Genomic DNA, 60,948 nt, shown 5'->3' with positions numbered 1-60,948 from the left:
TTTATCTTAGCAAGGAGTCATTCAGCTTCTAAGTATGAGAATGAGGCCCTATTTGACAACAAGACTCAGACATCTGTGAGGACAGTCCTGTAAACCTAGCCAACAAAGATCAGCCGATGTCTGCTCAAACTGGCAAAAACCACAGTTGATCCAGAAACTCAAGTTTTAAACCACTGATTTAAGGATGACTTGTCATTGCATAATAACTAACAGAAGGATGTGACAGGTGCACATACAAGGGCCTCCACACAGAGGACTAGGGAGGGACACAGGAAAGGAAATCTTTGTATAAGGTGATGCCTTGAACATGGCCTAGAAATGAAAGTCAAAAGCATTCCAGTCTGGACCATTGAGCTTTATGGTGAGAAATGGAAAGGAATAAATAACCATATGTAGACATTTTTACACTTGATCCTAGCCAAAAAGCGGAGAAGCGATGTAGAAATTTTTATTTGAGAAATATTAGTGAAGGCTGTACCCCCTGGTTTTTTTTTTTTTGTAATTAATTTATTTTTTATTGGAGGCAAATTATTTTACAATATTATATTGGTTGGTTTTGCCATACATTGACATGAATTTGCCCCGGGTTTACATTAGTTCCCCCTCCTGAACCCCCCTCCCACCTCCCTCCTCCCTTTATCCTCCCCCTGGTTTTTTAAAGTTTAAGATAATCTTTGTGGAGACAATCATGTCTTCATATTGGATTCCTTGTTTATAACCCAGGGATTCCTTGTATTTTGTTGGTTTAATTTTCTCAATGTATAGAACTTTAATTCGCTGAGATTTGATGGCTCCTTTTGACTTAATTTAGCTATCTTTAGGATGTGAATTGTATTAAGTATTTCAGCACTAGTTTTACTTCATCATCATAAAGATGGTTTTAGTGTCTCAGCAGACTTTATCAGATCACTACCACCTGGATGATGAATTAATATAGAGAAGAAGCTCTTTACTTTAGAGGGAATCTAATGTATCTAAATACTAAAACTTTGAGCTTTGAAGTTTGTTTTACAAGGTGGATATGGATCTCCACATGTCTAAGCTCATATATGTCTTATTCAGCATTAAAATCCTTTCATTTTTGCTCAAACTAACCCACAATTTTTCTTGAATAACTAAATCCTGCTTGAGAAGAGCTGCTGCTGCTAAGTCGCTTCAGTCGTGTCCCACTCTGTGAGACCCCATAGAGGGCAGCCCACCAGGCTCCCCCATCCCTGGGATTCTCCAGGCAAGAACACTGGAGTGGGTTGCCATTTCCTTCTCCAATACATGAAAGTGAAAAGTGAAAGTGAAGTCATTCAATCGTGTCCGACTCGTAGTGACCCCATGGACTGCAACCTACCAGGCTCCTCTGCCCATGGGATTTTCCAGGCAAGAGTACTGGAGTGGGGTGCCATCGCCTTCTCCGTGAGAAGAGAAATATATATATATAATATCATAAATATAAATATATATATAATATCATAAACATATATATATATACTTTTTGGATATTTGCACTTAGAAGAGAATTGATATTATTACTCCATTATTTTCCTATGAGTTCAAGGATTCAATTTTTTCCACATAAGATATAATAGTACTTTTATTGATCAGAGGCAGGTTAGGATTCAGGAAAGACTTCTTTCATGGAAATATAATATTATGTTATTTTGATTTGAGATATTATCTTGGGTAAAGTTTATTTTCAACAGGAGTTGACATAACTTGTTTATATCAAATATTTAAAATATGATTTCAAATCCAGAATTTAATAATAACAGTGATATAAGCATGCTAAACACCGAAGAATTGATGCTTTTGAACTGTGGTGTTGGAGAAGACTCTCCAGAGTCCCTTGGACCGCAAGGAGATTCAACTAGTCCATCCTAAAGGAAATCTGTCCTGAATATTCATTGGAAGGACTGATGCTGAAGCTGAAACCCCAGTACTTTGGCCACCTGATGTGAAGAGCTGACTCATTTGAAAAGACACTGATGCTGGGAAAGATTGAAGGTGGGAGGAGAAGGGGACAACAGAGGATTAGATGGTTGGATGGTACCAGCGACTCAATTGACATGAGTTTGGATAAACTCTGGGAGTTGGTGATGGACAGGGAGGCCTGGCATGCTGCAGTCTGTGGGGTCGCAAAGAGTTGGACACAACTGAGCGACTGAACTGAACTGATCTGAAGCATGCTAATACAAACATAAAATAGACCAGAATACAACAGTTAAGATGAAGATTTGTGACTTCCAGCCTCAATGATCTTTTTAAATTTATATTATTATTTTATGTTTCATTTCAACATTCCTTTACTTTCTTGAAATCAATGAAATTCTTTTGATTAAGTCAGTGAAAGCTTCTTTCACTTGCTTGTTCCTCAGGCTATAAACGAATGGGTTTAACGTGGGGGCAACTGAAGTTGTAAGCACTAACACACCCTTATTAATTGCCACTTCATCCTTTGCTGAAGGTTTGACGTAGATGAAGATACAGCTTCCATAGGTGATAGAAACCACAATCAGGTGAGAAGAGCAGGTAGAAAAGGCCTTCATTTTTTGCTGGGCAGAAGGGAACTTTATGATGGTCTTGATGATGTATGTATAGGACAGAATCACACACAGAAATGTCCCAATGACAGTCAACACAGCAACGGTAAAAACCATCTGTTCTAGGAACCATGTGTCTGAACAAGAGATTTTTAGCACAGGAAAAGCATCACAGAGAAAATGATCGATGATATTAGAGTCACAGAATTCCAGCTCTAAGCCCAGGGAAGCTGGTGGAAATATGACCAGGCAACCTGCTATCCAACAGCAAATAACAAGTCTTCCACAGACTCTACTGTTCATGATGGTTGCATAACGTAAAGGTTTGCAGATGGCTACATAGCGGTCATAGGACATGATGGCCAGGAGAAAAAATTCTGTTGCTGCAAAAGTGAAGATAAGAAATATTTGACTAAAACAAGCATTATAAGAAATAGTCTTGTCCCCAGTTGATAAGCTGTATAAGAATCTGGGAATGCAGACCGTGGTGAATAAGGTTTCTAAAAAGGAGAAGTTTTTGAGGAAAAAGTACATGGCAGTTTTAAGGCGAGAGTCTACTAAAGTGAGTATAATGATGGTCAAGTTCCCAGTGACACTCAATGTGTAGGAAGCAAATAGAAGCGTAAAAATCAGAACCTGCATCAGAGGATCATCTGTTAGTCCCAGGAGAATGAATGTAGGTAATGATGTATGGTTTCTCATCACTGATTTGTACTTTTTCTCAAGTTCCTCACAAAGTCAAGTGACATTGAACTGAGAAAACCTGTATGAAATTATGAGGCCATGGCTACTGGGTAAAAACATCCAATCAATGCAATAATAGTCATTTTCTTCTTTGACTTGACAATGATGAATCAAAACTTGAATTGTCAGCTCTTCTGGTGTTTCTTATAGGTATCCTCAACTTCACGTTTTTCTGAAACAAGTTTGTACTAGAATCCATATGTTTATAATCTTCATGTTCTCATCTCTCTATTTTTTGAATTAATTTAAATTTTGTCCCTTACACTCCGAAATGTATTTACCTATAGAATTAGAAAGGATCATCTGGGCCATAAAGTTTTGCGGATTTGATAGTATTCTGATCTCCTGAGTAGTAATTCTTCACTACTCACAGGTTTGAATGAGCTCACAAGTTGCTTGAAGTGTGGGTTCCTGTTAAATGCAAATTAATGACATTTCTATAAAATGTCAAACTGGAGGCCTTTGTGCAGTATGAATGCTTTTACAACGGTGACCAAAAATTTACTTCCTTTTATGTATTTTACTCTTGATATCAGAATTGCCATCTAAAGAACATAGCTTTCCAATGATGCTATTACCTTGAAATTTCTACATCAATATCTGACCTTCCCTCCATTTGTCCTCTGATAGAACGCAGTGTTGGATAGGTACAACATAAACAAGTTACCTGATGCAATACTGGGCAAAGAAATAATGACAAGGAAAATAAAATCCTGAAAGAATTTAACCTTGGTTGTTTGTATTTCCAAGGTCATGAAGGAGAAGGGAAGACAGGATGAGACACAGGTTAGAGACCAAGGATACATGACAATTCCATTTCAAGTAGTGATTTGAATTGGATCCTGCAACAGAAAAGTGACATCAATGGAAACTGTGAAACTCCAAATAAAATCCATATTTAAATTAATTTATTTTAATCTTATTTAATTTTTTTTCAATGAATCCTTCTGCCCTCTGAGACCCTCCAAGCTGGAGGTGCTAGCATTTCCTGTCTGAGAGGTCCTCCAGTGCGGTGTGTAAGCTCAGTTCTTGGGCACCTGGAAAGTGAGTCAGGAGCCACTATTCTCCCTGCTGCTGACTGCTGGCAGGGGGCCACCCAGAGAGCATACGGGACTCAAAAGGCAGAGGTGGAGACACTCTCACTGCCTACTTAGTCTGGCCATATCTCAGACCTGCCCTTATATCTGTTCAGTTCAGTTCAGTTCAGTCGCTCAGTCGTGTCCGACTCTCCACGACCCCATGAATCACAGCACGCCAGGCCTCCCTGTCCATCACCAACTCCCGGAGTTCACCCTAACTCATGTCCACAGAGTCGGTGATGCCATCCAGCCACCTCATTCTCTGTCGTCCCCTTCTCCTCCCACCCCCAACCTTTCCCAGCATCAGAGTCTTTTCCAGTGAGTCAACTCGTCGCATGAGGTGGCCAAAGTATTGCAGTTTCAGCTTTAGCATCAGTCCTTCCAATGAACACCCAAGATTGATCTCCTTTAGAATGGACTGGTTGGATCTCCTTGCAGTACCTTATATCTGTATTGCAACACTATTTACAATACTCAAGACATGGAAGCAACCTGAATGTACATCAGAAGATGAATTGATGAAGATGTGCTACATATATACAATACAATGTTGTGTGTGTTAGTTACTCAGTCGGGTCCGACTCTTTGTGATCCCATGTACTGTAGGCTGCCAGACTCCTCTGTCTGTGGTCTCTTGCATTACAGGCAGATTCTTTACCATCTGCACTGTCAGGGAAGTCCACGGTGATGTATAATTCAGCCATCAGAGAAGCCCACTACTATGTGTAATTCAGGTAGGTGGTGGGAAGCTGGTTTAGAACACAGGGAGTCCCACCTGGTGCTCTGTGATGGGTGGGATGGGAGAGGGGAGTGAGGCTGTAAAGGTGGGGATAGATACATAATTATGACTGATTCATGCTATTTTATGACAGAAGCCAACACAATATTGTAAAACCATAATCCTCCAAGTAAAAAATAAAGATCCCACATGAAAAAAATCTCTATTATTTGCATACAGTGTTAATTCCTTAGTTTTAATAATTCCTGTATGATTACACAGGTTGCTACCATTAGGAAGAACTAAGTGAAGAATATCCTGGCACTGGCTGCACTATTTTTAAGTACAGAATTACTTCATAATTAAAAATTCATCAAATAAATATAAAAAAGAAAGAAAACCAAAAAACTGAATAGTAATTGCTGAGCGCTTTCTATCTGCCTGGCAGGATGATGGGGCAATCTTCACATGGACGGTTTCTCTGGTATATATGTTCTTTTCTCCAATTTTGTGCTTCTTCATCTATATTTTTGGGGGTGATGTCCATTTTATATTATCTATAAGTATGGAAAATATCCTTTGAAATTAACATTTACAGTTAAAGCAAATGGTTTAATATTAATCAGCAATACCTGAATTGTGAGGATTCTGTCTATACCTAAAATCCAAAATTATAATGTCAACTTCAGACTTCCCTGGTGAATCAGCTGGTAAAGAATCTGCCTACAATGAGGGAGACCTAGGTTTGACCCCTGGGTTGGGAAGATCCCCTGGAGGAGGGCATGGCAACCCACTCCAGTATTCTTGCCCGGGGAATCCCCATGGACAGAGGAGCCTGACAGGCTGCTGTCATGGGGTCACAAAGAGTCAGACACGACTGAGTCGCTAAGCACAGCAATAGGACCCAAAATGCTTGGGATCTTCGACCCCTTGATAGTACACTTGTGTGATGAGGATGTTCATGTTTAGAAAGGAATGTTACTTGTGAAACAGCTCTTCAGAGTGCGTCCACCAAAGGGAGCATTCACTTTCCACAAACTAAAACAACATTCTGTACAAGTTTGCAAGCAGTCTGTTTCCTGATACAACTCTGTTCATTACCAGCTTTCCATCCCTGTTCCCTTTGCTAGAACACCAGTTGGTGGTCTTCAATTTGTTGTCTTCAAAAAGTCACTTAGATTCTTTCATGTTTTATCTTTCTTGGGGTATAAATGACATAAGAATGCACATACTTAATATATATGCTAAACATAACCTCTGTTGTCCATTTTCCTTCATTTTAAAAAATGACGTCTTTAAAATATAAAAACTATTCTTTGCTTCTTGGAAATGCAAAAAAGTCTACCTGTAATATTTAGTTCCAGACTTAAAAAAAAGTTATTTGAAATTTTTTTGTTTTGATTAAAATTATTATATATTTAGTCTTCTCTTTCATTATATACCCAGCAGCTAATTCAAATATTTCCTATCCTTGTCACTGAATACCTTGTTGTTTTTCTCCATTGCTGAATCACAAGGCCTTAGAGGCTTCATGTAAATGATTACTTGAAGTTTTACTTGGTTGCTTAAAAAAGAAATTCCTTTCCTAATCATAGGAAAGGCAGATATTAACACCCACTTGGTGCCTAGCCCCTCTCTTTAGCCTAAAGTATTCATAGAAAAACAGAATAAGGGAAGCACAGGGAATGTTTTGCCTAAAAGTTATCCTCGCTATCTCAACACCAGATTAAAGTTCATAAATGGATAGCATAGTATTTTCAGTGGTGGGACAGGAGTGAATTGTCTCTCCAGCCCATATGCCTTCCCTCAAGTCCTGTTGGAAGGACTCCAGGTATCTGACTCTCCCAGGAACCTCAGGCAGCTGGCATGTCCTGAGGAGACTAAACGTTTCTTCCAAAAATGCCACCATTTTCTTCAGTCATTTGTATTCCACCTTCTTAGTAGCACTTTCAGGAAATTAATTGACATTGATATTGATACAGATGTTGAAAAATGAGCGTTCATTAAAATGGGAGAGACTTTTAGAAGATGGGGTCACAGTCTTATAAAACATAAGCAAATAATTTACTCAATGGAGCTACAGTCACTTATTTTATACATAGTTTTTTCTTTTTTTTAATGAAGGTCAAATTAAGGCAGAGAACACTTAAGAGCATTCCTCTAAAATTCCATTGCATTTAGAACTTTGTCGTTATTAATAGATGAAAACAACTACGCAATGACTAGAAGTCATATTTCATAAGTGGTTGTTGAAACCGTTTGTAAAATATTAAACTGACAGATTATATAAGTTTATTTGGTATAGGTACTTTTCTCAGAGGAAAACACCATTTTAGAGTTCAGAAAAGGCACAGAAAAATATAAAAATACTTCTCTCAGGGTCATAACCTGAGATATTCACTGAACCCCAAAGTGATAAAGGCTGAAAAAAGTTGTCCAGGAAAGTGTTATGGTGGAGAGATGTGGGTGGTCTCTGAACATCCTTAGGAGCACAGACATACTCACAGAGGGCTCTGTAGTTGAAGAGTTTTCACTAAGTCATCCTCCATGCTCACAAAAGGAAGATTTTCTCAGCAGAATGCCTGCCTCTCCCTGAGCCCAGGAAGTCTCTACTCTGGAACTACAGAGCTAATAGTTTCAGTGGCTAAGTAGGGATCTCTTTCTGTTGTTGGAGAAGCGTGATTGTCTATTTCTGGCAGAGGGGCACATTTCTAACCTGATGTAATTTTTCTTTTAAAAAAACTGACCTAATTTTCAATTAAGTGAGCAAACAAACATGTCCTTGGTGGTTCTGTCTTAAATGTTACTAATAAATCTCTTATGTAATAGACTTTGGGAATAGAGCAGAAAACACGGACCTGGAGAAAATGTCTTCACAGAGGCACTTGTAAATAACATTAGCATCAGAAACAGGCCAGGCATGCGAAAATTAGTATCAGATTACAAGACAAAGGCAATTATTTGTTATTTTATTTAAGCAATATTATTAGGCATTTGTAACCTGATAAAGACAAGTTTTCCAATTTATTAATTCTTTAATGTTTGTAATTAATTTTTAGTGTCAGTAAAACTATTCAGTTTGATAATAATAGAAAAACATTTTTTATCAAAACAACAAAGTGATAATTTACTACTGATAATTTTCAGAAATATCTCCCAGATCTTCATAATTCCTTTGGTTTTATATCTCATGGGGCTTTTTAAAAAGTGAGCCATAGTTGATTTACAGTGTTGTGTTAATTTCTTCTTTACAGCAAAGTAGTTCAATTGCACATACACATGTTATTTTTTATATTTCTTTCCATTATGGTTTATCACAGGAGACTGAATATAGTTCCCTGTGCTATACAGTGGGACCTTGTTATTTACTTATTCTATTTATACTAGATTGCTCCAGCTAACTTCAAATCTGCACACATTCACTCCTCCCAGCCCCCAGCAACCATGAAGCTGTTTGTTATGTCTGTGAGTCTTTTTCTGCTTTGTAGATAAGTTTCATTTGTTTCATATTTAAGGTTCCACATATAAGTGATATCATATGTATTTGTCTTTCTCTTTCTGATTTATTTACTATGATAATCACTAGTTGCATCTGTGTCACTGCAGGTGGCATTATTTCATTCTCCCGTTGTTTATATGTACCATATCTTCATCCATTCATTTGCTGATGGATATTAGCTTGTTTCTCATAAGCCTTTTTATTTCTATATATTTATTTATGACCTTATTCTATTTCATTAAAATTTTGATATATATTTTTGCATTGATATTCATTATATTACATGATCATATATTTTTAGTTTGTTGTATATGCACATCATAAAATGCTTTCTGAATGGCTCACTTTTAATATGTCTATGTGTAATTTTCTTTGAATATCACTTCACTGAACTTATTAAGTATATATTTAATTTTTCCCAATATTTGGAAAATTTCCAGCCATAAATTATTCCTATAATTTCTACCCCATTCTCTCTCTTTTACTGGGCTTAAAATTACACACACGATAGACTTTAACATTGTACCATTGGTCCCAGAATCTCTTTAAAAATAATTCTATTTCTCTGTTTTACAAGGATTTCACATTTCAAATCTAATTTCAAAGTCATTTCCTCTTCTGTAATCTCAATCCAGTAATTAAGCCAAAGTGTGACTTTCTGCAGAAACAGTATTTTGTGTTTCTAACATTTTCCTTTTTATACTGTTTTCTCTTTCTTTTCTGAGGGTTCTTAACTTTTCATCTTCTTCCTTTATCTCATAAAGTACAGTTGTGTAGATTGATTTAACATCTTTGTATGGTGTGGTGTGTGTGTGTTCAGTTGCGTCTGACTCTTTATGGTCCCATGGACTGTAGCCTGCCAGGCTCCTCTGTCCATGGAATTTTCCAGGCAAGAATACTGGAGTGGGTTGCCATTCCTTCTCTAGATCTTCCTGACCCAGGGATCATCTCCTTTATTGGCAGGCTTTACCACTATGTCACCTGGGAAGTCCGACACCTTTGTATAATATTACTGAGTCATCTTAGCCTTGGCACCTACAGATTATCATTTCAGTCAATGATTTTCTTTGGAGTCGATCACATTCTGCCTATTCTTTGAATGTGCAATTATTTTGGATTGTATTCTCACACTTTGACTATTACATTGTTTAAACTCTGGATGTTATGTGCTGTGCAACTTTACCATCTGGTCCTATTACATTGTCTAAACTCTGAATTATGTATATTCACCTTGGAAATGTGAATCATTTTCTTTAAGTTGGCAATCAACCCTGTGAGACTCAAACTACAAGCTCAGCCTCATTTTTTTTCAGTGCTGACTGAACTCTCAGTTTAGTAATTTAAACCTTTGATAAAACTGTTTCTTTTTGTTGGTGTTTGAATGATGGTTATCTGTTTTCAGGTTCAACCTGAAATGTGTGCATGCTTATATATATTATTGAGGATATGCTCTTCTCTGACTCTTCGGTGGATTCCTGCATCTATCTCAGACCTGCCCAATACTTTCCCCTGTATATTGTTATTGTATGGAGTTTTCTATAAATGACAGTTCCAGTTGGTTGATGGGTTATAGGGATCTTTCATATTCTTGCTGATTTTCTGTCTAGTATTTCTTTCTGCTACTAAATGAAAGTACAAGTGAAGTCGCTCAGTTGTGCCTGACTCTGCAACCCCATGAACTATAGCCTATCAGTCTCCTCTGTCCATGAACTTTTCCAGGTGAGAATATTGGAGTGGGTTGCCATTTCCTTCTCCAGGGAATCTTCCCAACCCAGGGATTGAACCTGGGTCTCCTGCATTGCAGGCAGATGCTTTACCATCTGAGCCACCAGGATTATTTAAGTTTTAAGCTATAATGGTAGATTTGCCTATTTTCATTTCTCATGTAATTTTTTTCTACATGCTTTTTGAAGTTTCGTTGTTAGGTGCTCTATTATTAATAGTTTGCTAGGACTTCAGTAACAGTGTAACATATGGTGGAATAAGACAACAAAAATACATTGTCTAACAGTTCTGGATGCTAGAATTCCCAAATAAAGATGTTGGTAGACTGGTTCCTTTGAGGAAGAGGAGGGTGAGAAACAATCTCTTCATACCTCGCTCCGAGCTTCTGTTGCAGTCAGTATCCTCGGTGTTCCATCACTGCAATTTCAGATCTCTAATTTCTGCCTGCATTATCACCTGGCCACCTCTGCCTCTATGTCTCTATTTTCTCATTATTTTCTCCTTATTTACATCTCTCTCTGCATCCAAATTTACTCTTTTTATAAGAACAACAGTGATATTGGTACAGAACCTATCCTAATGAGCACATCTTAACTTGGTAGAAGGTAGGGCTGGAGAAAGAGGGGTTATGGCAGGAGTCAGGTGAGGTAGGGCTTCTTTTCTGCTCAGTGGCCATGCTATGTAGGAGGGAATTGGGTCAGATCCAAAGTTGCTGAAGCAGAAGACCTGAGTGTAGGATCTAAGCTGCTCCGTTCCCTTTAAGTAGGGTTTGTTTCCCTTCCCCTCCCCATTCCATGTGGATATTTCTTGCAACCTTGGTTGTACATGAATCCTGCCAATCTTTAATTCTCAGTGAGAATTATTCCACATGTAGATATATAGATGTATCTTTGATGTGTCCGTGGTGGGAGAGCTGAGCTCCATGTCCTCATACTTTGCCATCTTTATCTCTTCTCTGGGTAAAGGACTTGTTTGTTTGTTTTTCCTTTCTCTATTTTGAGTATATCATGCCAGTCCCAGCAGCCTTCAAAGTTTCTGTTTAAACGTCAGTAAGTTCTTATGGGATTCTCTCGTATGTAACCCAGTTGCATTAATTTTGTTTCTTTTCAGATTCTCTTTTTATTTTAATTTTTTCCATTTTGACTATAATGTTTCTTGGTGTGACTCCTTTGAATTGATCTTGTCTGGGATTCTCTGTGCTTCCTGGACTTGTCTGTCTTTCCCGCCCGCCCCCCGCCCCCCACCACCCAGGTTAGGGAATTTTTCAGCTGTTATTTCTTTGAATAAGTTTTTGGACCCCATAATGCAAATGTTAGTACTCTTGATGCTGTGGCAGCAGTCTCTTAAACTATCCTTCTTAAAAAAATTATCATTCTTTCTTTTCTTTTCTGTTCTGCTTGGGTTGTTACTGCTACTCTGTCTTCCAGTTCACTGATTTGTTCCTTTATATCTTGGAATGTGCTATTGATTCAATCCAGTGTATTTTAAAATTACAAGTGTTATATTCTTTATCTCTGTTGAGTTTTTCTGTATATTTTCTACCTCTTTGTTAAATATCTCACTGTGTTGATCCTTTGTTTCCTGATTTTGTTGAGCATCTTTATGATCATTTCTTTTAAGTCTTTACTGGGTAGATTGCTCATTTCCACTATACTTTATTTCTGTCTGGAGTTTTGTCTTGTTCCTTCCTCTGAAATACATTTCTCTGTCTTCTCATTTTTCTTACTTCTCTCTGTTTATTTCTTTGTATTTGGTATTAACAACCTCATATATGCAATTGATACAACTCTAATGGCAGAAAGTGAAGAGCTAAATAGCCTCTCGATGAGGGTGAAAGAGGAGCGTGAAAAAGCTGGCTTAAAACTCACCATTCAGAAAACTAAAATCATGGCAACTGATCCCATCACTTCATGGCAAATAGATGGGGAAAAAGTAGAAGCCCTGGCAGATTTTATTTTCTTGGGCTCCAAAATCACTGCAGATGGTGATTGCAGCCATGAAATTGAAAGTTGCTTACTCCTTGAAATAGAAGCTATAAGAAAACTAGAGAGCATTTTAAAAAGCAGATACATCACTTTGCTGACAAAGGGTCCATATGGTCAAAGCTATGACTTTTCCAGTTATCATGTGTACAAATGCGAGAGTTGGACCATAATAAAGACTGAGCACCAAAGAATTGATGTTTTCAAATACTGATGCAGGAGATTCTCAAGAGTCCCTGGGAGAGCAAGGATCAAACCAGTCAATCTTAAAGGAAATAAACCCTGAATATTCACTGGAAGGACTGATGCTGAAGCTGAAACTCCAAACTTTTGGTCACCTGATGTGAAGAGCCAACTCACTGGAAAAGACTCTGATGTTGGGAAAGATCGAGGGCAGGAGGAGAAAGGGGTGATAGAAGATGAGATGATTGGATGGCATCACCAACTCAATGGACGTGAGTTTGAATAAACTCTGGGAGATAATGAAGGACAGGAAAGCCTGGCATCAGACATGACTCAGCAACTGAAAAACAGCAATTTGATAGGAAGGTTATGTTTCCAGTTCTTGGAGAAATGGTCTTATGTAGGAGATGTACTATGACGTCCAGTAGCACACTCTCCTCTGGCCACCAGACATATGCTCTAGGGTTGCCCACTATGTGGATTGTATGAACCCTGCTGTTGTGGTGTCTCTGACTTCTGTGGGCATGCTTGTAGGCAGGACTGACTCCCGGCCCAGTTTCCTAAAAGGTCCTGCTTCATGCTGCAGTTGCTGCTCCACTGGTTGGTGGGGTTGTTGTTGTTCAGTCAGTCAGTGGTGACCGACTCTTTGTGACCCTATGGACTGTAGCCCACCAGGCACCTCTGCCCATGGGATTCTCCAGGCAAGATTACTGGTGTGGGTTGCCACTCCCTCCTCCAGAGGATCTTCATGATCCAGGGACTGAACACACACTGCTGATGTCTCCTACATTGGCAGCAGGTTCTTACCATTAGAACCACTTGGGAAGCCAAGAGTTCTCTAGGTGTGTCCATTTCAAGATTTTAAACTTGGCACTGTATTTCCTTCTCTGTCAATCATAAGTCACATAAAGCAATTCTTAATTATTACTATTTCTTTATTGCCATTTTCAGCTTATCACAACGTTTTGCCATTTCTGTTCTTCTTAATTTATTTCTCACCACAGTAATTCTACCCTGGGTATCTTTATCTTATAGATGAAAAATTGTGAAAGTGTATTGAGTCAAATTCACCCAGTCATGTCTGACTCTTTGCAACACCATGGATTGTAGCCCACCAGGCTTCTCTGTCCATGGAGTTTTCCAGGCCAGAATACTGGAATGGTTTGACATTCCCTTCTCCAGGGGGTCTTCTTGATCCAGGCATCGAACCCAGGTCTCCTGCAATGCAGGCAGATTCTTTATCATCTGAGCCACCAGAGAAGCCCTTATATATATGAAATATACATATTTTCACATATATAATATAGGAAAGTATATTAACATATACTTAACATATATCATTGCTTCCCCCCAATTAGTATTATAAAACCACAGAAGCAGAATCATTTTTCTAAAGACCACATATGATTAATTCCCCCTTAGGTCTCGTGAAAAAAAATGTTTTGAAATGTTATTAATTGAGAGTTACCTCATACTAGGTACCTTAAAACTCTTGATTCAACTCTCAGTTACATGGAAGTGAATTCATTTAGGTTTTACATAAGGTTTGTGAAGAGGGCGATAAGGAACATCTTCATGAATTTTGAATTTAAAATACACAAGATTTTGATTAATAAGGCATTTTCAGGTAATAGATATTTGAATATACAAATAAAATCATATTTGTCTTAAACATCAGATATATTTTCTTTTTTTTTTTGTAGTTAATTTATTTTTTATTGGAGGCAAATTATTTTACAATATTATATTGGTTGGTTTTGCCATACATTGATATGAATTTGCCCCGGGTTTACATAAGTTCCCCCTCCTGAACCCCCCTCCCACCTCCCTCCTCCCTTTATCCTCCCTCTGGGTCATCCCCGCATAAGTGATCTAGCAGGTCTTTAGAATGATCTTTAAGAAGGGAACATTTCATGCAAAGATGGGCTCAATAAAGGACAGAAATGGTAGGGACCTAACAGAAGCAGAAGATATTAAGAGGTGGCAAGAATACACAGAAGAACTGTACAAAAAAGATCTTCACAACTCAGATAATCATGATGGTGTGATCACTCACCTAGAGCCAGACATCCTGGAATGTAAAGTTAAGTGGGCCTTAAGAAGCATCAATAGGAACAAAGCTAGTGGTGATGGAATTCCAGTTGAACTATTTTAAATCCTAAAAGATGATGCTGTGATAGTGCTGCACTAAATATGTCAGCAAATTTGGAAAACTCAGCAGTGGCCACAGGACTAAAAAAGGTCAGTATTCATTCCAATCCCAAAGAATGGCAATGCCAAATAATGCTCAAACTACCACACAATTGCACTCTTCTCAAACGCTAGCAAAGTAATGCTCAAATTCTCCAAGCCAGGCTTCAATAAAATATGTGAACCATGAACTTCCCCATGTCCAAGCTGGTTTCAGAAAAGGCAGAATAACCAGAGATCAAATTGCCAACATCCGCTGGATCATCGAAAAAGCAAGAGAGTTCAAAAAAAACATCTATTTCTACTTTATTGACTATGCCAAAGCCTTTGACTGTGTAGATCACAAGAAACTGGAAAATTCTGAGAGAGATGGGAATACCAAACCACCTGACCTGCCTTTTGAGAAATCTGTATTCATGGCAGGAAGCAACAGTTAGAACTGGACATGGAGCAACAGATTGGTTCCAAATAGGGAAAGGAGTGCATCAAGGTTGTATATTGTCACCCTGCTTATTTAATTTATATGCAGAGTACATCATGAGAAATGCTGGGCTGGATGAAGCACAAGCTGGAATCAAGATTGCCGGGAGAAATATCAATAACCTCAGATATGCAGATGACAGCACCCTTATGGCAGAAAGTGGAGAAGAGCTAAAGAGCCTCTTGATGAAAGTGAAAGAGGAGAATGAAAAAGTTGGCTTAAACCTCAACATTCAGAAAACTAAATCATTGCATCCGGTCCCATCACTTCATGGGAAATAGATGGGGAAACAGTGGAAACAGTAGCTGAATTTATTTTGGGGGACTCCAAAATCACTGCAGATGGTGACTCAGCCGTGAAATTAAAAGATGCTTACTCTTTCAAAGAAAAGTTATGACCAAAATAGACAGCATATTAAAAAGCAGAGACATTACTTAGCCAACTAAGGTCCGTCTAGTCAAGGCTGTGGTTTTTTCCAGTAGTCATGTATGGATGTGAGAGTTGGACTGCAAAGAAAGCTGAGCACCGAAGAATTTATGCTTTTGAACTGTGGTGTTGGAGAAGACTCTTGAGAGTCCCTTGGACTGCAAGGAGATCCAACCAGTCCATCCTAAAGGAGATCAGTCCTGGGTGTTCATTGGGAGGACTGATGTTGAAGCTGAAACTCCAAACCTTTGGCCACCTGGTGCGAAGAGCTGACTCATTTGAAAAGACCCTGATGCTGGGAAAGATTGAGGGCAGGAGGAGAAGGGGAGGACCGAGGATAAGATGGTTGGATGGCATCACCGAACCAATAGACATGAGTTTAGATAAACTCTGGGAGTTGGTGATGGACAGGGAGACCTGGCGTGCTGCAGTCCATGGGGTTGCAAAGAGTCGGACACTACTGAGTGACTGAACTGAACTGAACTGAATGGTAAAATTGTACTGCCCTTGTTGGCAAAATTTGAGACTGCCCTTGTTGTTAAGCAGGTATGATTGACTCTTTTACTTTCCTATGGACTGATGTATAATGAAAAGTTTATTTCCTGGGATTTCTGCACAATCTCGAGTAAGATGCAATGTTCCTATATGCCCTTTCCTTTTTATCCTCCGTGTCCCCGGTGATATTTAGTTCATGTAATAATTGTGCATATTGATTGAGACGATCCATGTAGAGTGCCCAGTAGATGGTTAGTGAAAGCCACTACCCCTCCTTATTTATCTCCTTCATTTTCTTTCTCATCTTCCTCCTTTTCTTTTTACTCCATGTGTATGTGCATGCTAAGTCACTTCAGTCGTGTCTGACTCTTTGTGACCCAATGGAATGTAGTCCACCAGGCTCATCTGTCCATCGGATTTTCCAGGCAAGATTGCTGAAGTAGGTTGCCTTGCCCTCCTCCAGGGGTTCTTCCCAACCCAGGGATAAACTTATATCTCTTACTTCTCCTGTATTGGCAGGTGGCTTCTTTACCAGTAGCACCACCTGGGAATCCTCACAGCTATTGTGTTCCTTTCTTGTGTTCTGTATAAATCTGGCAGATAACCTGTTCAGTGTTGTGTGGAGAAATATTGAGGGCAGAGTTCAGACCTGCAATTGTGGACATGAGGCAATAGGTATTCTACATTTCTTACTCAGCTGTTATTTAATAATTACTTGGGTAGTAGTTTCTTTTGTAAGTGAAGAATTTATGTCATATATTTTTCATCCATTCCAAGGAGTAAAGAATTTTCTATTGAAAAATTAACTTGTTGTTATATGAGTCATTTCATTTATTATTTGCAATCTATCCCACAAGAAACCTACAGATGTGTTCTCGTAAGTTCTGGTGAAACAAGGCGTGTTATTTCTATCAAGACAGTAAGAAACATCAGCATCACACTATGATAGATAGATAATAAATTACCTATGATTAATAGGCATCTCTATAGAACAGGGCACTAATCTAGAATCAAAGGGAGAAATAACTAGCTCGTAATTAGGTACCCTATTGGAGAGTATCATAAAGGAATTGACCCTCTGATCTAAGCTGAGAAAATTCTGAAGTTCTCAGTGTTTCACTGTGGCATCCTAACTCAGACCATAGTTCCAGATCCCCAAACTGTCTTCACTTTCTAGTCAATGATTCTTACCTTCTGTGATCCCAGATGTTAAGTGAATGTTCTGGTAAACCACTTTCATTCAAGTGTACTTTCTGTTTAGTATATTTCAAGAAATATTTTGCATTTATCATTAGCTCACTATAATTTGATCACTGATGGCAACATTGTTGGAAATTTGGCACTCTAAGTGTATTATAGTTACATGTTGGTATAAATCTGTATTGATTCATAAGAGTGATATCAAATGAAGGTCACTTCTCTTTGTTCCTACTGTTATAATGGGTACCCATGAATTCTTTCAAAACATATTGAGAACCTATGATATGTCTGGTTCTACTGTAGCTACTGAGAAGTAAAAGAGTGAAGAGATAACTGACCCATCTATAATGATGTATGCAATATATATTTCCAGTGAGCCCAATCTTTTCAAATTTAATTTTTCTAAAGCTAAAATCTGTTAGAAATGTTGATTTTCTTTTTGGATATATCCAAATTAATGTATTGCCATCTCTGAGTTTTAAATAGATAAGTCTGATAGTTTGCAGACACCAAGGAGCTAGAGTGGTGAATGAAGAAAGAAACTGAAATTACCAAAGAACTTACTCCAGTGGAAGGTAATCATGACTTTAATTAGCTGTGTAATCATAATCATCCCCAAGATGAAGTTGAAAGTATAAATGGTCTCAAACACATGCACAAATGCCCCTCTCTTGAGAACACACATATTCACAGGCAGTATTTTGCAGTGGATAGTGCTCTCTGATGGAGAAGGCAATGGCAAGCCACTCCAGTTCTCTTGCCTAGAAAATCCCTGGGATGGAGGAACCTGGTAGGCTGCAGTCCGTGGGGTCGCTAAGGGTCAGACACGACTGAGCAACATAACTTTCACTTTTCACTTTCACACATTGGAGAAGGAAATGGCAACCCTCTCCAGTGTTCTTGCCTGGAGAATCCCAGGGACGGGGGAGCCTGGTGGGCTTCCGTCTATGGGGTCGCACAGAGTCGGACACGACTGAAGTGACTTAGCAGTAGCAGCAGTGCTCTCTGAGTTGCCAGCTGACTCTCATTAAGGTTCTATTCCATTTAGACCTACAAAGAAAAGTCTTATGTCTTAAAGTTGAAGTAAAAAAATCATTTAAAATATCTGAGAAATGTAAGTTGATTCCTAGAAGATTTTGAAAATAGTAATTGCTGATGTCTCTCAGAAAAGATAGATTTTTACACAGTGAATAAAATGAATGTTTTATTGTCTCAGACTCTTATGGATGTGCAGGAGCCCTCTGTTTGGATAAATAGAGAGTCATTCCTGACTAACGCTCAAACATGACTAATGAATCTAATGTGCACTGAATTTTGGCAAAATACCTGACAGAGGGAGCTGTGGGAATCAGGTCCTTGGAGAAAATAGAATGCTGCAATTTTATTAGACACATTCCAAGAGTAAAACAATAATATACTAATGAAAACATATTTCTGGATACTCTTCAATCCATAGATAACAAAGTATTAAGAAAACACAACAAAGTTCAGTTCAGTTCAGTTTAGTCACTCAGTCGTGTCCAACTCTCCGCGACCCCATGAATCACAGCACGCCAGGCCTCCCTGTCCATCACCAACTCCCATCTATGTTTTCAATGGAAAAATATTTACACAAGTATATTATATATATATATGAAAGTTGTATACTTACAGTCAATTTCTAAGCCAAAAACTGTAAAAATTTACATGGCAAAATATATATTTTATTATAATTTTTCTGTATTGTATCTCTTATGGATAGATCATCATTAATAAAGCTCATGTTTAGCTATTATAAAAGTACATATCATTTATTTTGTATAAATATCCTTTATTTCCTTAGTTTATTTTATCAGAGAAGGAACTTCAGAGGCAAAGACCACTTACATTTTAGAATTTTGAAATGTATTGTCATATTTGGCTTCCAATTTGTAATATCACTTACACAATACAAAAGTGTCTGGGTCTCTCTTTCACACTGTTGGGATTATGGGTTCTGAAGAAATTCCACCCTTATTTTTTTGCTTGAGTTCTGAATCAACTAGGATGTAGGCAAGTAAATGGAGATGAAAATACCAGTTTTATATAGAGGTATTGAAAACATAGCTTTGAATATCCTGTAAGAAAATCTTAGTTATATCTCTAGGTAGGCAGTGCTAGAAATCCACATCTACCCCACCACTTGGGACAGATCCTTTTGCTAAATGATTTCAAAGAGGCTGAAATCTGTCTGTAGACAGACAGTACATGACAGGAAATGGAATCAGTTCAGTTCAGTTAAGTAACTCAGTCATGTCCGACTCTTTGCGAGCCCATGAATCACATCACGCCATCACCAACTGTCCCTGTCTATCACCAACTTCGGGAGTTCACTCAAACCCACCTCCATCGAGTCAGTGATGCCATCCAGCCATCTCATTCTCTGTCATCCCCTTCGTCTCCTGCCCCCAATCACTCCAAGCATCAGAGTCTTACCAGTGAGTCAACTCTTCACATGAGGTGGCCAAAGTATTGGCGTTTCAGCTTTAGCATCAGTCCTCCCAGTGAACACCCAGGACTGATCTCCTTTAGAATGGACTGGTTGGATCTTCTCGCAGTCCAAGGGACTCTCAAGGGTCTTCTCCAAAACCACAGTTCAAAAGCATCAATTCTTCAGCGATCAGCTTTCTTCACAGTCCAACTCTCACATCCATACATGACCACTGGAAAAAACCATGGGGAGGAGGGAGGTGGGAGGGGGATTCGGGAGGAAGAGCACATGTACACCCGGGGCGGATTCATGTCAATGTATGGCAAAACCAACCAATATATTAATGTAAGGTAATTTGCCTCCAATAAAATAAAAAGAAAAAAAAAATAAAAAAAACCATAACCTTGACTAGACGGACCTTTGTTGGCAAAGTAATGTCTCTGCTTTTTAATATGCTCTCTAGGTTGGTCATAACTTTCCTTCCAAGGAATAAGCGTCTTTTAATTTCATGGCCGCAATCAGCATCTGCAGTGATTTTGGAGCCCAAAAAAATAAAGTCTGACACTGTTTCCACTGTTTCCCCATCTACTTCCCATGAAGTGATGGGACCAGATGCCATGATCTTAGTTTTCTGAATGTTGACCTTGAAGCCAACTTTTTCACTCTCCTCTTTCATTTTCATCAAGAGGCTTTTGAGTTCCTCTTCACTTTCTGCCATAAGGGTGGTGTCATCTGCATATCTGAGATTATTGATATTTCTCCCAGCAATCTTGATTCCAGCTTGTGCTTCTTCCAGCCCAGCGTTTCTCATGATGTACTCTGCATATAAGTTAAATAAGCAGGGTGACAATATACAACCTTGACATATTCCTTTTCCTATTTGTAACCAGTCTGTTGTTCCATGTCCAGTTCTAACTGTTGCTTCCTGGCCTACATACAGGTTTCTCAAGAGGCAGGTCAGGTGGTCTGGTATTCCCATCTCTTTCAGAATTTTCCACAGTTTATTGTGATCCACACAGTCAAAGGCTTTGGCATAGTCAATGAAGCAGAAATAGATGTATTTCTGGAATTCTGTTTCTTTTTCCATTGCAATTTTATTATATGATGTTAACAAGTCCAACATGTATTAGGTATTTTCAGTTTCTAATAGATATTGAGCAGTAGTCTTTTGATCATATATTTATTCCTTGATCTCTCCTCTGGAACAAAAAACTTACCATCTTACTTGTCCTACTGTTTAAATAAAAGAAAATATTTTGGGTGTGTTTATTGAATAATTTTATACCTCAAATATTTTTTAACTTTAGGAAAATTATCTCATAATAGAATAAATATCCATTTGGAAAGAATATAAAGAGTAGGGACTATGTATTTCTTCCTAATATTTACCACATTCCTGTAATAATATCTTCTCTTAATCAGATCTGCTTACTCTTAAGCCTTTGGTTAACAACATCTATCATTATATCCCTCAAGTGAGAAAATCAGTTCTCTTTAAAACAGATCAAATTCTATCTTTCCAGTCTTATTTTCCCATTGTCACTTCTTTTTAATATTTTTCTGGACTTATGGTAAACATCTTAGAGTTTAGTCAAAATTCAGGGTACTAAATAAATTACCAAGGCTACTCTAAAACTGTAATTTAAAATTTATTAATACTTTCTAATATTTTCCAATACCATGTTTAGATATCTAATGCAAGTTATCAAAGATCAAGTAAGATCATTACTTTGCCGACAAAGGTCTGTATAGTCAAAGCTATTGTTTTTCCAGTAGTTGTGTACAGATGTGAGAGTTGGACAATAAAAAAAGCTGAGGGCCAAAGAATTGATGCCTTTGAACTGTGGTGCTAGAGAAGATTCTTAAGAGTCCCTTGGACTGCAAGGAGATCAAGCCAGTCAATCCTAAAGGAAATTAAACCTAAATATTCATTGGATGAATTGATACTGAAGCTTAGGTTATTTATTTATTTATTTTTTTTTTATGTAGTTAATTTATTTTTTATTGGAGGCAAATTATTTTACAATATTATATTGGTTGGTTTTGCCATACATTGATATGAATTTGCCCCGGGTTTACATAAGTTCCCCCTCCTGAACCCCCCTCCCACCTCCCTCCTCCCTTTATCCTCCCTCTGGGTCATCCCCGCATGCCAGCCCCGAGCATCCTATAACATGCATCGACCCTGAACTAGTGATTCGTTTCACATATGACAACATACGTGTTTCAATGCCATTCTCCCAAATCATCCCACCCTCACCCTCTCCCATAGAGTCCCAAAGACTGTTCTATACATCTGTGTCTCTTTTGCTGTCTCGTGTACAGGGTTATCATTTGCATCTTTCTAAATTCCATATATATGTGTTAGTATACTGTATTGGTGTTTTTTTTTCTGGCTTACTTCACTCTGTATAATAGGCTCCAGTTTCATCCACCTCATTAGAACTGATTCAAATGTATTCTTTTTAATGGCTGAATAATACTCCATTGTGTATATGTACCAAAGCTTTCTTATCCATTCGTCTGCAGATGGACATCTAGGTTGCTTCCATGTCCTGGCTATTATAAACAGTGCTGCAATGAACATTGGGGTACACGTGTCTCTTTCAATTCTGGTTTCCTCGGTGTGTATGCCCAGGAGTGCGATTGCTGGATCATATGGCAGGTCTATTTCCAATTTTTTGAGGAATCTCCACACTGTTCTCCATAGTGGCTGTACTAGTTTGCATTCCCACCAACAGTGTAAGAGGGTTCCTTTCTCTCCACATCCTCTCCAGCATTTATTGCATGTAGACTTTTGGATAGCAGCCATTCTGACTGGTGTGAAATGGTATCTCATTGTGGTTTTGATTTGCATCTCTCTGATTATGAGGGATGTTGAGCATTTTTTCATGTGTTTGTTAGCCATCTTTATGTCTTCTTTGGAGAAATGTCTGTTTAGTTCTTTGGCCCATTTTTTGATTGGGTCATTTATTTTTCTGGAATTGAGCTGCAGGAGCTGCTTGTATAATTTGGAGATTAATCCTTTATCTGTTGCTTCATTTGCTATTATTTTCTCCCATTCTGAAGGCTGTCTTCTCACCTTACTTATAGTTTCCTTTGCTGTGCAGAAGCTTTTGATTTTAATTAGGTCTCAAGTGCACATGGAACCTTTTCCAGGATAGATCACATCCTGGGCCATAAATCTAGCCTTGGTAAATTCAAAAAAGCTGAAATCATTCCATGCATCTTTTCTGACCACAATGCAGTAAAATTAGATCTCACTTATGGGAGAAAAACTATTAAACATGCCAACATATGGAGGCTGAACAACACGCTGCTGAACAATGAACAAATCATAGAAGAAATCAAAAGAGAAATCAAAATATGCATAGAAATGAATGAAAATGAAAACACAACAACCCAAAACCTCTGGGACACTGTAAAAGCAGTGCTAAGGGGGAAGTTCATAGCAATACAGGCACACCTCAAGAAACAAGAAAAAAGTCAACTAAATAACCTAACTCTACATCTAAAGCCACTTTATTATTTTTTATTTTAGGTTTGATATATTGCTGATGAATTCACTTTGATTTTTTTCTGAAAATTTCTATTTCACTTTTTAAAAGTTTGATATATAACACATTACAATGAGGGCATGTCACCAGGTCTTCCTGTCTCCCATAGCCCTGATAAGAATCTCTTGTGTACAGTTTTATTTTTTTACATATACATATGTTTCTTGTGATAATATACCTAAGATTTTAATTCCTGATCATGCAGTGTATTTTACAAAGTGCATGTACCAATTACACTCCTGTGGAGAGTGTATAAGAATTCCATTTTTTTGCTATCTCATTTGGACTCTTTGTGGGTGCCTACATGTGTGTTTGCAGTCATATGTCATTTTCATATACTTACTTTTCAAATATATATTATTTGGCCAGACCATACATGAGGCATGCAGGATCTTAGTTCCCTGACCAGGGATTGAACCCTGGGCCCTCACCAATGAAATCACAGAGTCTTAACCACTGGACAACCAAGAAAGTCCCAAAATATTTATTTATGTGAGGCACATATTGAAGATATTTTGCTCATTTTCTTAGTCAAATCAGTTTTATTTGGATATAAATTATATACAATGAAATACATTCATTTTAACTGTAAAATTTCAGAAATTTAAAAAAATATAGCTATCCAACTAATTACCAAACCACAAGATATATGTCTCTCAAATCCCCAAAGCATTCCCTCATTTGCTTCCAGACAGTATATAGCTCACTTTGATCTCATTTAAGCATTGACCTGCTTTTTGTCACTACAGGTTTGTTTTTCCCTTTCTAGAGTGTTACATTTAGGGAACACATGTATTGTCTTATGTCTGATATGTTTCACTCAGCATAATCTTTTTTGAAATTTTCTATTTTATTTGTCTTAGCAGTTTATACCATTACACAGTAGAGTGGTTTTTTAATTGTATGAATAAACTAAAATGTGTTTCTCTGTTTTTTTTAAACAAGCATTTGACATATTTGCAATTTTGCACTCTATGAATCAAGTGGATACAAAAATTCATGTCTATCATTTTGGGGGATGTCGATTTCCATTTTTCTTAGGTAAATAGGCGAATAGTAGCTGAGACATCTGAGAAGGCAATGGCAAGCCACTCCAGTACTCTTGCCTAGAAAATCCCATGGATGGAGGAGCCTGGTAGGCTGCAGTCCATGGGGTCACTACGAGTCAGACATGACTGAGCAACTTCACTTTCACTTTCACACATTGGAGAAGGAAATGGCAACCCACTCCAGTGTTCTTGCCTGGAGAATCCCAGGGACGGGGAGCCTGGTGGGCTGCCGTCTATGGGGTCACACAGAGTTGGACACGACTGAAGTGACTTAGCAGCAGCAGCTGAGACATAGGGTAACTATGTTTAACTTTTTAAGAACCTGCCAGAATGTTTTCCCAAGCAGTTGTGTCACTTCACAAATGCCTACCAGCACTGAATGATAGTTCCAGTTACTCTCTGTCCTTGTGACTTACATTGTCAGCCTATATCCTACTTGTGGCCATTCAAGTGAACGTTTGACTCATTTCAATTTGAATATTCTAATGATAATGATTTTGAGCTTCTTTCCAAGTTCTTATTGACTATTCATGTAATTCCTTTATAAAGTGTCTACTAAGTTTTCTTGTCATTTTTATCTGGTAATTATCATTTACCTGATAATTATAATTTATCAGCACTATAGTGCTGGCTTAAACTCATCATTCAAAAAGCTTTGGTACGTATACACAATGGAGTATTACTCAGCCATTAAAAAGAATGCATTTGAACCAGTTCTAATGAGGTGGATGAAACTAGAGCCTATTATACAGAGTGAAGTAAGCCAGAAAGAAAAACACCAATACAATATACTAACGCATATATATGGAATTTAGAAAGATGCAAATGATAACCCTGTATATGAGACAGCAAAAGAGACACTGATGTATAGAACAGTCTTTGGGACTCTGGGAGAGGGTGAGGGTGGGATGGTTTGGGAGAATGGCATTGAAACATGTATATTATCATATGAAATGAATCGCCAGTTCAGCGTCGATGCATGTTACAAGATGCTCAGGGCTGGTATACAGGGATGACCCAGAGGGAGGATAAGGGGAGGAGAGAGGTGGGAGGGGGGTTCGGGAGGGGGAACTTATGTACACCCGGGGCGGATTCATGTCAATGTATGGCAAAACCAACCAATATACTATTGTAAAATAATTAGCCTCCAATAAAAAAAAAAAAAAAACTAACAGCATGGCATCTGGTCCCATCACTTCATGCAAATAGATGGGGAAACAATGGAAACCGTGACAGATTTATTTTCTTGGGCTCCAAAATCACTGTGGATGGTGATTGTAGACATGACATTAAAAGATGCTTGCTTCTTGAAAGAAAAGCTATGACAAATCTAGACAGTGTGCTGAAAAGCAGAGACATCACTTTGCCGACAAATGTCTGGATAGTCAAAGGTATGGTTTTTCTAGTAGTTATGTGACATGAGAGTTGCATCATAAAGAAAGCTGAAGAATTGATGCTTTTGAACTGTGGTGCTGGAGGAGACTCTTGAGAGTCCCTTGGACTACAAGGAGGTCAAACTAGTCAGTCCTAAAGGAAATCAACCCTGAAAATTCACTGGAAGTACTGATGCTGAAGCTGAAGCTCCAACACTTTGGACACCTGGTGCAAAGAGTTGACTCATTTGAAAAGGCCCTGATGCTGGGAAGGGTTGAAGGCAGGAAGAGAATGGGGCTATAGAGGATGAGGTGGTTGGATGGCATCATTAACTCAATGGGCATGGGTTTGAGTCAACTTCGGGAGATGGTGAAGGACAGGGAAGCCTGGCATGCTACAGTCCATGGGGTCACAGAGTTGGACACAACTGAGTGACTGAACAAAAACAGCAACAATTATCACTGAGCTTTGATAGTAAATTGTTAAGGATGTGTGCCTGTGTCATCATAAGGAGTGTTGATCTACAATTTTATTCTTGTAATTTCTTGGCCTGGTATTTGTATCAAGTTTACATGGATTTTATAAAGCATTGAAAAGTGCTATTTTTTGTGTGCCCTGTAACAATTTTCAAAGAATGTGTTATTTATATTTTTGATAGTATTCATCCACATGATTTTGACTCAACATGATTTTGGAGTTTTCTTTGTGAAAAGATTTTTAGATATTAATTTAATTTCTGAAACAGAAAGAAAAGTACTAAAAGAAAGATTCTCTATTTACTTTTGAGTTAGGTTTGTAATATTTATCTTTCAAGGAACTCTTCTATTTCATCTAAGATGTTAACAATATTGGTTTAACATTGTAAATAATCATTTCTTATTAATATGTTGATATCTGGAAGTAAAAGAAGTAAAAGGAATGACTTAATTATGGTAGATCTGGTTAAAGAATTAAAAGAGATATATTTCATTCTTCATAGAGCAATGTTCAATAATTAGTTCTTCAGTAAATGAATGGAAGGAAAAATTAATGATTAAATGGCTCTGAAGTCAACCTGATTGGTCTACAAACTAAAAAATTATGAGATTTTTTATTAAATTTATGAAAATGAGATAGATGTGCATCTTTTGAGTTGACTTATTGATAGGTACATTTTACTTTCTTAAGAGAAAAACAATTTTTTTGAGTGAGTCATCAAAGGCGTACAATCATATGGAAAGAACATGTAGAAAAAGCTTTTTTTCTTTGTTGAAGAGAAGGGAATTTTAGAATTGTCTTTATGATGTATATGTAGGAGAGAACTACACAAAAAAGAGTGATGATGAAGATCAGTATGGAACAAGCTATAACCATCTGCTCAATTAACCATGTGTCTGAGCATGAGATTTTCATCACAGGCAAATGGTCAATGATATTTGAATCACAGAATTCCAGACGAAAATCTAAGCTGAATGGTGGGAGGTTAGTCATAAGTGCTGCCATCCAGCAGCAGATGACCATTGTTCTGCACAGTTTGTTGCTCAGGATCATCACATAATGTAAGGGTTTGCATATGGCCATGTAACGATCATATGACATGGTTGCCAAGAGAAAAAATTCTGTTACCCCAAAGAGGTTGGTTAAAAATAGTTGTATGAAACATGCCTTATAGGTAATCAGTCTGTCCCCAGTTGATATATTGTAGAGGAATCTTGGAATACAGGTGGTTGTAAACAAGATTTCTAAGAAAGAGAAATTTTGGATAAAAAAATACATGGGCGTTTTAAGGTGGGGATCCACCAAAGTTAGGGTAATGATGGTCAGATTTCCAGTTATACTCAAAATGTAGGTGATAAATAGAAAAATAAAGAGCAAAATCTGCAACTGAGGATCGTCAGTCAGTCCCAGAAGGATGAATAGTGTTACTGTGGTGTGATTTCTCATTATTGACTCCTGGATTTTGCCAAACCTACTTGTAAATGTCAGAGAGATTTGAACTGCAGAATTCAATGATGAAAACAGCCAATGATGAGAACTCTCTTGGTTATTTGACTCATCCAATATCCATGGGCTTTACTTGTGGATCTAAGGAATACATTTCTTGTTTTACGTGAACTGAGATTCCCTATCTATTGATTCCTAATGATTAAATGAAATTTTTAAATATGTTTTAATTGCTGAATTACAGCCTAACTTTTCCTTTAGTAAATTCCTAAATTAATTTATAATTAATTAAGCATTTAACTTTTGGCCTGGGTGGTATATTAATTACATTAATTTTTCATTTTGTGTATTATAGCTATTTTTATACGGCCAAATGTTTCCTTTAACTCATAGGGTAAATTTAAAAATATATTAACTTCAATTTCATTCGTTTGCTTTAGAATTTGGGAAATGTTAAAACCCTAAAATAAAATTTTGTGTGCTCACTCAGTCGTGTCTGACTCTTTGTGACCCTATGGACTGTAGCCCACCAGGCTTCTCTGTCCATGGAATTTTCCAGGCAAGAAAACTGGAATGGCTTTCCATTTCCTCCTCCAGGATATATTCCCAGCGCAGGGATTGAACCTACATCTCTGTGTCTCCTGAATTGGCAGGCAGGTTCTTTACCACTGTGAAACCTGGGATTTTAAACTTTTAATTTTCTCTAAAACATAATTTTTGCTTTCTAAAGATTGAGAATTCATTATAATGGCAAAACATGTCTTTATTCTAAAGAATTTACATTTGTAATCTTAAATTTATAATCTAAGTTTAACTACCTGTATCTGGATCTTCTCATTGGATAACACTGTGTAGTACAGTCAGGCTATTTTGTTACATCCTTCATCACATTGTGCAGTAATGCTGAGTGCAATGAATGATGCTGAAGGACATAAAATGTACACTTGATGCTTTAATTTAACACTCAGGTTGAAGCACATTTATATACTCTATTATAGTTAAAAAGTCAATACAAAAGTTGATGAATATCCTCACCATGAAACTCTCTTTCCTCCATTTTCATTTCTTTCAAGTCCGCATTTTTGTCTTTACTTTTACATGTTGCATTTATTTCTCACACTTACTGTCTGGATTTGAACCTCAGCAGCCCTTATAAAGCACTCCATCATGTATCTCCCTAGGACTTACTTCAATCTAAGTCATATGTTGATATAATTAAATATGATCATAATACTACATGCCTTAGGAAGCATCACTCTTAACAATGCTAGTAGAGGTGATGGAATTCCAGTTGAAATATTTCAAATCCTGAAATGATACTGTTAAAGCACTGCACTCAATATGACTCCAAATTTGGAAAACTCAGCAGTGGCCACAGCACTTGAAAAGGTCAACTTTCATTCCAATCCCAAAGAAAGGCAATGCCAAAGAATGCTCAAACTTCTACACAATAGCACTCATCTCACATGCTAGCAAACTAATGCTCCAAATTCCCCAAGCCAGGCTTCAATGGTATGTGAACCATGAAATTGTAGATGTTCAAGTTGGATTTAGAAAAGGCAGAGGAACCAGATATCAAATTGCCAACATCTGTTAGGTCATAGAAAAACCAAGAGAGTTCCAGGAAAACATCTGCTTCTACTTTATTGATTATGTCAAACCCTTTGACTGTGTAGATCACGACAAAATATAGAAAATTCTTCAAGAGATGGGAATACCAGACTACCTTACCTGCCTCCTGGAAATCTGTATACAGGTCAAGAACCAACAGTAAAAACCAGACATGGAATGACAGAGTGGTTCAAAATTGGGAAGGAGTATGTCAAGGCTGTATATTGTCACCCTGCTTATTTAACTTATATGCAGGGTACATCATGAGAAATGCCAGGCTGGATGAAGCACAAATAGCAACCAAGATTGACAGGAGAAATATCAATAACCTCAGATATGCTGATGACATCACACTTATGGCAGAAATGGAAGAGGAACTAGAGAGCCTCTTGATGAAATGAAAGAGGAGAGAGAAAAACCTGGCTTAAAACTCAGTATTCAGAAAACAAAGATCATGGCTTCTGGTCCCATCACTCCACGGCAAATAGATGGAGAAACAATTGAAACAGTGACAGACTTCATTTTCTTGGGCTCCAAAATTAAAACAGATGGTGACTGCAGCCATGAAATTAAAAGACGCTTGCTCCTTGTAAGAAAATTTATGACCGATCTAGATAGCATATTAAAAAGCAGAGACATTACTTTGCCGACAAAGGTCCATGTAGTCAAAGTTATGATTTTTCCAGTATCATGTATGAATGTTAGAGCTGGACCAAAAAGAAAGCTGATCGCTGAAGAATTGATGCTTTTGAACTGTGATGTTGAAGACACTTGAGAGTCCCTTGGACTGAAAGTAGATCCAACTGGTCTATCCTAAAGGAAATCAGTCCTAAATATTCATTGGAAGGACTGATGCTGATGCTGAAAAAGATTGAAGGCAGGAGGAGAAGGGGACCACAGAGGATGAGATGGTTGGATGGCATCACCGACTAGATGGACATGAGTTTGAGTAAGCTCCAGGAGTTGGTGATGGACACGGATGTCTGGCATGCTGAAGTCCAGTTTAGTTCAGTTGCTCAGTCGTGTCTGACTCTTTGCAATCCCATGGACTACAGCACGCCAGGTCTCCCTGTCCATCACAAACTCCTGGAGTATACTCAAACTCATGTTCATTGAGTCGTGACACCATCTGACCATTTCACCCTGTATCACCCCTATCTCCTCCACCCTCAATTTTTCCCAACAACAGAGTGTCTTCCAGTGAGTCAGCTCTTCACATCAGGTGACCAAAGTTTTGGAGTTTCAGCTTCAGCATCAGTCCTTCCAATGAATATTCAGGGCCGATTTTCTTCAATATTGACTGGTTTGATCTCCTTGCTCTCCCAGGGATTCTTGACAGTCTCCTGCATCAGAATTTGAAAATATCAATTATTCAGTGCTCAGCCTTTTTTATGATTCACCTCTCACATTCGTGCACATGACTACTAGAAAAACCATAGCTTTGACCATATGGACACTTTGTCAACAAAATGATGTCTCTGCTTTTTAAAATGCTATCTAGATTTGTCATAGCTTTTAGTTTAAGAAGTAAATGTCTTTCAATTTCATGGCTGCAATCACCATCTGCAGTGATTTTGGAGCCCAAGAAAATAAAACCTTCCAGGGCTTCCACTTTTTCCCATCTATTTGCCATGAAGTGATGGGACCGGATGCCATGATCTTAGTTTTTTCAAAATTGAGTTTTAAGCCAGCTTTTTCACGCTCCTCTTTTGCCCTCATCAAGAGTATATTAGGGTCTTCTACACTTTCCGCCATTAGAGTGGTATCATTTGCATACATGAGTTTGTTGATAACAAATGCATAGAAATAAACAGACAGAAATGTAAGAAATGTATTTCAGAAGAAGGAACAAGAAAAAACTCCAGAAAGAAATAAAGCATAGTGGAAATGAGTAATCTACCCAGTAAAGATTTAAAAGAAATGATCATAAAGATTCTCAACAAAATCAGGAAACAAAGGATCAACACAGTGAGATAGTTAACAAAGAGCTAGAAAACATGCAGAAAAAAATCAACAGAGATAAAGAATACAACACTTGTAATTTTAAAATACACTAGATTGAATCAATAGCACTTTCCTAGATATAATGGAACAAATCAGTGAACTGGAAGACAGAGTAGCAGTAACAACCCAAGCAGAATATAAAAAAAAGAATGATAAATTTTTTTAAGAAGGATAGTTTCAGAGACTACTGCCACAACAACAAGAGTACTAACATTTGCATTATGGGGTCCAAATGGAGAATAGAAGAAGAAATGGGTAGAAAACTTGTTCAAAGAAATAACAGCTGAAAAATTCCCTAACCTGGGGGTGGAGAAAAGACAGCTAAGTCCAGGAAGCACAGAGAATCCCAAACAAGATCAATTCAAAGAAGTCACACCAAGAAACATTATAGTCAAAATGGAAAAAAATAAAATGAAAAGAGAATCTGAAAAGAAATAAAATTAATGCAACTGGGTTACACACAAGAGACTCCCATAAGACCTTACTGATGTTTAAACAGAAACTTTGCAAGCTTCTGGGACTGGCATGATATATTCAAAATAGCAAAAGGAAAAAACCCAAACAAAAGTCCTTTACACAGAGAGGAGATAAAGATGGCAAAGTATGAGGACATGGAACTCAGCTCTCCCACCACGGACACATCAAAGATACATCTATATATCTACATGTGAAATAATTCTCACTGAGAATTAGTTGAAGATTGGCAGTAGTCATGTACAACCAAGGCTTCAAGAAATAACGCATGGAATCAGGAAGGGAAGGGAAGCAAACCCTACTTAAAGGGAACAGAGCAGCTCAGATCCAACCCTCAGGTCTTCTGCTCTAGCAACTTGGGATCTGACCTAATCCCCTACTACACAGCATGGACATTGAGCAGAAAAGAAGCCCTACCTCACACCTGACTCCAGCCCTAACCCCTCTTCCTCCAGCCCTACTGCCTACCAAATTAAGATTGGCTAATTAGGATTTCTGCTTTATTGACTATGCCAAAGCCTTTGACTGTGTGGATCACAATAAACTATGGAAAATGCTGAAGGAGATGGGAATACCAGACCTCCTGACCTGCCTATTCAGAAACCTATATGCAAGTCAGGAAGCACCAGTTAGAACTGGGCATGGAACAACAGACTGGTTACAAATAGGGAAAGGAGTACATCAAGGCTGTATATTGTCACCCTGCTTATTAACTTCTATGCAGAGTACATCATGAGGAACGCTGGGCTGGAAGAAGCACAAGCTGGAATCAAGATTGCCAGGAGAAATATTAATAAGCTCAGATATGCAGATGACACCACCCTTATGGCAGAAAGTGAAGAAGAACTAAAGAGCCTCTTGATGAAAGTGAAAGAGGAGAGTGAAAAGGTTGGCTTGAAGCTCAATAATCAGAAAACGAAGATCATGGCATCTGGTCCCATCATTTCATGGGAAATAGATGGGGAAACAGTGGAAACAGTGTCAGACTTTATTTTTTTGGGCTCCAAAATCACTGCAGATGCTGATTGCAGCCATGAAATTAAAAGACGCTTACTCCTTGGAAGGGAAGTTATGCCCAATCTAGATAGCATATTAAAAAGCAGAGACATTACTTTGCCAACCAAGGTACATCTAGTCAAGGCTATGGTTTTTCCAGTGGTCATGTATGGATGTGAGAGTTGGACTGTGAAGAAAACTGAGTGCCAAAGAATTGATGTTTTTGAACTGTGGTGTTGGAGAAGACTCTTGAGAGCCCCTTGAACTGCGAGGAGATCCAGCTAGTCCATCCTAAAGGAGATCAGTCCTGGGTGTTCATTGGGAGGACTGATGTTCAAGTGAAACTCCAATACTTTGGCCACCTGATGCGAAGAGCTGACTCACTGAAAAGACCCTGATGCTGGAAAAGATTGAGGGCAGAAGGAGAAGGGGATGACAAAGGATGAGATGGTTGGATGGCATCACCAACTCATTGGACATAGGTTTGGGTGAACTCCAGGAGTTGGTGATGGACAGGGAGGCCTGTCGTGCTGTGGTTCATGGGATTGCAAAGAGTTGGACACGACTGAGCGACTGAACTGTCCCGATATCGTAGCTGTTCTTATAAAAAACGTAAATTTGGATGCAGAGACAGACCCTAAAAAGGAGAAAATAACATGACATAGAGGAAGAAGATGGCCAGGTGATAATGCAGGCAGAAACTAGAGATCTGAATTGTAGTGATGGAACACCAAGGACACTAACTGCAACAGAAACTCAGAAAGAGGCATGGAAGAGATTGATCCTCTGCTTCCTCTTTTCAGAAGGAACCAATCTACCAGCATCTTTATTTGGGAATTCTAGCATCCAGAACCAGAGAAGGCAATGGCACCCAACTCCAGTATTCTTGCCTGGAAAATCCCATGGACAGAGGAGCCTGGTGGGCTGCAGTCCATGGGGTCAGAAGAGTCAGACACGACTGAGTGACTTCACTTTCACTTTTCACTTTCATGCATTGGGGAAGGAAATGGCAACCCACTCCAGTGTTCTTGCCTGGAGAATCCCAGGGACCGGGGAGCCTGGTGGGCTGCTGTCTATGGGGTCTCACAGAGTCGGACATGACTGAAGTGACTTAGCAGCAGCAGCGTCAACAGCATCCAGAACTGTTAGACAATGTATTCTTGTTGTCTTATTCCACCATATGTTACATTGTTACTGAAGTCCTAGCAAACTATTAATAATAGAGCACCTAACTGTGATTCATGGGGTCACAAAGAGTCGGACACGACTTAGCAACTGAACTGAACTGAACTGAATAATGAAACTTCAAAATACATGTAGAAAAAATTGACATGAGAAATGAAAACAAGCAAATCTACCATTATAGCTTAAAACTTAAATAATCCTGGTGACTCAGATGGTAAAGCATCTGCCTGCAATGCAGGAGACCTGAATTCGATCCCTGGGTCAGGAAGATTCCCCTGGAGAAGGAAATGGCAACCCACTCCAGTACTCTTGCCTGGAAAAGTCCATGGACAGAAGACCCGGGTAGGCTACAGTCCATGGGGTCACAGAGAGTTGAACACGCCTGAGCAACTTCACTTTCACTTAGTAGCAAAAAGAAATACTAAACAGAAAACCAGCAAGAATATGAAAGATCCCTATAACCCATCAACCAACTTGAACTGTCATTTATAGAAAACTCTGTACAATAACAGTATACAGGGGAAAGTATTGGGCAGGTCTGAGATAGATGCAGGAATTCATCAAAGCGTCAGAACAGAGGGTATCCTCAGTAACATATATAAGCATACACACATTTCAGGATGAACCTGGAACCAGATAACCATGGTTAAAACACCAACAAAAAGAAAACCAATTTTACCAAAGGTTTAAATTACTATTATCATATGTGAAACAAATCGCCAGTCCAGGTTCAATGCATGATTCAGGATGCTCAGGGCTGGTGCACTGGGATGAACCAGAGGGATGGGATGGGGAGGGAGGTGGGAGGGGGCTTCAAGATGGGGAACACATGTACACCCGGGGCAGATTCATGTCAATGTATGGCAAAAATAATACAATAGTGTAAAGTAATTAGCCTCCAATTAAAATAAATAAATTAAAAAAATAAATTACTAAACTGATAGTTCAGTCAGCACTGAAAAAAATGAGATTGAGCTTGTAGTTTGAGTCTCACAGGGTTGACTGCCAGCTTAAAGAAAATGATTGACATTTTCAAGGTGAATATAACATAATCCACAGTTTAAACAATGTAATAGGCCCAGATGGTAAAATTGCACAGCACATAGCATAACCCAGAGTTTAAACAATGTAATAGTCAAAGTATGAGACTACAGTCCAAAATAACTGCACATATAAAGAATAGGCACAATGTGATCCACTCCAAAGATAATCATCAACTGAAATGCTAATCTGTAGATGCAAAGGCTAAGATGACTCAGTAATTGGTAGTATTATACAAAAGTGTTGGACTTCCCAGGTGGCACAGTGGTAAAGACTGCCTGCCAGTAAAGGAGACACAGGAAACTCAGGTTCGATCAGGAAGTTCTTCTAGAGAAGGAATGGCAACCCACTCCAGTATTCTTGCCTGGAAAATTCCATGGACAGAGGAGCCTGGCAGGCTACAGTCCATGGGGCCATAAAGAGTCAGATACGACTGAGCACATGCACACACTACACCATACAAAGATGTTAAATCAATCACACAACTTTGCTTTATGAGATAAAGAAGATGAAAAGTTAAGAACTCTCAGAAAAGAAAGAGAAAACACTTAGTATTAAAAGGAAAATGCTAGAAATGAAAAATATTATGTTTCTGCAGAAAGTCACACTTCGGATTAATTACTGGATTGAGATTATGGAAGAAAGAAGCAATGACTTTGAATTAGATTTGAAGTGTGAAATCCTTGTAAAACAGAGAAATGGAATTATATTTTAAGAGATTCTGGGACCAATGATACAATGTTAAAGTCTATCGTGTGTATAATTTTAAGCCCAGTAAAAGAGAGAGAATGGGACAGAAATTATAGGAATAATTTATGGCTGGAAATTTCCAAAATATTGGGAAAATTTAAATATATACACTTAAGTTAAATGAATTCACAGAAGTGATATTCAAAGAAAATTACACATAGCTATATTAAAATTTTGGCCACCTCATGCAACGAGTTGACTCACTGGAAAAGACTCTGATGCTGGGAAAGGTGGGGGGCGGGAGGAGAAGGGGACGACCGAGAATGAGATGGCTGGATGGCATCACCGACTCTGTGGACATGAGTTTGAGTGTACTCCGGGAGTTGGTGATGGACAGGGAGGCCTGGCGTGCTGTGATTCATGGGGTCGCGGAGAGTCGGACACGACTGAGCGACTGATCTGATCTCTGATATTAAAATTAAGCCATTCAAAAAGCATTTTAAGATGTGAATATATAGCAAACTAAAAATACATAATCATGTAATATAGTAAATATCAATGCAAAAATAAATATTAAAATTTTAATGAAATAGAATAAGGTCATAAATAAATATGGAAATAAAAAGCCTCATGAGAAACAATCTAATGTCCATCAACAAATAAATGGATGAAGATGTGGTACATATAAACAACGGGAGAATGAAATAATGCCACCTGCAGTGACACAGATGCAACTAGTGATTATCATAGTAAATAAATCAGAAAGAGAAAGACAAATACATATGATAAAACTTATCATATGTGGAACCTAAAATATGAAACAAATGAAACATCTACAAAGCAGAAAAAGACTCACAGACATAGCAAACAGCTTCGTGGTTGCTGGGGGCTGGGAGGGAGTGAGTGTGTGCAGATTTGAGGTTAGCTGGAGCAATCTAGTATAAATAGAATGGGTAAATAACAAGGTCCCACTGTATAGCACAGGGAACTATATTCAGTCTCCTGTGATAAACCATAATGGAAAGAAATATAAAAAATAACGTGTATGTGCAATTGAACTACTTTGCTGTAAAGAAGAAATTAACACAACACTGTAAATCAACTATGGCTCACTTTTTAAAAAGCCCCATGAGATATAAAACCAAAGGAATTATGAAGATCTGGGAGATATTTCTGAAAACTATCAGTAGTAAGTTATCACTTTTTCTGTTGTTTTGATAAAAGCTGTTTTTCTATTATTATCAAACTGAATAGTTTTACTGACACTAAAAATTAATTACAAACATTGAAGAATTAATAAATTGGAAAACTTGTCTTTATCAGGTTACCAATGCCTAACATAGTGTTGAAATAAAATAACAGATAGTTGCCTCTTGTCTTGAAATCTAACACTAATTTTCGCATGCTAGGCCTGCTTCTGATGCTAATGTTATTTACAAGTGCCTCTCTGAAGACATTTTCTCCAGGTCTGTGTTTCCTGTTCTATTCCCAAAGTCTATTACATAAGAGATTTATTAGTAACATTTAAGACAGAACCACCAAGGACATGTTTGTTTGCTCACTTAATTGAAAATTAGGTCAGTATTTTAAAAAGAAAAATTACATCAGTTTAGAAATATGCCCTTCTGCCAGAAATATCAGAAAATCACACTTCCCCAACAACAGAGATGCCTACTTAGCCCTTAAATCTACTGTTAGCTCTGTATTCCAGAGTAGAGGCTCCCTGGGCTCAGGGAGAGGCGGGCGTTCTGTTGAGAAAATCTTCCTTTTGTGAGCTTGGAAGACGACTTAGCGAAAACTCTTCAACTACAGAGCCCTCTGTGAGTATGTCTGTTCTCCTAAGAATGGTCAGAGACCACCCACATCTCTCCACCATTAAACCTTCCTGGACAACATTTTTCAGCCATTATCATTTTGGGTTCAGCGAATATCTGAGGTTATTACCTTGAGAGAAGTATTTTTATAATTTTCTGTGCCTTTTCTGAACTCTAAAATGGTACTTTCCTCTGAGGAAAGTACCTATACCAAATAAACTTATATAATCTCTCAGTTTAACATTTTACAAACGGTTTCAACAACCACTTATGAAATATGACTTCTCAATCATTGCGTAGCTGTTTTCATCTATTAATAACGACAAAGTTCTAAATGCAGTGGAATTTTAGAGGAATGCTCTTAAGTGTTCTCTGCCTTAATCTGACCTTCATTTTAAAAAAAAGAAAAAACTATATATAAAATAAGTGACTGTAGCTCCATTGAGTAAATTATTTGCTTATGTTTTATAAGACTGTGACCCCATCTTTTAAAAGTCTATTCCATTTTAATGAAAACTCATTTTTCAACATCTGTATCAATGTCAATTAATTTCATGAGAGTGCTATTAAGAAGGTGGAATACAAATGACTGAAGAAAATGGTGGCATTTTTGGAAGAAACGTTTAGTCTCCTCAGGACATGCCAGCTGCCTGAGGTTCCTGGGAGAGTCAGATACCTGGAGTCCTTCCAACAGGACTTGAGGGAAGGCATATGGGCTGCAGAGACAATTCACTCCTGTCCCACCACTGGAAATACTATGCTATCCCTTTGCTGCTAGGTCGCTTCAGTCGTGTCCGACTCTGTACGACCCCATAGACGGAAACCGACCAGGCTCCCCCGTCCCTGGGATTCTCCAGGCAAGAACACTGGAGTGGGTTGCCATTTCCTTCTCCCTTTATGAACTTTAATCTGGTGTTGAGATAGAAAGGATAACTTTTAGGCAAAACATTTCCTGTGTTTCCCTTATTTTGTTTTTCTATGAATACTTTAGGCTAAACAGTGGGACTAGGCACCAAGTGGGAGCTGATAACTGCGTTTCCTGTGATTAGGAAGGGAATTTTTTTTTTTTTAAACAACCAAGTGAAACCCAAAGCAATCATTTACATTAAGCCTCTAAGACAAATGCCTTGTGATTCAGCAATGGAGGAAAACAACAAGGTATTCAGTCAGTGACAAGGATAGCAAATATTTGAGTTAGCTGCTGGGTATATAATGAAAGAGAAGACTAAATATATAATAATTTTAATCAAAACAAAAAAATTTCAGATTACTTTCTTTTTAGTCTAGGACTAAATATGACAGGTAGACTTTTTTGCACTTCCAAGAAGCAAAGAATAGTTTTTATATTTTAAAGACCTCATTTTTTAAAATGAAGGAAAATGGACAACAGAGGTTATATATAGCATATATATTAAGTATGTGCATTCTTATGTCATTTATACCCCAAGAAAGATAAAACATGAAAGAATCTAAGTGACTTTTTGAAGACAACAAATTGAAGACCACCAACTGGAGTTCTAGCAAAGGGAAGAACAGGGATGGGAAGCTGGTAATGAACAGAGTTGTATCAGGAAACAGACTGCTCGCAAACTTGTACAGAATGTTGTTTTAGTTTGTGGAAAGTGAATGCTCCCTTTGGTGGACGCACTCTGAAGAGCTGTTTCACAGGTAACATTCCTTTCTAAACATGAACATCCTCATCACACAAGTGTACTATCAAGGGGTCAAAGATCCGGGTCCTATTGCTATACTGAGTCGCTCAGTTGTGTCTGACTCTTTGTGACCCCATGACAGCAGCCTGCCAGGCTCCTCTGTCCATGGGGATTCCCCAGGCAAGAATACTGGAGTGGGTTGCCATGCCCTCCTCCAGGGGATCTTCCCAACCCAAGGGTCAAACCCAGGTTTCCTGCATTGCAGGCATATTCTTTTCCAGCCTGAGCCACCAGGGAAGCCTGAAGATGATATTATAATTTTGAATTTTAGGTATAGACTGAATCCTCACAATTCAGGTATTGCTGATTAATATTAAACCATTGGTTTTAACTGTAAATGTTAATTTCAAAGGATATTTTCCATACATATAGATAATATAAAATGGACATCACCCCCCAAAAATATGGATGAAGAAGCACAAGATAGGAGAAAAGAACATATATACCAGACAAACCATCCATGTGAAGACTTGCCCCATCATCCTGCCAGGCAGATAGAAAGTTTTTTCAGCAATTACTATTTGCTTTTTTGGTTTCTTTCTTTTTTTATATCTATTTGGTAAATTTTTAATTATGAAATAATTCTGTACTTAACAGAAGAGTTGACAAAATAGTGCAGCCAGTTCCCAGATATTCTTCACTTAGCTCTTCCTAATGGTAGCAACCTGTGTAATCATACAGGAATTATTAAAACTAAGGAATTAACACTGTATGCAAATAATAGAGATTTTTTCACATGTGATCTTTATTTCTTACTTGGAGGATTATGGCTTTACAATATTGTGTTGGCTTCTGTAATAAAATAGCATGAATCAGTCATAATTATGTATCTATCCCCACCTTTTCAGCCTCACTCCCCTCTCCCATCCCACCCATAACAGAGCACCAGGCAGGACTCCCTGTGTTCTATAGCAGCTTCCCACCAGTTATCTGAATTACACATAGCAGTGGGCTTCCCTGATGGCTGAGTTATACATCACTGTGGACTTCCCTGATAGTTCAGATGGTAAAGAATCTGCCTGTAATGCAACAGACCCAGGTTCGATCCAGGGGTTTGGAAGATCCCATGGAGAAGGAAACGGCAACCCACTCCAGTATTCTTGCCTGGAGAATTCCATGGACAGAGGAGTCTGGCGGGCTACAGTCCATGGGATCACAAAGAGTAAGACATGACTGAGTAACTAACACACACAACATTGTATTGTATATATGCAGCACATCTTCATCAATTCATCTTCTGACAAACATCCAGGTTGCTTCCATGTCTTGGCTATTGTAAATAGTGTTGCAATACAGATATAAGGACAGGTCTGAGATATGGCCAGACTAAGCAGGCAGTGAGAGTGTCTCCACCTCTGCCTTTTGGGTCCTGTATGCTCTCTGGGTGCCCCCCTGCCAGCAGTCAGCAGCAGGGAAAATAGTGGCTCCTGACTCACTTTCCACGTACCCAAGAACTGAGCTTACACACCGCACTGGAGGACCTCTCTGTGAGTTCCCAGAAACTCAAAGAGGAGAGTGCTAGCAGCTCCAGCTTGGAGGGTCTCAGAGGGCAGAAGGATTCAATGAAAAAAGAATTAAATAAGATTAAAATAAATAAATTTAAATATAGATTTTATTTGGAGTTTCACAGTTTTCCACTGATGTCATTTTTCTGTTGCAGGATCCAATTCAAATACTTTCTGAAAAGGAATTGTCATGTGTCCTTGGTCTCCAACCTGTATCTCATCCTGTCTCCCCTTCTCTTTCATGACCTTGGAAGTACAAATAACTGAGGTTAAATTCTTTCAGGATTTTCTTTTCCTTGTCATTATTTCTTTGCCCAGTATTGCATCAGGTAACTTGTTTATGTTGTACTTATCCAACACTGCATTCTATCAGAGTGCAAATGAAGGGAAGGTCAGATATTGATGTAGAAATTTCAAGGTAATAGCAACACTGGAAAGCTGTGTTATGTAGATGACAATTCTGAAACCAAAAGTAAAATACATAAAATGAAATAACTCTTTGGTCACTGCAGTAACAGCATTCAGATACTGCACACATGGCCTCCAGTTTGACATTTTATAGAAATGTCATTAATTTGCATTTAACAGGAACCCACACTTCAAGCAACTTGTGAGCTCATTCAAACCTGTGAGTAGTGAAGAATTACTACTCAGGAGAAAAAGAATACTATCAAATCCACAAAATCTTACAGCCCAGATGATCCTTTCTAATTCTATAGCTAAATGCATTTCAGAATATAAGGAACGAAATTTAAATTAATTGAACAAAATAGAGAGATGAGAACTTACAAACAGTATAAACATATGGACTCTAGTCTAACTGACAATTCCAAAGTTTTGATCTGTCATTGTCGTCAAAGAAGAAAATGACTATTCATTGCATTGATTGGATGTTTTTACCCGGTAGCCATGGCCTCATAATTTCATACAGGTTTTCTCAGTTCAGTGTCACTTGACTTTGTGAGGAGCTTGAGAAGAAGTACAAATCAGTGATGAGAAACCATACATCATTACCTACATTCATTCTCCTGGGACTAACAGATGATCCTCCGATGCAGGTTCTGATTTTTATATTTTTATTTGCTTCCTATACATTGAGTGTCACTGGGAACTTGACCATCATTATACTCACTTTAGTAGACTCTCGCCTTAAAACTGCCATGTACTTTTTCCTCAAAAACTTCTCCTTTTTAGAAACCTTATTCACCACGGTCTGCATTCCCAGATTCTTATACAGCTTATCAACTGGGGACAAGACTATTTCTTATAATGCTTGTTTTAGTCAAATATTTTTTATCTTCGTTTTTGCAGCAACAGAATTTTTTCTTCTGGCCATCATGTCCTATGACCGCTATGTAGCCATCTGCAAACCTTTACATTATGCAACCATCATGAACAATAGAGTCTGTGGAAGACTTGTTATTTGCTGTTGGATAGCAGGTTGCCTGGTCATATTTCCACCAGCTTCCCTGGGCTTAGAGCTGGAATTCTGTGACTCTAATATCATCGATCATTTTCTCTGTGATGCTTTTCCTGTGCTAAAAATCTCTTGTTCAGACACATGGTTCCTAGAACAGATGGTTTTTACCGTTGCTGTGTTGACTGTCATTGGGACATTTTTGTGTGTGGTTCTGTCCTATACATACATCATCAAGACCATCATAAAGTTGCCTTCGGCTCAGCAAAAAATGAAGGCCTTTTCTACCTGCTCTTCTCACCTGATTGTGGTTTCTATCACCTATGGAAGCTGTATCTTCATCTACGTCAAACCTTCAGCAAAGGATGAAGTGGCAATTAATAAGGGTGTGTTAGTGCTTACAACTTCAGTTGCCCCCATGTTAAACCCATTCATTTATAGCCTGAGGAATAAGCAAGTGAAAGAAGCTTTCACTGACTTAGTCAAAAGAATTTCATTGATTTCAAGAAAGTAAAGGAATGTTGAAATGAAGCATAAAATAATAATATAAATTTAAAAAGATCATTGAGACTTGAAGTCACAATCTTCATCTTAACTGTTGTATTTTGGTCTATTTTCTGTTTGTATTAGCATGCTTATATTACTGTTACTATTAAATCCTGGATTTGAAATCATATTTTAAATATTTTATATAAACAAGTTATGTCAACTCCTGTTGAAAATAAACTTTATCCAAGACAATATCTCAAATCAAAAGAGCATGATATTCTATTTCCATGAGAAATGTCTTTCCTGAATTCTAACCTGCCTCTGATCAATAAAAGAACTATTATATCTTATGTGGAAAAAATTGAATCCTTGAAGTCATAAGAAAATAATGGAGTAATATCAATTCTCTTCTAAGTTCAAATATCCAAAAAGTGTGTGTATATATATATATCTTCTCAAGTAGGAGTTAGTTATTCAAGAGTAATTGTGGGTTAGTTTGAACAAAAATGAAAGGATTTAATGTTGGAGAAGAAATATATGAGCTTAGACATGTGGAGATCCACATCTACCTTGTAAAAGAAACTTTAAAGCCCAAAGCTTTAGGATTTAGATTCATTCAGTTCAGTTCAGTTCAGTTCAGTCGCTCAGTCGTGTCCGACTCTCCGCGACCCCATGAATCACAGCACGCCAGGCCTCCCTGTCCATCACCAACTCCCGGAGTACACTCAAACTCATGTCCACAGAGTCGGTGATGCCATCCAGCCATCTCATTCTCCGTCGTCCCCTTCTCCTCCCGCCCCCAACCTTTCCCAGCATCAGAGTCTTTTCCAGTGAGTCAACTCGTCTCATGAGGTGGCTAAAGTATTGGAGTTTCAGCTTTAGCATCAGTCCCTCCAATGAACATCCAGGATTGATCTCCTTTAGAATGGACTGGTTGGATCTCCTTGCAGTATAAGGGACTCTCAAGAGTCTTCTCCAACACCACAGTTCAAAAGCATCGATTCTTCGGCGATCAGCTTTCTTCACAGTCCAACTCTCACATCCATACATGACCACGGGAAAAACCATTGCCTTGACTAGACGGACCTTGGTCGGCAAAGTAATGTCTCTGCTTTTTAATATACTATCAAGGTTGGTCATAACTTTCCTTCCAAGGAGCAAGCGTCTTTTAATTTCATGGCTGCAATCAGCATCTGCAGTGATTTTGGAGCCCAAAAAAACAAAGTCTGACACTGTTTCCACTGTTTTTCCATCTATTTCCCATGAAGTGATGGGACCAGATGCCATGATCTTTGTTTTCTGAATGTTGAGCTTCAAGCCAACCTTTTCACTCTCCTCTTTCACTTTCATCAAGAGGCTTTTGAGTTCCTCTTCACTTTCTGCCATAAGGGTAGTGTCATCTCTAAAGTAAAGAGCATCGTCTCTACATTAATTCATCACCTAGGTGGCAGTGATCTGATAAAATATGCTGAGACACTAAAATCTTTATGATGATGAAGTAAAACTAGTGCTGAAATACATAATACAATTCACATCCTAAAGATAGCTAAATTTAGCCAAAAGGAGCCATCAAATCTCAGCAAATTAAAATTCTATACAGCAAGAAAATTAAACCAGCAAATACAAGGAAGCCCTGGGTTATAAACAAGGAATCCAATATGAAGATATAATTGTCTCCAGAAAGATTATCTTTACCATTAAAAAAACAGAAGGTTCCCCCTTCACTAATATTTCTCAAATAAAGATGTTCTACATATGGTTATTTATTCCTTTCCAGGTCTCACATTTCTCACCATAAAGCTCAATGGTCCAGACTGGAATGCTTTTGACTTTCATTTCTAGGCCATGTTCAAGGCATTACCTTATACAAAGATTTCCTTTCCTGTGTCCCTCCCTAGCCCTCTGTGTGGAGGTCCTCATATATGCACCTGTCACATCCTTCAGTTAGTTATTATGCAATGACAAGTCATCCCTAAATCAGTGGTTTAAAACTTGAGTTTGTGGTTTTTGCCGGTTTGCACAGACATCAGCTGATCTTAGTTGGCTAGGTTTATAGGACTGTCCTCACAGATGATTGAGTCTTGTTGTCAAATAGAGCCTCATTCTCATACTTAGAAGCTGAACGACTCCTTATTAAGATAAATGAACCTTCTTCCAGATGATGTCTTATTGCTTAGCCAACACTGGTTCACATGGTAAGATCACGAAGCCCTAGGGGAGAGAATGGAAGTAAGCAAGTCCTCTGGATTCCTAGACACAATATCCCTTCTACCACACACATTCTATTAGCCAAGGAAGTCATAGAACCAGTCAACATTCAAGGAAGAAAAACAGAATCACTTGTGCTTGGGAGGAACTAGGAGCACACACTGCAGAGGGTGTGGACAGCAAGAAAAGAGGTAGCCATTTTTGGTACCTATTTTCCGCAGACACTATGCTTCCCCTAAATGTCATGAATTTCCTATTTACTTTGTCTCAGGTCTACTATTCTGTGTTTAGTGTGTATATGAATCTATGGAAAGCCAGTGGTGATTAGTGTTGCTTTGTTTAAAAAAAGCTGAATAAGTCCCCTAGAAAACACTAAAGAATAATCTTTTACAGAGGCAACATCTATAATAACTCCAGGAATTCTGTAATCTGAATGAAATTGATCACTTTTACTGTGATGTTTATCATATTCGGAAGACCTCTTGCTCAGACATGTGGCTGATAGAACAGATGGTTGTTTTATGTGCTGTGCTGACCTTCATCATCAGTTCATGTGTGTAGTTCTTTCCTATATTTATAGTTCTTTCCTATATTCTAAGATTTCCCTCTGCCCAGCAAAGGAAGAAGGCCTTCTCCACTTGTTCTTCCCACATGATTATTGTCTACATCACTTATGTTAGCTGCATCTTCATTTATGTGAAATCTTCATCCAAGAAAGAGGTAGTTATTAATAAAGTAATTTTTCTCCTTATTAGTTCCATTTCACCAGTGTTAAACCCCTTTATTTATAAAACACACCGAGAAACAAGCAAGTAAAGCAAGCTTTTCCTAACTCAATTAGAAACACTGAACTCATCTCAAAGACATAAAAGAAAAAGGAGTCAATGAATCAAACTAATAGAAAGGATGAATCAGCAAAAAACCTGAATTCTGATACTATTTGTATCTACACAATTTATTCTCCAGTCACAATGGTTTTCTCGATTTCTTTTTAAACTTGCTTACTGTAAACCCTGACTGTTCCATCTATTGTTGTTCTTTCGGTTAGTCATGTCCAACTCTTTGTGAACCCATGGACTGTAGCCTGCCAGGCTCCACCAACCATGGGATTTTCCAGGCAAGGATACTGGAGTGGGTTGCCATTTTCTTCTCCAGGGGATCTTCCCAATCCAGGGATTCAACCCAGCTCTTCCATACTGTAGGCACACTCTGTACCCTCTGAGCCACCAGGGAAGCCAAAACCTATTCCATGTCCTCTTTTGAACTATCTTTTCAGCAGACAGATTTCAGATTCCTTGAAGTCATTTAGCAAAAGGATTTGTCCAACATAGTGGGGTAGTTTAGGGACAGAGGTTCGTGACATTGTACAGGAGGCAAGGACCAAGACAATCCCCATGGAAAAGAAATGCAAAACAGCAAAATGGCTGTCTGAGGAGGCCTTACAAATAGCTGTGAAAAGAAGAGAAGCGAAAAGCAAAGGAGAAAAGCAAAGATATAAGCATCTGGATGCAGAGTTCCAAAGAATAGCATGTAGAGATAAGAAAGCCTTCCTCAGCGATCAATGCAAAGAAATAGAGGAAAACAACAAAATAGGAAAAACAAGAGATCTCTTCAAGAAAATCAGAGATACCAAGGGAACATTTCATGCAAAGATGGCTCGATAAAGGACAGAAATGGTATGGACCTAATAGAAGCAGAAGATATTAAAAAGAGGTGGCAAGAATACATAGAAGAACTGTACAAAAAACATCTTCACGACCAAGATAATCACAATGGCGTGGTCACTCAACTAGAGCCAGACATCCTGGAATGTGAAGTCAAGTGTGCTTTGGAAAGCATCACTACAAACAAAGCTAGTGGAGCTGATCGAATTCCAGTTGAGCTATTTCAAATCCTGAAAGATGATGCTGTGAAAGTGCTGCACTCAATATGTCAGCAAATTTGGAAAACTCAGCAGTGGCCACAGGACTGGAAAACGTCAGTCTTCATTCCAATCCCAAAGAAAGGAAATGCCAAAGAATGCTCAAACTACCACACAATTGCACTCATCTCACACACTAGTAAAGTCATGTTCAAAATTCTCCAAGCCAGGCTTCAGCAATATGTGAACCATGAACTACCAGATGTTCAAGCAGGTTTTAGAAAAGGCAGAAGCACCAGAGATCAAGTAGCCAACATCCGCTGGATCATGGAGAAAGCAAAAGAGTTCCAGAAAAACATCTACTTCTGCCTCATTGACTATGCCAAAGCCTTTGACTGTGTGGATCACAATAAACTGTGGAACATTCTGAAAGAGATGGGAATACCAGACCACCTGACCAGCCTCTTGAGAAACCTGTATGCAGGTCAGGAAGCAACAGTCAGAACTGGACATGGAACAACCGACTGGTTCCAAATAGGTAAAGGAGTATGTCAAGGCTGTATATTTTCACCCTGCTTATTTAATTTACATGCAGAGTACATCATGAGGAACGCTGGGCTGGAAGAAGCACAAGCTGGAATCAAGATTGCCGGGAGAAATATCAATAACCTCAGATATGCATATGACACCACCCTAATGGCAGAAAGTGAAGAGGAACTCAAAAGCCTCTTGATGAAAGTGAAAGAGGAGAGTGAAAACGTTGGCTTGAAGCTCAACATTCAGAAAACAAAGATCATGGCATCTGATCCCATCACTTCATGGGAAATAGATGGGGAAACAGTGGAAACAGTGTCAGACTTTATTTTGGGGGGCTCCAAAATCACTGCAGATGCTGATTGCAGCCATGAAATTAAAAGACGCTTATTCCTTGGAAGGAAAGTTATGCCCAACCTAGATAGTATATTAAAAAGCAGAGACATTACTTTGCCAACCAAGGTCCGTCTAGTCAAGGCTATGGTTTTTCCAGTGGTCATGTATGGATGCGAGAGTTGGACTGTGAAGAAAGCTGATCACTGAAGAATCGATGCTTTTGAACTGTGGTGCTGGAGAAGACTCCTGAGAGTCCCTTGGACTGCAAGGAGATCCAACCAGTCCATTATAGAGGAGATCAATCCTGGGTGTTGGAAGGTTTGATGCTAAAGCTGAAACTCCAATACTTTGGCCACCTGATGCGAAGAGTTGACTCACTGGAAAAGACTCTGATGCTGAGAGGGATTGGGGGTAGGAGGAGACAGGGACGACAGAGAATGAGATGGCTGGATGGCATCACCGACTCGATGGACGTGAGTTTGAGTGAACTCCAGGAGTTGGTGGTGGACAGGGAGGTCTGGCGTGCTGTGATTCATGGGGTCGCAAAGAGTTGGACACGACTGAGCCACTGAAATGAACTGAACTGAACTTATGGATGAGACTAATCAAGATTTTCTTACTGGGATATTCAAAGCCTTTAAATAAAACTGGTATTTTCATATCCATTTACTTGCTAGTTGACTCAGAACTCAATCAAATATAAGAGTGGAATTCCTAGAGATCCCATAATCCCAAAAGTGCCAAAGCGAGACCCAGAGACTTTTGTGTTATATAAGTGATATTACACATTGGGGTAAATTTGTCATTTCACTTCAAAATTCTAACATATAAGTGGAACTTGCCTCATAAATTCCTCTTCTGATAATATAAACTAAGGAAATAAAGGAGGTTTATATAAAATATTTAACATGAAATTGTCTAATAGTTAAATATGAGAGGGCTTCCCTGATCGTTCAGACGGTAAAGAATCTGCCTGCAATGTAGGAGACTCAGGCTTCATCCCTGAGTAGGAAAGATCCCCTGGAGACAGGAATGGCTACCCACTCCAGTATTTTTGCCTGGAGAATTCCATGGACTAAGAAGCCTGGTAGACTACAATCCATGCGGTCACAAAACGTTGGAAATGACTGAGCAACTAACACTTTTTAAAAATAGGACAAGCTTTATTAAATAATGATTTATCCATTAAAAAGAATAATGCAGAAGAGATATGAAAATATATATTTCAGTTCAGTTCAGTTCAGTTCAGTCACTCAGTCGTGTCCGACTCTCCGCGACCCCATGAACTACAGCACGCCAGGCCTCCCTGTCCATCACCAACTCCCGGAGTACACTCAAACTCATGTCCACAGAGTCGGTGATGCCATCCAGCCATCTCATTCTCCGTCGTCCCCTTCTCCTCCCGCCCCCAACTTTTCCCAGCATCAGAGTCTTTTCCAGTGAGTCAACTCGTCGCATGAGGTGGCCAAAGTATTGCAGTTTCAGCTTTAGCATCAGTCCCTCCAATGAACATCCAGGATTGATCTCCTTTAGAATGGACTGGTTGGATCTCCTTGCAGTATAAGGGACTCTCAAGAGTCTTCTCCAACACCACAGTTCAAAAGCATCGGTTCTTCGGCGATCAGCTTTTACCACATAATATTTAGTTATTGAATTAAAAAAGACCATATGTATACAACTTTCATTCAGTTCAGTTCAGTTCAGTTCAGTTGTGTCTGACTCTTTTTGACCCCATAGACTGCCACACACCAGGCCTAACCATCCATCACCAACTCCTGCAGTTTACTCAAGCTCATGTCCATTGAGTCAGTGATGTCATCCAACCATCTCATCCTTTGTCATCCCCTTCTCCCACCTTCAATCTTCCCCAGAATCAGGGTCTTTTCAAATGAGTCAGCTCTTCACATCAGGTGGCCACAGTATTGGAGTTTCAGCTTCAACATCAGTCTTTCCAATGGATATTCAGAACTGATTTCCTTTAGGATGGACTGGTTGTATCTCCTTGCAATCCAAGGGATTCTCAAGAGTCTTCTCCAACACCACAGTTCAAAAGTATCGATTCTTCAGCACTCAGATTTCTTTGTAGTCCAACTCTCACATTTATACATGACTACTGGAAAAGACTCTGATGCTGGGAAAGCTTGGAGTTGAGAGGAGAAGGGGACGACAGAGAATGAGATGGATGCTTGGCATCACCAACTCTGTGGACATGAGTTTGAGTGAACTCCGGGAGTTGGTGATGGACAGGGAGGCCTGGCATGCTGTGATTCATGGGGTCGCAGAGAGTCGGACATGACTGAGCAACTGAACTGAACTGAACTGGAAAAACCATAGCATTGACTAGAAGGACCTTTGTTGGCAAAGTAATGTGCTGTCTAGGTTGATCATGAGTTACATTCCAAGGAGCTAAGCCTCTTTTCATTTCATGGCTGTGGTCACCAATTGTAGTAATTTTGGAGCCAAAGCGATAAACTCTGTCACTCGTTCCACCGTTTTCCTCATCTATTTGCCACGAAGTGATGGGACTGGATGGCATGATCTTAGTTTTCTGAGTGTTGAGCTTTAAGCCACATTTTCACTCTCCTCTTTCACTTTCATCAAGAGGCTCTTTAGTGCTTCTTTGTTTTCTACCGTAAGAGTGGTGTCATCTGCATATCTGAGGTTATTGATATTTCTCCCAGCAATCTGATTCCAGCATGTGCTTCATCCAGCCCAGCATTTCTCATGATGTACTCTGCATATAAGTTAAATAAGCAGGGTGACAATACACTGCCTTAACGTACTCCTTTTCCTATTTGAAACCAATCTGTGTTTCATGTTCAGCTATAACTGTTGCTTCCTGACCTGCATACAGATTTCTCAAAAGGCAGGTCAGATGGTCTGGTATTCCCATCTCTTGAAGAATTTTCCACAGTTTGTTGTGATCTACACAGTCAAAGGCTTTGGCATAGTCAATAAGAAGAAGTAGATGTATTTCTGGAACTCACTTTCTTTTTCGATGATCCAACAGGTGTTGACAATTTGATCTCTGGTTCCTTTGCCTTTTCTACAACCAGCTTGAACATTTAGAAGTTCACAGTTCACGTATTGTTGAAGACTTACTTGGAGAATTTTGAACATTACTTTAGTAGCATGTGAGATGAGTGCAATTGTGTGGTAGTTTGAGCATTCTTTGGCATTGCCTTTCTTTGGGATTGGAATAAAAACGGACATTTTCCAGTGCTGTGGCCACTGCTGAGTTTTCCAAATTTGCTGGCATATTGAGTGCAGCACTTTCATAGCATCATCTTTCAGGATTTGAAATAGCTCAACTGGAATTCTATCACCTCCACTAACTTTGTTCATAATGATGCTTCCTAAGGCCCACTTGACTTCACATTCCAGGATGTCGGGCTCTATGTGAGTGATCACAACATCATCGTCGTTATCTGGGTTATGAAGATCTTTTTTGTATAGTCCTGTGTATTCTTGCCACCTCTTCTTAATATCTTCTGCTTCTGTTAGGTCCATACCATTTCTGTCCTTTATCGAGCCCATCTTTGCATGAAATGTCCCCTTGGTATCTCTGATTTTCTTGAAGAGATCTCTAGTCTTTCCTATTCTAGTGTTTTCCTCTGTTTCTTTGCAATGATCACTGGGGAAGGCTTTCTTATCTCTTCTTGCTATTCTTTGGAACTCTGTATTCAAATGGGTATATCTTTCCCTTTCTCCTTTGCTTTTGGCTTCTCCTCTTTTCACAGTTATTTGTAAGGCCTCCTCAGACAGCCGTTTTGCTTTTTTGCATTTCTTTCATATGCATACATAAATATAAAAATGTAAATATTTTCCCATTGAAAACATAGACATAAAGCAACCTTGTTGTGTTTTCTTAACACTTTGTTTTCTGTGGGTTGAAGAGTCTCTTTGCATCAGAAAATTATAGTTTGCACTTGGAATGTGTCTAATAAAATCATTGCATTCTATAGTTTCCAAAGACCCACTTCCCATTGCTGCCTCTGTCAGGTATTTTGTCAAAATTTACTTCATATTATATTCATTAGTCATGTTTGAGCTTTAGTCAATAAGGACTCTTTATTTATCCAAACATAGGGTTCCTGTACATCCATAATAGTCAGAGATAATAAAGCATTCATTTCATTCACTGTGTAAAAATCTGCTCTTGTTGAGAGAAATCAAAAATTATCACGATCAAATCTTCTCAGAATCACTTTATATTCTCAGACATTTAAAATAAATTATTTTTAATTTCAGCTTTAAGATATAAGACATTGTTTTCTAGGTCTAAGTGGAAAAGAATCTTAATGAGGGTCAGTTGTCAACTCAGAGAGCACTATCCACTGCACAATACTGTCTGTGAATGTGTATGTCCTCATGAAAGAGTGTTTGTGCATATATTTGAAACCATTTATACGTTTGATTTCATCTTGGGGACAGTGAAAATTACACAGCCAACTGAAGCCATAATTATTCCATTCGAATAAGTATTAATATGTTCTTTGGTAGCTTCAGTTTCTTTCTTCATTCACCATTCAAGTTCCTTGGTGTGTGAAAACTATCAGACATATCTACTTAAAACTCAAGGATGGCAATACATTAATTTAGATAGATCCAAAAAGAAGAAAAGGAAAAGAGAAGGGAATGGCTACCCGCTTCAGTTTTTTTGCCTGGTAAATCCTATAGACAGAGGAGCCTGGCAGGCTACAGTTCATGGGGTCAGAAGAATCGTACACAACTTAGCTACTAAACCATAACCAAAAAGAAAATAACTATTTCTAATGATATTTGTCTCAGAAAAATGAAATTTGAAAGGATTAGATTCATTCAAAATATATACATCCATTAGAGATGGGTCAGTTATCCCTTCACTCTTTTTATTCTTAGTATCTACAGCATAACCAGCCATAACATAGGTTCTTAGTATGTTTCAAATGAATCCATGGATATTCATAAGAACAGTAGGGACAAACAGAAGAGACCTATCATACAATATCACTCTTATAAATCAATATGGATTTATACCAATATATAACTCTAATACACTTAGAGTGCCAAATTATTAATAACAGCAATGCTGTCATTAGTTATCAAATTATTGTGAGCTAGTGGTAAATGCAAATATTTCTTCAAATATACTAAATAGAAAATACATCTGAATAAAAGTGGTTTAGCAGAACATTCACTTAACATCCAGGATGACAGAGATAAGAATTGATGACTAGAAAAGCAGGAGTGTTTGAGGATCCTGAACTATGGTCTGAGTTAGGATGCCACAGTGAAGCACTGAGAGCTTCAGAATTTTCTCAGCTTAGTACAGAGTGTCAGTTCCTTGGTGTGCTAACTTGCTCAGTCATGTCCAACTCTTTGCAACCCCATGGATGGTAGCCTGCCAGGCTCCTTTGTCCATGGGGATTCTCCAGGCAAGAATTTTATGGCATATCTGAAAGGGTACCTGATTATCAGCTAAAAATTTTTCCCTTTGATCATAGATTAGTCCCCGTGTCCTATAGAGATGCCTATTAACCACAGGTAATTTCTTATCTATTTATTGTACTCTGATGCTGTTATTTGCTACTGTTATTGATAGAAATAACATGCTTTGATTCACCAGACCTCAGAAGAACACATTTCTAGATTTCTCAAGGGCTATGTTGGGAAAGGTTGGGGGCGGGAGGAGAAGGGGACGACCGAGAATGAGATGGCTGGATGGCATCACCGACTCTGTGGACATGAGTTTGGATGAACTCCGGGAGTTGGTGATGGACAGGGAGGCCTGGTGTGCTGTGATTCATGGGGTCGCGGAGAGTCGGACACGACTGAGCGACTGAACTGAACTGAACTGAATGTTGCAAAAAAAAAATAAGTTAAATGACTCATATAACAAACGAAGTAATTTTTCCAAGGAAAATCCTTTATTCCTGGAATGGAGGAAAAGCAAATGACATAAACTCTTCATTTATAAAAGGAGACTGCTACCCAAAGAATCACACAATTAAAGCTGAGAAGGAAATATGGAATACCTATTGCTTCATGCCCAAAATTTCAGGTCTGGACTCTGCCCTTAGTCTTTCCCCAGAGAACACTGAACAGGTTGTCAGAGGCACCAAAATCCACCAGCTTTATACAGAACACAGGAAAGGAAATCAATAGCTTATGTTCAATCATACATTACCATAAGTATTAGTTAGCATAAGTTATGGAGCTAAAAGAAAAAGAGGAAGTGGAGAAAGAAAATGAAGTAGAGAAAGACGGAGGGGTAGTGGCTTTAATTCACCATCTGCTGGGCACTCTGCATGGATTATCTTAATCAATATACACAACAGCTCCATGGACTAGATATCACAGGGGAAACTGAGGCTAAAAAGGTAAGAGGAAATAAGAACACTGCACCTTACTCTGCAGATTGTGTAAAAATAACAGGAAGTATACTTCTCACTACACATCAGTCCACAGGAAAGCAATAGAGAGTCACTCATACCTGCTTAATATTAAAGGCAGTCTCAAAAGATCAGTTTAATTTTTCCATTAGGCTCATATAAAAACTTTTAAATTCTTAAAAGTCATTCTAAAGGCCTACTAAATCATTTTTTAAAGTATTTTATATTTGATATATAAGGCAAAAATATTTATTTGTATATTCAAATAATTATTACCCAAAAAGCCTCCATAAATCTAAATGCTTTTGTATTTGAAATTCAAAATTCATGAGTATGTTCCTTACCCCTCCTCTTCACAAACCTTACTTAAAGCCTAAATGAATTCACTTCCATGCAACTGAGATTAGATGAATGTTTTAAGGAGATACCTAGTATGGGATAACTCTCAATTAATAACATTTCAAAACATTTTTTTACACATGTACACCCAGGGCAGATTTATGTCAATGTATGGCTAAACCAATACAATAATGTAAAGTAATTAGCCTCCAATTAAAATAAATTTTAAAAAAATTTTTTAAAAACATTTTTTTCCAAAGCATGTAGGGGAGATTAATCATTAGTGGGCTTTGGAAAAATGATTCTGGTTGTGTTGGTTTTAAAATATTGAATGGGAGATGTAATCATACATGTTAAGTGTATGTTAATATACTTTCACAATATTTCAGCTATATGATAAAGATACCCAGGGTAGAATTAATGTGGTGAGAAAGTAAGAAGATCAAATTAAGATAACAGAAATTGCAAGACCTAGTGATAAACTGAAAATAGGAGCAAAGAAAAAGGAAGAATTAAGAAAGTTCTTATGTGACTTAAGACTAACAGAGAAAGAAATACAACCGTGCATGCCATGTTTAAAATCTTGAAATGGAAAGACACCTAGAGGACACTCCAAAAGAAATAATACAGAAATGAAATAAGAAAGTTTAATACAGGAAATAGTAATGAATATTCACATGTTCCACATGCAGCATACTGCATTATTATCTACATTTATCAGTACAGCTCTAAGATGTATATATATATATATATATATCTTTATGTATTTATTTATTTATCTTAATTGCATTTGAAAAAGCACAAGATACAGAAGTTAAGGAGATTTCTAAAGAAAAGTCTAAATTCAAACACTCTAAGTCTGACCTAGATATCCAAAAAATAGTTGAAACCATTTTCCATGCTGACATAAATTTCGGAATTATCAGCCTCAGAGAAGTCATTTTATTTATGAGACTCTCCTAAAGAGAACAGTAAGTGAAAGAAAGGATTACCTAGAAAAGAGATCACAAGTCAATCAATAAGCAGAATGATTAGAAAAGGAAGCCTAACAGAATATAAAAGAGAACAGACAGAGAAGTAGGAAGAAATTGAGGGAAATGGGAGATAGTGGACATCAAACTATCATGACTTTCATAAGTTACCAATTTATTACCTCGCATGTAGCAGAGTTTGAGTTAAATGAAGACTGAATTGTGTTCAGAGTGAAACAAGTGACAGAGATGATCTTGTCTGGAGTAGTTTAATTGGTTTAAAAATCAGGTAAGTTGATGTATAAATTGCTAAAATGACAAAGGAGACAACTATGTGTTATAGATGAAATGTAAGTGAAAATGGAGAACGATCAGCAAGAAATGACCAAGTTTGGTTAAAGCCGATATTGCTAAATGTCATTTCTAAAAATGTGATTTAGTGTATTTCAAGCTGAAAGAAGTTTGACCAAAAGCATTTTAAAAATCCAGGATATGGTTCTTCAGGTCTATAAATAAATTCCTAACATCTCCTTGTATCCATCTGTGTGCTAATTTGCTTCAGTTGTGTCTGACTCTTTGCGACTCTATAAACTGTAGCTTGCCAAACTCCTCTATCCATGGGATTCTCCAGGCAAGAATACTGGAGTAGGTTGCCATGCCCTCCTCCAAGGGATCTTCCTGATTCAAGGATTGAACCTGCACCTCTTATGCCTCCTGCATTTGGCAGACAAGTTCTTTTCTACTTGTGCCACCTAGGAAGCCCAACATTTTCTTACTTTTCTGAAAAAATTTTTGAAACAGAACAAACATATTACTACAAAATACTAACAGGGAGTGGAAATGTGTCATTGTCAAATGTATTTAGAAAGAAATAGTATTCTGTTTAGAGTCTTGTGTGTGTGTGTGTGTGTGTGTGTGTGTAGTTGCTCAGTCGTGTCCGACTCTTTGCGACCCTGTGGACTGTAGCCCACCAGGCTTCTCTGTCCATGGGTTTCTCCAGGCAAGAATACTGGAGTGGGTTGCCATTTCCTTAGAGTCTTAATACCAAATAAACTGCTCTTACTGAGAACCCTTCAATGAGAAAAGAGAGAAAAAGCCCTCGACATCTAGAGATTATTAAACTGTAGGATCTTGTTAGAAGGCATTAGGGTTTTCACTGTCTAAGGAACTGAAAACAAAGTAATCCATTCAATGACACAATTTCTAAATTTGGCTTGTAAGTTGGGGAGAAATTTTAATAGAATAAGGATAACCTAGGAAATATAGAAAATACCTGGGATAAACATATGAAATGTATTCTAATAGTAGCAGGAAAATACAGACAATGGTAAATATTGCAAAGATTACATACATGCATTTGAGATAAATTTTCAATGAGGCAAACCTCAAAATTTTTAGATTGTGACACATTTAAATGAATCTTTTAGAAAATATATCCATGAAAAATGTCTTTAACACACCTCCAAGAAGCTGGACTGGATTAACTGAAATAGGATAGACTTTGTAATAAGAATTCATTGGAGTATAATAGCTAGCACACATATAAAATTTAATGTTAGGAATTTCTTAAGACCATTGTAAGTGCTTTGTTGTTGTTGTTGTTGTTGTTTGTTTTTTTCTTTTTTCGGTGGGATTATCTATCTGTTAGAAGCATGTCTGGAGACAGGAAATTGGGGAAGGCAGACTTCTTGACCCCAAAGCAGCTTATTCAAAGAAAGTTGTTGTTTTTATTTCATTATTTTTAAGAAGATATACTGAACTGACATTAATTACAGTTAAATTGTAAGTTCATTAGAAGGAGAAGCATGAAATAACAGGATTAAAAAATAAATAGTTTGTGAGACACAAAGCCAACCAAGGTCCATCTAGTCAAGGCTATGGTTTTTCCCGCGGTCATGTATGGGTGTGAGAGTTGGACTGTGAAGAAAGCTGATCGCCGAAGAATTGATGCTTTTGAACTGTGGTGCTGGAGAAGACTCCTGAGAGTCCCTTGGACTGCAAGGAGATCCAACCAGTCCATTCTAAAGGAGATCAATCCTGGGTGTTCATTGGAAGGACTGATGCTAAAGCTGAAACTGCAATACTTTGGCCACCTCATGCGACGAGTTGACTCACTGGAAAAGACTCTGATGCTGGGAAAGATTGGTGGAGGGAGGAGACGGGGACGACAGAGAATGAGATGGCTGGATGGCATCACCGACTCGATGGACATGAGTTTGAGTGAACTCCGGGAGTTGGTGATGGACAGGGAGGCCTGGCGTGCTGTGATTCATGGGGTCGCAAAGAGTTGGACACAACTGAGTGACTGAACTGAACTGAGACACAAAGAGGTGGTAAGACACTGCCATGTGCTATGCGTTTACTTCTCTGCTAAACAGTTGTATAGGCGTCACTTTCAGATTTACTTCTCATGACGTTAAAAACCAGCCAGAACTCTAGAGTTCCTCATGCAAAGTCTTTTTTATTGTTTCAAGCAGACTGGACAGGAGACCACAATTAAGGATCAAACGCCTAACCACACTAGCCACCTTCATCTTTGTGGGGTTGATAGAGGACATTAGACTGAAAATTTTGCTTTTCATTTTTCTATTTCTGTCCTACATGTTGAGTGTATTGGAAAGTAAGCATCATCACCCTCACTCTGACTGATTCCCACATTAAAACACCTGTGTATCTTTTCCTACAAATATTTCTCCTTCTGAGACATTTCATTCACAACTACTTCTATTCCCAGATTCATATATAGCATATCAATTGGGGACAAGTCAGACACATGGCTGATAGAATATATGGCTGCTCTGTGTGCTGTGTTGACCTTCATCATCACCGTCATATGTGTAGTTCTTTCCTACATTTATATCATCAGGACTATTGTAAGGTTTTCCCTCTGTTCAGCAAAGAAAAAGAAATGCAAAAGGGTAAAATGATTGTCTGAGGAGGCCTTACAAGTAGCTGAGAAAAAAGAGAAACTAAGACAAAGGAGAAAAGGAAATCTATACCTATCAGAATACAGAGTTCCAAAGAATAGCAAGGAGAGATAAGAAAGCCCTCTTAAGTGATTAATGCAAATAGAGGAAAACAATAGAATGGGAAATAGATTAGGATCTCTTCAAGAAAATTGGAGACACCAAGGGAACATTTCATGCAAAGATGGGCACAATAAAGGATAAAAATTGTATGGACCTAACAGAAGCAGAAGATATTAACAAGAGGCATTCAGTTCAGTTCAGTTCAGTCACTCAGTCGTGTCCGACTCTCCGCGACCCCATGAATCACAGCACGCCAGGCCTCCCTGTCCATCACCAACTCCCAGAGTTCACTCAAACTCATGTCCGCAGAGTCGGTGATGCCATCCAGCCATCTCATTCTCGGTCGTCCCCTTCTTCTCCCGCCCCCAACCTTTCCCAGAATCAGAGTCTTTTCCAGAAGAGGCATAAATACACAGAAAAACTATACAAAAAAGATCTTCATGACCCAGATAATCATGATGGTGTGGTCACTCACCTACAGCCAGACATCCTGGAATGTGAAGTCAAGTGGGCCTTAGAAGCATGACTAAGAGCAAAGCTAGTGGAGGTGATGGAATTCCAGTTGAGCTATTTCAAATCCTAAAAGAAGATGCTGTGAAAGTGCTGCACTCAATATGCCAGCAAATTAGGAAAACTCAGCAGTGGCCACAGCACTGGAAAAGGTCAGTTTTCATTCCAATCCCAAACGAGGGCAATACCAAAGAATGTTCAAACTACTGAACAATTGTACTCATCTCACATGCTAGCAAAGTAATGCTCAAAATTCTCCAAGCCAGACTTCAACAGTACATGATGCGAGAACTTTATATGTTCAAGCTGGATTTAGAAAAAGCAGAGGAGCCAGAGATCAATATCCATTGGATCATAGAAAAAGCAAGAGAATTCCAGAGAAACATCTATTTCTGCGTTATTGACTATGCCAAAGCCTTTGACTGTGTGGATCACAACAAACTGTGGAAAATTCTGAAAGAGATGGGAATACCAAGCCATATTACCTGCCTCCTGAAAAACCTGTATGCAGGTCAAGAAGCAACAGTTAGAACCGAACATGGAACAGACTGGTTTCGGACTGAGAAAGGAGTATGTCAAGGCTGTATATTGTCACCCTGCTTATTTAACTTATATGCAAAGTTCATCATGAGAAATGCCTGGTTGGATAAAGCACAAGCTGGAATCAAGATTGCCGGGAGAAATATCAATGACATCAGATATGCAGATGACACCACCCTTATGACAGAAATTGAAGAGGAGCTAAAGAGCCTCTTGATGAAGGTGAAAGAGGAGAGTGACATATCTGGCTTAAAATTCAACATTCAGATAAAAAAGATCATGGCACCCAATCCAATCACCTTAGGGCAAATAGATTGAGAAAAAATGGAAACAGTGCCAGATTTTATTTTCCTGGGCTCCAAAATCACTGCAGAAAGTGACTGCAGCCATGAAATTAAAAGATGCTTGCTCCTTGGAAGAAAAGCTATGACCAACCTAGACAGCATATTAAAAAGCAGAGACATTACTTGCCGACAAAGTACAGGCAAAGCTATTGTTTATCCAGTAGTCATGTATAGATGTAAGAGTTGGACCATAATGAAGGCTGAGCACCAAAGAATTGATGGTTTCTAATTGTGGCACTGGAGAAGACTCTTGAGAGCCCCTTGGACAGCGAGGAGATCAAACCAGTCAATCCTAAAGGAACTCAACCTTGAATATTCATTGAAAGGACTGATGCTGAAGCTGAAACTGCAATGCTTTGGCCACCAGAATTGAAGAGTCAACTTATTGGAAAAGACTTTGATATTTAGAAAGATTGAGGGCCAGAAGTGAAGGGGGCAACAGAGGACGAGATGGTTGGATGGCATCTTTGACTCAATGGACATGAGTTTGATCAAACTCTGCAACTTAGCAAAGGACATGGAACCCTGATGTGCTGCAATTCATGGGGTCACAAAGAATCGGACACAAATTAGTGACAAAATAACAAAATAAAGCAAACTAAAAATTAAAATATATAATTATGAATATAAAGTATATGTAAACCTAAATTCAAAAATATTTATTAATTTTAATGAGATAAAATAAGATCATAAATATAGATATAAAAAGGCCATGAGATACAACCTAAATGTCCACCAACAAATGAATGGATGAAGATATGGTTTATATATATATATAGAAAGGAATATTAGCCCTAAAAAATGAATAATTTCATTTGCAGCAAAATGGATGCAACTGGAGATTATCAGAGTAAGTAAAGCAGAAAAGGAAAGTCAATACATATGATATTACTTACATGGGAAATCTAAAATATGACACAAATATCAGTTCAGTTCAGTTCAGTTCATTTCGGTCACTCAGTCATGTCTGACTCTCCGTGACCCCATGAATCACAGCACGCCAGGCCTCCCTGTCCATCACCAACTCCCGGAGTTCACTCAAACTCATGTCCATCGAGTCGGTGATGCCATCCAGCCATCTCATTCTCTGTCGTCCCCGTCTCCTCCCGCCACCAATCGCTCCCAGCATCAGAGACTTTTCCAGTGAGTCAACTCGTTGCATGAGGTGGCCAAAGTATTGGAGTTTCAGCTTTAGCATCAGTCCTTCCAATGAACACTCAGGATTGATCTCGTTTAGAATGGACTGGTTGGATCTCCTTGCAGTCCAAGGGACTCTCAAGAGTCTTCTCCAGCACCACAGTTCAAAAGCATCAATTCTTCGGTGATCAGCTTTCTTCACAGTCCAACTCTCACACCCAT

At 38.4% G+C, this 60,948-nt stretch overlaps 3 protein-coding genes across 3 annotated transcripts; 1 reads left to right on the top strand and 2 right to left on the bottom strand.

The window, feature by feature from the left end:
• Positions 1–2,294: 2,294 nt before the first annotated feature.
• LOC129536731 (olfactory receptor 6C2-like) lies at positions 2,295–7,985 on the bottom strand. Its single transcript, XM_055395800.2, has 4 exons — positions 7,958–7,985; positions 4,004–4,117; positions 3,646–3,670; positions 2,295–3,252 (listed from the first exon to the last, which is right to left on the bottom strand). The coding sequence occupies exons 1-4, from the start codon at positions 7,974–7,976 to the stop codon at positions 2,295–2,297; spliced, it is 1,116 nt and encodes a 371-aa protein (XP_055251775.2). The 5' UTR covers positions 7,977–7,985.
• An 18,891-nt stretch (positions 7,986–26,876) lies between these two features.
• LOC129536062 (olfactory receptor 6C68-like) lies at positions 26,877–27,605 on the bottom strand. Its single transcript, XM_055394822.2, has one exon. The coding sequence runs from the start codon at positions 27,603–27,605 to the stop codon at positions 26,877–26,879; it is 729 nt and encodes a 242-aa protein (XP_055250797.2).
• Positions 27,606–41,557: 13,952 nt separating this feature from the next.
• LOC129536383 (olfactory receptor 6C2-like) lies at positions 41,558–42,568 on the top strand. The gene has a single exon (XM_055395250.2). The coding sequence runs from the start codon at positions 41,630–41,632 to the stop codon at positions 42,566–42,568; it is 939 nt and encodes a 312-aa protein (XP_055251225.2). The 5' UTR covers positions 41,558–41,629.
• The last annotated feature ends 18,380 nt before the right edge of the window (positions 42,569–60,948 follow it).

Source organism: Moschus berezovskii, chromosome 6 (assembly GCF_049115385.1).
Source record: "Moschus berezovskii isolate FMDL1 chromosome 6, NW_MosBer_1.0, whole genome shotgun sequence".
Lineage (NCBI taxonomy): Eukaryota > Metazoa > Chordata > Mammalia > Artiodactyla > Moschidae > Moschus > Moschus berezovskii.
The sequence above is the reverse complement of the archived record's forward strand: the minus strand, read 5'-3'. Positions and strand labels throughout refer to the sequence as shown.

Excerpts from the sequence above, each read along its gene's own strand:
- LOC129536062 (XM_055394822.2), bottom strand. The coding sequence starts at position 27,605 with ATGAGAAATCACACCACAGTAACACTATTCATCCTTCTGGGACTGACT.
- LOC129536383 (XM_055395250.2), top strand. The coding sequence starts at position 41,630 with ATGAGAAACCATACATCATTACCTACATTCATTCTCCTGGGACTAACA.
- LOC129536731 (XM_055395800.2), bottom strand. Across the intron at positions 3,671-4,003 it reads TGGAAATACAAACAACCAAG|CAACTTGTGAGCTCATTCAA; the intron begins GTTAAATTCTTT and ends CCACACTTCAAG. Across the intron at positions 3,253-3,645 it reads TGTGAGCTCATTCAAACCTG|GAAAAAGTACAAATCAGTGA; the intron begins TGAGTAGTGAAG and ends TGAGGAACTTGA.